The sequence below is a fragment of the Prionailurus bengalensis genome, chromosome D2 (assembly GCF_016509475.1).
Source record: "Prionailurus bengalensis isolate Pbe53 chromosome D2, Fcat_Pben_1.1_paternal_pri, whole genome shotgun sequence".
Lineage (NCBI taxonomy): Eukaryota > Metazoa > Chordata > Mammalia > Carnivora > Felidae > Prionailurus > Prionailurus bengalensis.
Genome location: NC_057351.1, coordinates 8,251,680 through 8,323,004, shown reverse-complemented (window position 1 = coordinate 8,323,004; position 71,325 = coordinate 8,251,680). Strand labels below are relative to the sequence as shown.

At 47.3% G+C, this 71,325-nt stretch overlaps 1 protein-coding gene across 3 annotated transcripts; it reads right to left on the bottom strand.

The window, feature by feature from the left end:
* Positions 1-11,337: 11,337 nt before the first annotated feature.
* FAS (Fas cell surface death receptor) lies at positions 11,338-40,286 on the bottom strand. Of its 3 annotated transcripts, XM_043596154.1 has the most exons (9): positions 40,160-40,286; positions 25,426-25,591; positions 20,656-20,793; positions 19,514-19,622; positions 16,780-16,838; positions 16,557-16,625; positions 15,063-15,124; positions 13,721-13,745; positions 11,338-13,010 (listed from the first exon to the last, which is right to left on the bottom strand). In XM_043596154.1, exons 1-9 carry the CDS (start codon positions 40,187-40,189, stop codon positions 12,724-12,726), a joined length of 945 nt encoding a protein of 314 aa, XP_043452089.1. In that variant the 5' UTR covers positions 40,190-40,286; the 3' UTR covers positions 11,338-12,723. The 3 variants fall into 3 exon arrangements, with proteins under 3 accessions (XP_043452089.1, XP_043452090.1, XP_043452091.1); XM_043596155.1 differs by lacking the exon at positions 16,557-16,625; XM_043596156.1 differs by lacking the exons at positions 11,338-13,010; positions 13,721-13,745 and adding an exon at positions 13,752-14,765 and having other exon boundaries at positions 14,997-15,124.
* Positions 40,287-71,325: the final 31,039 nt, after the last annotated feature.

Sequence of the window (71,325 nt, the reverse complement as noted above, 5' to 3'; positions counted from 1 at the left end):
TCCCTCTGACTATGCAGCGATTAAAATCTATGGCCTCGGGGCACCTGGGTGGCTCACTCTGTTTCGCATCTGACTCTTGATTTCAGCTCAGGTCATGATCTCACGGTGTGTAAGATCAAGCCCTGCCTCGGACTCTGTGCTGACATTGCGAAGGCTGCTTGGAATTCTCTCTCTCTCTCTCTCTCTCTGTCCCTCCCCCACTCATGCCGTCTCTGTCTCTCTCAAAATAAATAAATAAAACTTAACAAATAAGACAATAAAACGTACAGCATCACTTGAATGCTTCTTGTGCTAAGCAGTGCGCTTTCACAAGAGAAGCCAGGCGTATTAGATCATATGAATTATCCGGGCTAGTCAAACCCTCAGAGACAGAAAGCAGAGTGGTGGTCTCCAGAGGCTGGAGGAAGGGGGCAGTGAGCAGCAGGATCCGGGCGGTGCTGGGTGTTCTCGGGCGTGATGAGATGTTTTGGAACTAGAACGAGGTGGTGGTTGCACAACACTGTGAGTACAGTAAATGCCACCGAACTGCACACTTCAACACAGGTCGTCGTATGCGATGTGAATTTCACCTCAATTAAAACCAAAAAGGTGGCGAGGGGGCGGTGGGAGGGAAGGAAGGGACTTTCCAAATTCCAAGCTGTGAAGAAAATCCTCTCTCAGTGAAAAGATGAGTAAGGTGTGATGCATGGGAAACGCTGAGCATCGCAGGAGTGGAGAAAATACCCCAGAGCAGAGGAAAACCTTCACAAGACAGCCTTGGCGGGATGGGTGTGGACCGCGCCCCACTGAGGCCCCTTCCTGCACGGATTCAGGGTTCTGCCGATCCTGCAAACGGTCTCCGCGGGCCCCCCTAAGGGCAATCAAGTCCACGGATTCTTTCTGGAGCATCTCCCTGGGCCAGGCTCTCAGCTCGCCAACGGCAGTCTCAGGGCATCTCATTCACCTTTTAGTGAAAGGACTGGAAACGTGCCTGACTCAAACGTCATAGTCGTTCAGCAGCTATTTGCTGGAAAACCAAATCCTGTAGTTGGGCCGAATGCCGTCTTCTCTCCATCGGTGCGACGTTTGGACACAGTCCAAGTGAAGCAAGGCTCTGTAGCCTGTTCTGAACGCTGTGCTAATAGCCTTGTCTGCTCGTACCTAAGACGATAGGAAAACAGCCACCCCGGGGGCCGTGGTTAGACAATCCGAGCTATTCCTCCCCGGCCACGGCCGAGGGGCCACACTGCATCCCTCTCCACTACGTTCCCACTTTGTTTGTTTTTTAATGATTGTTTATTTTTTGAGAGAGAGAGGGAGAACAAACAGGGAAGGGGCAGAGAGAGAGGAGGGGGGACAGGAGATCCAAAGCAGGCTCTGTCCCGACAGCAGAGAGACCGAAGTGGGGCTCAATCCCCTGAACTGTGAGATTATGACCTGAATCGAAGGCAGATGCTTAACCGACTGAGCCACCCGGGCACCCCTATATTCCCGCTTCGAATCAGACCTTCCCTGCGGGGCAACAGCCCAGGAGGGGTGCACCCTCTGGGGAGGGTGCTGGGTCTTTGCTCAGGAATTGTGAACACCTTGCTGGTACCAGTCAAGGAATCCTGGGGGTCATCCAGAGCCACGGTGACGGACAACTCCCGGGAGTCATTGAATCTCATTGCTAAACTTGGAGCTGTGTCTGCAGGGTGAATGAAGCTATGATTCAGACATTACCAGAAGGCACTGGGTCATTTATCTGGAAGCGGAAATGAGCCTCTGGGGCTCCAAAGGCAAAACTCAAGACAACTCTATTGAGTTTGCCAAGTCCTGTCACCGAAATATACCAATAAATGGAGTAAAACCTCTGGGGATGCTCCACAGGCCGTCCCAGGTCTAGCCACCACCACAGAAATATTTCAACTACTGGCTATGAACTATCAAAGAATGAACAAAATACAGATTCCTGCCCTCGCTAGTTAATCTATGAGCAGTGGAGATTTTGTGGAACTTTTATTTAAAACAGAAAATCACAGGGGCACCTGGTGGCTCAATCGGTTAAGCGTCTGACTCTCGATTTCGGCTCAGGTCATGATCTCACGGTTCATGAGTTCAAGCCCCACATCGGGCTCTGCCCTGACAGCGAGGAGCCTGCTTGGGATTCTCGTTCTCTCTCCCTCTCTCTCTGCTCCTCCCCTGCACTCGCACGCGTGAACACGCACACGCACGTGCTCTCTCTCTCTCAAAATAAATAAATAAACGTGAAAAAATAAAACAATAAATAAAATAGAAAATCACAAATGCTGTTACAAGGGAAGCGAAGAATAACTTCTGTGCCTGAGTCTCTCTCCTGTCACTGGTATGTATTTGCAAAGGGCAGTTCCTTACATTGTGGTCCCCGGGCCTCCCAATGATCAAAGGTGCTTGGTAACATACAGATTCCCACGCATAACACTGGACTTACTGAAACATCTCTAGGAACAGAGCCTGCAAATATGCATGTGAACTTTTTCTCAGGTGATTCTTAAATTTTTTTAAAAAATATATTTATTGATTTTGCTCGGAGGAGCAGAGAGAGGGAGACACAGACTCCAAAGCAGCCTCCAGGCTCTAAGCTGTCCGCATCCAGCCAGACTTGGGGCTCGAACTCATGAACTGTGAGATCATGTTCTGAGCTGAAGTCGGACACTCAACTGACTGAGCCACCCAGGCGCCCCTCCTCAGATGATTCTTATGCACATTAATGGTTGAAATGTATTTTGTTCTTCATAACTAACTATAAGAAGGACAGGTGAGATGTGTCTTCATTTTATAGATAAGGAAACCAACTCAAGAAATATTAAATCCAAGGTGGTAACAGTTTGTGTTAGAAGAATTTGTGGCAGGGCTAAACTATGAACCTGAATTCGCCTGATTTCAGATCTCATCCTTGACTTGACCCATGCTGTGCTACTCCTCTCCTGGATAAAAAGAGAAGAATCAAACGACGATCGATCGGGGTATTATTTCCACAGAGATAACAAAATCTACAGGCGCAGAGGCCAAGTGAGTACAGGGGAAAGAGTGCCATCTTGTGGCCGCCAGGAAGCAAAGTGAACGAGGGAACAGTATTTTTTGTTGTTGAACGAGGGACCCTTTCCTCTCTCCCGGTGTAGCACCTTTCACTGATGCATTTGTGTTCAGCCATCCTCACTCTCCACGGACGCGCCTGGAGGACCAGCTGACTGGTCTCTTGTCCTTTGGCTTTTGGAACTGAGAACTTCTCGTAGCTGAAGTTAATTTATCACCTAGGGCAGATACCGCAACGTCTTTCATGCCCGGTAACAACCAACAGACCCAAGGGACCCTGGTGACAAAGTTTATGGAGCCAACATATCCTAGATCTCTAGAGGCTTAGCCGTTTCACTTTTTAAAATTTTATTGAAAAGATTTTGGAGGCGCCTGGGTGGCAATGACACAGAGCCCAGGGTAGTGAGCGGATCCCATGGCCCCCAATGGTTCTGTGATCTCTGTTCTACAGATGAAGGCCAGTGAACTCATCCAAAGTCACACAGTCAGAGTCAGAACGTCCTCAAGAAATTGCCAGGCTGGTGTCAAGCAAAATTGCCATCTTTCACCATCTGGCTAGGACTGTGAGTGGGTCTGACCTCTCTCCACCTTGAACTTGGGGTTTGGGTAAACAGGGTTTAAGCAGCAACTTTGAGAGAGCTGGCACCCCACCAAGCAACCTCACAAAGTTACGGCTTGGAAGGTATGATCCGAAGGTGGGAAGGATCGGGTTGTGGCAGCAGGATGAGCCCGACTTTACGTCCCGTCTGTCCGTCAGTCGGTCAGTGAACGCTTTCGGTCCGCCTGTCAGCCCATCAGTGAACGCTTCCCGCACTTCTAGTCTGTGCCAGGCACCGTGCGAGGCTGAGGCCTGTGAACGCCGTTCCCTCGAGGAGCCTGCAGTCTAAATGCAAACAGTAATGAGAGAGTGGCACCACCACATGCTCAACCACGACTTTGACACACGCCGTTAGGAAAAAAGGAAGGGGGCCAGCATGGCCCGGTGGGTGAGGTCAGGAAAACGGCCCATGACCTGAAATCCAAAAGTAGGAGGAGGATGTAAAAGGCTCCTGTGGCAGCAGTGAGCAGGAGTGGGGGCAGAAGGAACGAAGAGACTGGTGTGGAGCCCTGGGGGTGGGGGGTGGGGGTGGCGCGAGGGGCCCCTGTGGCCCTACTGTGCGGTCACTTGGAAGTCTGCCATTGGAGGCAGGACTGGCACGTGTGAAGATTCCCAGAACTGAGCCCTGAGCGGCGCTTGAGACTTTGCACGGACGCCTGGGGCGGCTTGAGCAGAGTTTTTGTTATCTTGGGGGCAAATGGTGGCCTGTCTCCTTGGCCAGGTAACACTGCCGTTTGGGGGGTTGTCTGGGTAGCTCCGTGGACGCATCTGGCCGATGGTAGTCCGCCTGGGTGATTTCTACGGGAGTTTGCAGGGATCGCTGTGCTGGAGCTGAAGGGGACAGAGGAGTCCTCATCTCTAAGTATTTTTTTTTTTAATGTTTATTTTTGAGAGAAAGAGGGCAGAGCATCAACCCGAAGAAACTCACGTCCAGGTGGCCACAAGATTGTTTAGTAGGACGCGGACGCATGTAGCTACACGTTTACTGCTAGGAACCAAAGCCTTGTGTGAGGTCTTGAATTTCTGGGGAGGGTGGGAGGGTAGGGAAGGGTGTACCTACCTGTCCTGTCCCTGGTCCCCTGCCCTCATTTCTGAACTGTGGGAGATGAGCCCTTTCAGGCTGTAGTGACTCCCTCTCGGGCCAGTGTTTACTTGTTGGCTGATGTTGCTGTACTGGGTACACGCTGACCCTTTCCCCTCTCTCTTTACCCTGGGAAAATGCAGTGAATACATAACAAAGCATTGGTACTAAAAAAATTAAATTAAAATAAAATAAAATAAAACAAAATAAAATAAAATAAAAGCAGAGCCATTGGAAGGAGTTGCCAGATAAGGTACCTTTAATCCTTCCCATTACCTATGATGTGAGTGATACGTTGTTCCTTGATATCCCCTCACCAGGGTGAGGGAATTCCTTTCTACTTCCAGTTTCGTAGAAATTTCGTCTTCAACAGATGTTCAATTTCGTCACTGCTTTTTACAAATAGGCAGATAGCCTGGCTCCCAGTAAGCACTCGGTAAAACTCATTTCCTTCCTCTATAGCTACGTTTTCTTTATTTTCCTCCTTCTAGTAACTTCCTCGTTGGCTGGTTGGCCAGCATTGAGTGGTACGGAAAGAAACTCCTTCTGCTTGAGGCAGCTCCGGACCCTGCATCTTTGAACTTGGCTGAGGCTTGCACTGAAGGGTTGAGAGTCGGGGAGACCCAGGGCGGACTGAAATGTGCCTCCTCGGAGATGACCGTTTCTAGCACCCAGCTGCTCTCCTTCAGTCTTTGTCCCCCGGGTGTCCTACTCCTCAGCCACCTGGAGGCACTCTGTTCACCTCTGGGCCTGCTGCCTTAGCAGTGCCCAAGTTCTGGGTCACTGTCTCCTTGCGCTTCCCCACCACGTCTTCAGTTCAAGGTTAGGTAAGTGAGACTCAAAGTACTAAATGCCCGTAGTGGCGACATGACTGTGACATTCCTAGGCTTGTATTTTAGCAACATGAATGACAACACTTGGGTTTTAATAAAGCATGCTGTCTCAGGGGTGGAATACCGTGTACCCCAAGCGTATGTTATACTTTTAAAATATATTAAAAAGATTGTTTATATTTATTAATATGGAAAAGCATCCACGGCCTACTGTTGAGAGAAAACCAGCTTAGAAGCATCTACGGTAGGTACATCACTTTTATTTAACTCTGTGTGTGCGTAGATTCATCAGAGTGGTTATCCCTGGTCAGTGAGATTACATTGACGCGCACTTTCTTCCTTCAATTTTCCTGTATTACTTGAACTTCCTAAGTGACTATGTTGACCTCAAAATTAGGGGAAGAAAAACAATGAATGCATTTACTGACATGCACTTCAGAATCGTAATTACAAGAAAAAAAAAACCCACAAGGAGTCATTTGCTCTCCCTTGTTACTTGAGGGATGAATTCGAGGTTGATTGGCTCACTAATTTAGGTGGTGGTTTGAACAACAAACTTTTCGTAGATGCTTGCATGTGGGAGATTAGTCAGACACAAGTCCGCCCTTCCCGCTTTTATGGTGATAAGCTTTGCATTAATTTTGACGAGAGTGATAATTGCTTTTTTAAAGTTTTTTTAAAAAGTTGATTTATTTATTTTGAGAGAGTGAGTGAGAGCAGGGGGCGAGGCAGAGCGAGAAGGAGAGAGAGAATCCCAAGCAGGCTGTGGGTGCAGAGCCCAACTCGGGGCTCAAACTCATGAACCGCAAGGTCATAACCTGAGCCGAAATCAAGAGTCAGATGCTTGGGGCGCCTGGGTGGCTCAGTTGGCTAAGTGCCCAACTTCCACTCAGGTCATGATCTCACGGCTCACGGGTTGGAGTCCTGCGTCGGGCTCTGTGCTGACAGCTCGGAGCCTGGAGCCTGCTTCGGATTCTGTGTCTCCCTCTCTCTTTGCCCCACCCCCGCTCACACTCTGTCTCTCTTCCTCTCAAAAATAAATAATGAACATTAAAAAAATATCGGCTGCTTGACTGAGCCACCCGGGTGCCCCGATGAGAGTGACAATTGTAAAAATGGATTCCGTATTTGAGTGACCCAGATGCTGTTCTAGATCCTTTGCACCATCATCTCTAATCCTCCCTACAAAAGTGAAGGCGGCATATGAGCTCTGATACGCAGATGGGGCCCAAGCCCTGAGAATGTGAGAGTCAGAAAAGCGTCTTCAGCCTGAGACCCCAGGGAGGGCTTCACTGGACACGTGGTCTTCACCAAAGCCTCGAAAGAAGGTGGCATTTGACCTTTCAAGGTGGAAGAGAGACATCCATATCCAATGCGGTCCGAGAGGAGGTACCTAGGAGGGGTAGTCATTGGGTCAGTTGCTGGACCACTGAGTTTGTTAGCTTTGATGCGGAGACTTTCAGATGTCATCAGCTGGGCTGGGAGCAGACGCAGGGGGACCTGGGCGCCAGGTTTTGGGGACAGATCTAAGTCCCTGCCATGCAGGGTGGGTGCCGTGCTCTCAGGGCAGTGGGCAGCAGGCGAAGGAAAAGAAATACTTGGTTGCTTCTCCCGCTGGAGTGCCATTCGCTGGGTGGCTGGGATGGTGGCTGGGAGGCTCTGCTTGTCTGTCACACTTGCGACATCAATCAGCACGGAAAGGAGGTGGGAGGGGTAAAAGTTCCTGCCTGTGACCGCCGCACTTGTCACATGCTTTGCCTGCCTCCTAGTGGCCACTTCAGGGCATTCTCCTGCAGACTCCTGTATTTTCTCTTTCTAAAGCGGTGGCCGCAAGAATCCTGTGGCTGGCAGCCAAGTCCTGGCGGTGTGTGACGGCCGATGCATAGCCCAACGTCCCTAGCTTTTTGTGTGGTCTCCTCAGGCATCCGTTTCAAGGATAATGTGTCAACACTGCACGCGTGCTAGCGTTGGGCTTGGCCTTGGAACACTGGAGGTGACATAATTACAGGAGGGCTGCGTTGACACCATTCCGGGAACTCGGTGGAATATCTCCTCTAACCTCAGAGCAGTGCTGCGTGGCAGGTACTATTCTTCCAGTACCTGGAAGGAAACCAAGGCCTAGAGAGGGTAACTGACGTGTCCAAGGTGGCCGGGTCCCAAGAGAGGAATGACAGAGTCCAAAGCACTGTCTTCAGAGCCAGCCCTCTTAACCCCTTCCTTATGTCTCCTCTCCTGCCCCGATGGACCTTACAGACACATGCATATTCCCAAGTCAAATGATACAGAGCACCTGCTGGGTGGGCAGGGGAGGTCCGGAAGGCGTCACACGATGACTTCAGGAGACTCGAGGCTTCTGGGAGCTGGTGACAGCCCCTTGGGGGAGCTCGTGCCTTCCCTGGACCTTTGAGGAAGGGTGGAACTTGGCGAGATGTGTCTTGGAGGCTGGGGCAGAGGTAGGGTGCAGGCAGTCAAGGGCGGCGTTTTGACTCTGTGCTGCGGTGAGAAGCAAGGCGTGGGGCGCTGAGGAGGCCCGGGGCCGAAGAGGCTGGAACACAGGGAGGGAAGCGTCTCGAAGGGCCTTGGACACAGGTGATGATTTCATAAGATCATTTGTTTAAGACAAAAGGTCAGTCTCCTTGTCGAGCGAGGATCTTCCTCCAGAAAGGTGGTCACAAACCCACGAACCAACACGAATGGCTAGACTCACATGTATTCCTTTGTTAGCTCATTCAGTGAAAAAAAGTCGATCGCGCGGATACCTGCTCTGCGTCAATCCCGATTTCTGCCCTCAGGTGCCTGGTGGTCCAGCGACGGAGAGACAAGCAGCCACCTGAAGGGCATTAGAGGGGCACCTGGGTGGCTCAGTCTGTTAGGCGTCCGACTCTTCATTTTGGACTCTGGTCATGATCTCACGGTCGTGAGTTTGAGCCCCACCTTGGGCTGGGGTTTAGGGATTCTCTCTGCCTCTCTCTCTCTCTCTCTCTCTGCCTCTCCCCTGCTCACACACTCTCTCAGAATAAATAAATAAACTTAAAAAAAATAAAAAATAGGGGCGCTTGGGTAGCTCAGTTGAACATCCGACTCTTATTTCGGCTCAGGTCATGATCTCACCATTCATGAGTTCGAGCCTCACGTTGGGCTGTGCACACATTGGGCATAGCCTGCCTGGGATCCTCTCTCTCTCTCTCTGCCCCTCTCCTGCTCTCTCTGTCTCTGTCTCTCAAAATGAATAAATACACTTTAAAAATTAAAAAAAAGGAGGGAGGCATTGCATGGGAACACCTCACAGCTGCATGGGTTAGAGAGCATCACGGTGGGGTTCCACAGCCGGTGGCACTCAAGCTGTGATCTGAGGGTTAAATTGTATGCAGCTGGACAAAAGGGGGGGGGGGAAGGAGCAAGAAGGCAAAAAACCCGGGGCCAGAGCAGCACAGCAGCTCTGAGGAACAAAAGTGGATTGGCCTGGCCAGGGCTTTACATCGGAGAGGGAAACGGGTCAAGAAAGGGAGCTAGAAAGGTGCACGTGCCCACGACGGGCAGGACCCGTAACCCGAGTGTAGACTGTTCAAGAAGCAACGGGAGCCATGGAGGATTTTCAACAGGGAAGCAGCGGTGTCCGATTTGCCATTGAGGCGGCTGCGGTGGCTGCTGCTTGGACCGTGGGTCCGAGGGCCGAGAGAGAAAGCGAGACCCGTCAGGACGCCGTGGCAGGAATGCAAGAGACAAGGGTGGTCAGGGAGAGGGTGGGGCTCAGATGCTCAGTGCCTGGGCTGGATTCCAGGGCGGGAAGTCCCCCCACCTCCCCAGGACCTGGTGCCACCCGCAGGACCTTGTGCCAGGCGGGCCGTGGGGTGGAGGAAAAGACAAGACCGTTGACGACTGCAAGCGTCTGTCTCTCGAGGGGGCTGACGTTCCCGGCTGGATTTGTCCCTTTTCAATAAAATAAATACGAGTGATCACCGCTCGTCCCCAGAAGTCGATCTCTCCCTTTAAACTTCCCAGGGGAAGGAAGGAAGACAGAGATTGGCCTTAGCTTTACTGATGGGAAACGTCTCCAGCCTGAAGCTGAGCTTGGCGACTAGAAACGAAAGGTAGGACTTTCAAGCTGGCAGCAAAATCTCCAAAGGAGGCGTAACCAAGTGTGGTCACCTGGTTACAGTTTATGAGACCATTTCTTCTACTTAAAAAATGCAAAGTCTTCGGTATCTGAGCAAAGTAACTCCTCCCCCTAAGGGTCATATCGAGTGATGTCTTTGAGCCTCCAGAAACTTAGGCCAATCAGTTTCTGTTCTGCTTCAGCATCTGAGCGGGGGGTTCCTTACTGTCTTTCAAGGTACAGAACCAGACATTGTGGTACACTTCACATACACTTCATTTGATCCTCATAAAACTCAAAACCGTTGGAACATTTTTTCCATTTTATAGATGGCGAAATTAAGGCTCAAAGAGATTAAGTCATTTGTTTCTACCGTTTTGGAGAAACTCACCATTGAATTTAACCCCAGATCTGTATGACTCTAGATTCGTCACTATAATAATCCTCAGGTCTACACAAAACCCCCACAGCCTCTGTTCTACTCTCCTGATTCCTGTCAAAGGGCCCGATGTAACTGAAATCAACTTGACATTCATAACTTAAGAATGTCAAACAGGGGCGCCTGGGTGACTCACACAGCTAGCAAGGAGTAGACCCAGGAGTCAGATCCTGGCAGCCTGGTTCCAGACTCTAGCCTTAAGAAGTACCTTAATATAGGGGCGCTGGGTGGCCTAGTCGGTTGAGCATCTGACTCTTGACTTTGGCTCAGGCCATGATCTCATGGTTCGTGAGTTCAAGCCCCATGTTGGGCTCTGAAAAATAAATAAACATTTAAAAAAAATTATAAACAGGGGCACCTAGGTGGCTCAGTCAGTTAAGCATCCGACTTCAGTTCAGGTCATGATCTCACACTCCGTGAGTTCAAGTCCCGCGTCGGGCTCTGTGCCGACAGCTTGGAGCCTGGAACTCGCTTCGGATTCTGTGTCTCCCTCTCTCCGACCCTCCCCTGTTCATGCTCTGTCTCTTGCTGTCTCAAAAATGAATAAACATTAAAAAAAGAGAGAGAATTATAAAAAAATAATAATAATAAATAAGATACAAACCAGGTTTGGAAGGTTTTAGTATGAAAAATGAATGTGGAATGTAAACTATCTCATCAGAACTTTTTATATAGATTACAGCTTGAAATAAGAATATTTTGGGAAAAATGGGATTAAGTAAGATATATTATCAAAATTAAATTAAAAAAGAGAGATAATCCAGTGGTCACAAAGTAGCCAGAATGGAAAGTATGCAGGGTAGAACATTTTTCTTTTTTTTAATGTTTATTTATTTGGCGGGGGGGGGGGGGGCAGAGAGAGAGAGGGAGACCCAGAACCCGAAGCAGGCTCCAGGCTCTGGGCTGTCAGCGCAGAGCTCGACGTGGGGCTCCAACTCACAAACCGTGAGATCATGACCTGAGCTGAAGTCGGACGCTTAACTGACTGAGCCACCCAGGCATCCCTGAAATATTTACTTTCTTATCCACATTTCAGAGCCTCACATCCAATCCTCTTGTAATAACAATTATGTACTATTTGGGACAGGTCCTCTGGGTGGTTAACTACTAGGAGGACTTTAAAAAAAGGAAGTACTTTCTGAGAGATCCAAGAGAGAATTAGAGATTCATACACAGGCTACCTTTAGCAGTAGTCAGAGCACAGGAAAACCCAAACAGAAAGCAAGCCCTTAACCAAAAGAGAGACAACCAGAACTTCCAAAAACAGGATTTTAATGAAATATTTTATGTTTCCAAACATAAGAAAAAAAGATCTTTTGCCAATGGAAGCTCTTTAGGTGGTTGTAACTATCGGTTTATCACTATCTTCAACTTACATCTACCTACATATAAATAGCGTTTATTAAAATTCATATTTAACACAAACTTTCAGAAGTGTTTACAGGTAAAAGGAAGGAGCAGCGGGGAGGGGGGCTTCTTGTCTCGGAAGCTGCAGGGAGTAACAAGAGCCTTCCTAAAACCTGAGGATGATTTCACCCTTTTGCCGTGTCTGAGCTGCGTCTGTAGGCTTGTCGCCAGAGAGGACACGTGCAGCCTTACTGAGCATTTTTCGAGGAGCAGGACAAGATAGGAATCTACATTATCATCTTCGGTGGTAGACGTGGGTCCTTGAAAGACCACAACGCCACCTTCTGTAACAGCAGTTAGTCTCTCCAGAGCAGGCCAGAAGTTTCTATGGGCAGATAGATCATTAAGCGGCTTTTAGCGGATCATTAAGTGTCTCTTAGGCCGCACTTCTGGGTTGGAGAGCGTGTTGGCCAACAAGACCAATCAGGCAGAGAATGGACAGGCAACAAAGCTCCAGTAGTCCTTCCTTGATGAAAACATTTCGACACCTGAGAAGTGAGTGAGTTATCCCGATCCAGAAAAATGGCGTACGGACGAATAGGAAATATCCAAGCGTTATAATCCAGTCTGCATTTTCTGTGTGAATTCAACATGGAAATACCTCACAAGGAAATGCCAGTAACCTGTACAAAGATATTTGAGATAGAAACATTCAGAGCACATGCAAACTTTCCTCGAATATTCTTCTCGGAGTGGAAAGTTTACAAAAACAATAGGATCTCTAGAGTCAGTACGGAGGAAAAGGTACAGGCGAAGTGGTCTTTTCAGTGATTGTGACATCGCAACAAACTCATAGCTTCTGTTGATTTATGGAGGGGAATCAACCTAGGGATAGACATTTGCATTCACATGCACGGATGCTATTCACACCCACACCCTCTGACTCGAGTTTAGACCCGAGAGTGTGTTCCCAATCTTTTCTCCTCGGCACACACACTTGTACACAAGTCATGCTACTATATTTACTTTGAACCGGCTCTGTCTTCCCAATGTCCTTCACGTCAGAATCATGAGACCCTCCAAACCCGTAAATATATTAGCTCTAGAACCTAACGAATGAAAAAGTAAACACGCCCTGTAAACACGCGAACGGTGTGGATGGTCAACAGCGATTAAGAACTCATTCTGACACTCATTCTGCTCTCTATGGATCAGTAGATACTCAGAACTGAGTTGTTTTTCACATTCAGCCAGGCTTTGTCTTTTATTTTCGTGTTTGCAGTTTCCATTCTCAAGTTAGCTCGCACTGTCCTTCTGGACCATATCTTCAATTTTCTCGGCAAGAGCGCAGAGATTGGCTTTCCTGAGACCTTTCACCAGAGCGTAATATGCGCCCTTCCTCCCGTGGAGCTGGTACCAATTCCGGAGCAGTTGGACTTTCTGTTCAGCTGTGTCTTGGAGGTTGTCGTTCTTGATCTCGTCTATTTTGGCTTCGTTGATACCATTCTTGCGGACAAATTCTCTGACTTGAGTTATTTTCATTTGTTCGGCAATGCTACTGATGTATTTACTCAAGTCGATGTCTGCAAAATAGAGGACAGTCTCTAAACATTGGTTTCTCTAAATGAAATGCTCGTAGAAAACCATGTTTACTTCTCCAATAGTATTAAAGATACTCGTTAAGTCCTAGAGATCGAGAGAGCTGGTCGGAGGAGGTGGGCAGGAAGCAAAACCCAACCCCTCCCGTGACCCCAGTAATGCGCTCGATGACCCGGGCAAGTCACATAACATCTCGGTACATGTTCTTTCCTCAGCTATAAACTAAGAGCGTTGGGAGAGATCACCTCTGACGTTCCCTATGGATTGGATGATCAATGACCCACAAAGTTCAATGGCAGGCAAGACTCTATGATCTTCTCTCTGACTAATAGGCCAAGGAGCAGGACTGAACAGAATCATGAATATTATTACAGAACCAGGAATACACCACTAATAACAGAGTCTGCAATTCAGCTGATTTGGCCACTAGGTCAACTTAAGCAGGCCTTCTATAAAAACCAGTTTATGGAGGAAAATTCTCTTAAGCTTCAGAATATACTGTCTTCTTGCTACCCAATTCAGTTTTCACCATGAGTATTAGTTATACATTCAAACACACTGTTGGATAAACACTTGACGGTGAGCAGGAAGGACTGTGTTTAATGAGGAGTAAGACCTCGTGATATGTCACTGAAATTAGCCGGTAAACGCCTAAGGAAGCCATCTCCCTGAAATGAAAAGACAGAAGCCTTACCTGCGAAATTCATTGGCATACTCTCCTGAGGGGACAAGAAAAAGGGAGGGAAGGAGCAAGATAAATAAAAATATATTTGTATATAATATTCTACATGTAACTGTCTAATTCTTCCTTAATACAAAGGAGGTACAGTCAGTAGCTTGATGTATAAAATTAGCTAGACTACATGATTGAGAAGGGTTCTCCCACCATCCAAAGTTTTATGCTGCCCGAAACTAAGGAATATTAGCTTATATTTTAGGCAGGCAAGGAATCTAAGGATTCATGGAATGTGCTGAGATGATTTTTTCATATAGACTTGTGAGAATAAACATGACAAATATAATTATTCTACAATTTTCTTTACAGTTACTATTCTTCTTTTTGACCTGAGAAAATGGTTTAAGTTGAAACTACTTAATAAACTCCAACTCTCACCGAGCCCTGACCCCAAATGGAAATCATCATTCATCAAGTGAACTGTTTTCTCTCCCCACTGTATCTTTTGCTATCTGAAATGCTTTGATCCATGTTGATAAAAGATATGGTGAGAGAGAAGGTAACAAGTGGCTGGAGCGAGCTGAGTTGTGCCTTTGCGACAGCCTTTCAGAATTTTCTGTGTGCCTGGGGCTCGGATAATGAGTCCCTGCTCTCGTAAAGAACGTCTGTCCGCCGTGAGTCTGCAGGGATAACACCCACGCAGAACACAGAAGCTTGGCCACGTTCTCTCTCCAACTCACGCTGAGCACACCCTCATACTTACGTTATTTGTGTCAAGGCTTCTTATAAACTGGGCACCATATCTTAGTTCAGTTCTTTTTTAAACTTTATTATTTTGAGAGAGAGAGAGAGAGAGAGAGAAAATCCCAAGCAGGCTCCACACTCAGTGCGGCACCTGACGCAGGGCTCGATCTCACCAACCATGAGATCGTGACCCGAGCTGAAATCCAGAGCTGGATGCTCAACCGATTGAGCCACCCAGGTGCCCCTTAGTTCATTTTTGATGCCCCTCTAGCCCACGCACACGCACACACCATAGGTGTTTGTTTAAAAAAAAAGAACAGGGGCGCCTGGGTGGCGCAGTCGGTTAAGCGTCCGACTTCAGCCAGGTCACGATCTCGCGGTCCGTGAGTTCGAGCCCCGCGTCGGGCTCTGGGCTGATGGCTCAGAGCCTGGAGCCTGTTTCCGATTCTGTGTCTCCCTCTCTCTCTGCCCCTCCCCCATTCATGCTCTGTCTCTCTCTGTCCCAAAAATAAATAAACGTTGAAAAAAAAATTAAAAAAAAAAAAGAACAAATAAAAAGCTGAATGACTACTTTCTCTGTTTTCTTAAGGAAGCCGATGCGCGTTTCAACACCTACAGTAATTGAGACTGTAGATTCCCGGCGGCCATTCTTCGTATTCCTGTACTTTTTCAACACACCTGAAAGATAAAGAGATTTCTATCAGACTCGGTTCTCAGGCTTGCAGGAAGCCTGTGCGAACACACTCTCCCACAAAGAGAAGCGTGAGAAGGAGGGAGCAATTCCCTGAAACTTAACGTGACCAATACCCAAGAGGCAGCACTGTCCCGTTTCTGGAAATCCCAGCCCCCTCGGTCGAATGTTCTAGAGGTATGTCACATTTCACGCGAGTCATCCATTCATCACACCCTGGCCTAGCCTGAGGCTGGCTTCTCACTTAGCATGGGGCCCCGCCACCCCCTTTCACCAGCTTGGAGTTGGGTGCGTGTCGATTGCAGAACACAGAAGCCAGAGGACGTGGAAAGTTGGCATCAGCTTGCCACGAGGTGACATTTCATGCCTGGCAGTTCAAGTACATACTCACACAAATAGCTAACTGGACATACTCAGTGTGTGTGTGCCTTCAAGTCAGTAGGAGATGCAAGAAAGGAGTGGGTACATCTCCAAGCACAGTTGGTGTCTATTTGGTCTCCGAAGGCAAAGCACCCTTTTCATCTTCACCTGAACCGGAGACAGTGATTTGTTCCAATGGGGAAGGAAAAACCGGATGCTTTAGAGTTCTCAAAACCTGACACCATTCTGTGCCTTTATGAGCGATTTTCCTGCAGTAATTACGAACATACCCAATTGGGGCTTATGTGTTGACTTTCTCGGTAGCCCTGGCATAAACTACACTGCCAAAGTATTTTAAATTAAGGGGGAGAAATAAAAAATTAAAAGAAAAACCCATGGAGTTTGAAAAAGGAGAGGAGGCACAGAGAGGATGAATTTATTAAGTGTTCCCTGCAGGCTTGCCCAGGAAGAACCTTCTTGTTCTCTTTTTTTTTTTTTTTAATTTTTTCAATGTTTATTATTGAGAGACAGAGAGAGACAGAGTGCGTGCAGGGGAGGGGCAGAGAGAGAGGGAGACACAGAATCCAAAACAGGCTCCAGGCTCTGAGCTGTCAGCACAGAGCCCGACGCGGGGCTTGAACTCACGGACTGCGAGATCGTGACCTGAGCCGAAGTTGGACGTTTAACTGACTGAGCCACCCGGGCGCCCCACTTCTTGTTCTCTTAATGCATGGGACCATCTCAGTGAGCAGTAAAGGACGACTTCTCGTCCTTGGCCAACTCAGCTGGGGCCTGGATGAAAACATCCTTGTTCACAGGGAGGATGGGAATATCCATTCGGGACTCCAGAATAATTGTTTAAAAACAGTAGCTGAGGGATGGCCGTACCCCTCATTCTTATCAGGTCTCAGGGGGGTGCATCTAGTGGCAGGAATTTAACAACACAACAAGGCTGCCTACCTGGCAGTTTTCTTATGGGTAGGAGACAGATGGGAATTCTTGTGAATTACTACCTCCCAAGTTATTTCATCCTGCAGTTTGAACACAGTAAGAACTTACAGCAACATACTAGTGCGAACGGAAGAATCAGGAGCAGGGCACAAAGCCACAGAAGTTTGGAGCTGGATCCTGTAGGGAGAAACATGGAGCACTGCACGTGAAACCAAGTCATCTGTGAGATTAAACAGAGTACTCCCAAAGAATCAGAAGGGATTGGCTTTTCGTCAGATTCTCCAGGGGGGACGAGAGAAAGGAGAATACAGTCATAAAAAGAAATAGTCACCTTGTTTACATTTGGTGTTGCTGGTTGGTGTGCAATTCTCAAGGATTCCATGTTCACACCTAAAAAGCAAAGAATACAGAGGAAATTCAAAATGCCTGGTGAACTGGCTCCTTGATCGTCTGCAACAACACACTATGCACGCAGGGCCATTTTATTTATCTTGGCATCTCTGACAAACATATTCCCTCAAATGTTGCTAGATTAGCATCTGACGCTGGCACAAATTCATAACATGATTTGTATGTTTGGGTGAGAAATATCCTACAGAGTGACGATGTTTTAAAAGACAAAGAGTTGAGAGGCACCTGGGTGGCTCAGTCGGTTAAACAACCGACTTCGACTCAGGTCATGATCTCACAGTTCGTAAGCCCTTGATCTCGGGGTCGCAGGTTTGAGCCCCACAGTGAGCGAAGGGATTACTTAAAAAAAAATCTTTACGCTGCCAAGACTTACAGAAAGGTAATAAAACATTGACAATTAGGAAAAAGGATGAAATGGACAAAGATCTTAAAACTGGTAGGAAACAACTTGAAATCATAAACTGCCAAAAAACTATTTCAAAACAGTCCCACTGAATTATAAAAAGACCCGAGGACAAGCACTACCCAGGATACTGCTTAGAAATCCCACCCAGCTGGCCAGTAGAGATGTCAGGGCATCCAGTGGTGATGAGGACACTCAAGAGGAAAATCCTTGGGGTTTTCTTCAGACAGCCGAACCCTGACAGTCAGATTGTCAGATTGCCTGAATGAGATCGGTTCAGCCGATTCCCTAAGTAAGCGAGCTAGGATAAGTTGCTTATCCACCATGAGCCTGTTTCTCCATCAATAACAAAGAGATAACATCTGCATCCAACAGTTACGGTGAGAAGAAAATGGAATGGAGATTATGAGGTATTTAGAACTATTATTACAGCTGACCCTCGAGGATATGGGGCTAGGAGCACTGACCGCCAGCCCCCCAATGCACAGCTGAAAATCCGCATACAGCTTGTGACTCCCCTAAAACTTAACTACTAAACAGCCTACTGTTAACCAACAGCCTTACTGATAACATAAACAGTGGATTAACATATTTTGTATACTGGGGCCCCCGGGTGGCTCAGTGCGTTAAGCACCCGACTCTTGGTTTCTGCTCAGGTCATGATCTCATAGTTGTGAGATAGAGCCCCACATGGGGCTCTGTCATAACAGTGCAGAGCCTGCTTGGGATTCTCTCTCCCTCTCTCTCTCTGCCTTCTCACACTCTTATCTCTTTCTCTCAAATAAACTTAAAAATACATATTTTGTATACTGTATGCATTCTATACTGTATTTTTTCTGAGAGAGAGAGAGAGAGAGAGAGAGTGCAAATGAGCGAGGGGCAGAGAGAGACAATCCCAGGAGGGGCAGAGAGACAAAGAGAGAGAGGGAGAGAGAGAGAGAGAAGCGGGGCTCACCCAAAGAGGGGCTGGAGCTTACCTGATGTGGGACTCAAACTCACGAACCGTGAGATCATAACCTGAGTCGAAGTCAGATACTTAATGACTGAGCCACCCAGGCAACCCCTATACTGAATTCTTACAATAAAGTGAGCTAGAGAAAAGAAAATGACATTTAAAAATCATAAGGAAGAGAATGTACATTTACAATGCTGCACTAGGCTTCTTGAAAGAAACTCACACATAAGTGAACCCACACTATTATTCTTATTTTCTTACATTAGTCCCTACCTATCCTGTCGCCATGAGGCACTCTCAGACATGTGGGACTAGAAGTAAGGGCTAGGTTGACTGCCCATAATTTAGAATTTTCTAGTAAGTAAGAGACATAAGGCATCATGTCCCTACTTGTCAAGCCAACGTTCCCAAGGTGAAGTACAAGTTTAAGGCCAGGCACATGAACATAATGCTAAACGTTTCTATTTGCACAAAACAATAACTTACAAAGCAAAAGCTAATATACAACACATATTACCCACCCTGACGTCACAGCAGTGAGGCTGACAGGAGAAGTGAGTATTATCTGCGTCCTCTGAGTGAGGGAACTGGGGGTCAGGGAGGCTAGCTGACTCTGCTCAAAATCCCCCAATTAATCAGAAGAAAAGTGAGATGCACCATCAGGTTTTCTACCGTTGGGTCAAAACTAAGATCTGTAGCATGAAAGACAACACCTTTTGTCATCTGGCCCTGGCTCCTTTTCACCACACCCCGGCCAGCTACTCTGCTCTCTGGAGTGTCCACCTGTCTCTCGGCAGATGTTGTTCCTTGCTCGAGATGTCCTATCCATCTGTGTACTCCTGGGAATGTTCTCTTTCCTCTTTCAAGACTCTGGCCACGTGTCATATCTTCACACACCCCCCCCCCCCCACCTCCCCAGGCCGAGGGGAAAGGTTCTCCTGTAGAACTCATATAACACCCTGGGCGCAAGCCTCTTCTGCTGTTCGACACACGGTGTTGGCCCCATAACCATTGTTTTTCTTGACTCTCTCTGCCTCTGCCTCTCTCCTGAGACGTTTGATGCCAGGAACATGGCTTGCTCAGAACATTTGTTAGCTTATGCAGCTCGCGTACTATCCAGCACATAGGAGATGTTCAATCAACGTTCGGAGACTGGATGTTTGAATGAACGAAGAGGCGAAGCAAGACTAGAACCCAAATTCTTGACTCCCAGCCAGTGTTGTTTCCCCCCCTAGGAATACATGGTCTATCAAGGTAGATCTCTAGCATTTTGATCAAAGAAAGATGAAAACTTACATCATGCACGGGTTACAGTGGTCACACAGAGAGACGTTACAAAAAAAGTTTGATTTACATCTGCACTTGGTATTCTGGGTCCGGGTACAGGTTTTTTCCACTTCTAAGCCTAGAAAGCCAATTTTCAGACTATTAATTAGAGCAGCTGGTTATAAGTGGACCCTGCAAATGGTGAGCAGGGGCCACAAGAAGTTTTGAGATCTACCGCTTAAATCGGCACATCTTCCGTAACACAGAGAGTATTTACATGGCAAACAGGTAACCCCAGGTGGAAATAGTCGAAATAATTTTAGCAGAGTTTTAAGTGGGCAGACAATCCAGCAACTAATGCCACCTCACTTCTGCTTAAATAGTCCCCCTGTTCTTCTGGAGCCTGGCTGCTCAGGGCCTGGGTTGTAGACCAGCAGCAATCAGTATCACTTGGAAGCCTGTGAGAAATGCAGAATATCAGGCCCTGCTCCAGACCCAGTCAGTCAGACCAAGGCCAAAGCCCTCACTCAGAGATCCTTATTTAATTGCTCCGAGGTGGGACCTAACAGTTGACATTTTTCATAGCTCCCTGGGTGACCCTAATGTACAGCCACAGTTGAGAAACATTGCTTTAGTGCCTGCGTGGGGCCAAGGAAAGCTTTATGTCCAGAGATTTCTTGATATCGAATGAAACTGGGAGTATTTGTTACATTTGAATCTAGGTTCTCACAATAGATTGGGACAGTCGTAAAAATTCAGGTCCCCCGTTGGAATTATCAGGACAAAATCGATCCTCAAAGAAGGGGGAGCATCCCGCGCACCTCTGGATTCCTCTGTCCTTGTATCAGAAGGCTTCTGAGCTCTTGAGGGCCACGACAAGAGCATAAATCAAGGTGGCGAAAAAATGTATGCAATTTTGATCGGGGCTGATGAACCCTGTTCACCAGGTTCGTATTTAGTTATTCTGGGAGAATTGCCTGGATTTGACCCGCAAATGTGTAGACAGGTGATTAGCCTGGTACCTGGTCCCGCGTCACCCCGACCAGCTCCATGCTGCCCTTTTCTGTGTGTGCACATAGTACGAGAGTAGGCCCCAATTTCAAATTGGATTATGCATGGTTCTACGTGGAGCCCCATGATTGGTCTTTTTGATTGCTTTTAAAGACGCCTACCATGCTCTCCATCACAAATTCTACATCTTCTGCATCTGGGAGAAAAATGGCTCCTGTCTGTGTAGTCCTTCCCTTCTTCACAGGGTACACAGGACGGTCTACCCCCATCTTCTTCACAGTCGGCAGCTTTTCGTGTGCCTGCCCAAGAGAGAGATGGAGCGAGTGTTTGAACACAAGGTGGTCACGCAACAGCATGGGAGACATGCAGGTATGACAACAAAATGGGGGTCAGGGTTGTTAGGCTAACAAAGTACAAATACAACGGGGGAGAAGGTTATTGTGAAAATCACGTCAACAGACAGGACGGCTCCCAAGACTAAACCTAAAAGAGCGACTGAAGGAATATGCCTACAGACCTAGGATGATTAACAATAGGATTATATATTTTAATTTTTTTATTGTTTATTTATTTTTGAGAGAGAGAGAGACAGAGTACGAGCTGCGGAGGGGCAGAGAGAGAGAGGGAGACACAGAATCCGAAGCAGGCTCCAGGCTCCGAGCTGTCAGCACAGAGCCTGACACGGGGCTCGAACTCACGAACCATGAGTCAGACGCTCAACCGACTGAGCCTCCCAGGCACCCCAGGAGTATATATTTTTTAAAAGTTTAAGATGACCAAATGCACTTGAAGAAATGCCTCTAGCAACCTTTTTTGCAAGGAGGTCAGAGGTTGGTATTCATTCAATTTCTTTCTGTTCCTTTGCCATTAAGGGATAGAGTACGTTTGGATGGGAAGGCATGAACGTATTTATAACATTTATCATCAGTTTTTTTTTTTATCTCAGTACACACAATCATGAATAATATTCACATTTCCTTTACAAATAAAGTGAGTCACTGTATCGGTGTTAGTAAGCTTTATACAACCATGCTTTCTCCTGAAAATTCATTTATTTAACAAGTGTTTATTCGATGCCTATTGTGTGCCAGGCACGTTCTAGGAGCCAGAGATGCTGCAGGACACAAGACAAAGCCTAGATCTTCAGGGGCTCCGTGTTTCCAGGGAAGACGCAGAAAATGCACAAGTATATGATGTCAGGTGGTGGTAAGCATTCTGGGGATAACACGGGGATAAGTGCTGTGTTGGGCAAGAGCTAGAGAAGGAAAATCTAAGAGGAAGCAGGACTCGTGACCCCAATTATTCATGGTATTAAAAGAATTTAAAAAATTAAAAAAATTAAAAGAATAAACAGAGTCTGTCTGCCACACACATGTGCACAGCAACAATAATTTAAGCTATTTTTCCTGGATACGTAACTTTCTTAGTAACACGATAGCATTCTTTCTGATAAAACAAAATACTACATACGCAAATTATGCAATTTAAACATGGATGATATTATCATAAACTAAGACAATAGTGTGCCGATAGAAAAAAATAAACCAATTGTGAAAACCCAGAACCAACTTCAAATTCAAATACAGTGCTGTATAACATCACAGGGATGCTTACGAAAACTGAGCCAAAGTTCAATTTTCCTCGCTTGCCAGTGGTAGTGTTATACTGGTTTCTAAACGAATCGGCCTCCCTAGCGGATTACCTTGCACAACATGCCCAGCCCAAGGTCTAGGGCATGACAGGCATACAAGAAACCCAGAGTTTTCTCTCCTCCGATGTATACAACCTAAATTTATCAAAGTATCAAAAGTGAGTGGTTGTTTTCTTGCAAATCAGATTTTAAAATACATGCGTTTCTGAAAGTGATAGTACACCTGCTCACCGTAGAGACTTTGGAAAAGTTAGGGAAGTCTAAAAAGCACCTATGTGTCAACCACTCTGAGAGATTCACTGTCATTTTGGTGTGTTCTTAACGCATATGCACGCACACGTACATGCGAGTCTATGTGCATGCGGTGTGTGTGTGTGTGTGTGTGTGTGTGTGATGTATTCAGTGTACCACAGAATCCTTCTTTTTTATTTATTTTATTTATTTTTATATATATATATTTTTTAAATTTTTTTATAACGTTTTTATTTATTTTTGGGACAGAGAGAGACAGAGCATGAACGGGGGAGGGGCAGAGAGAGAGGGAGACACAGAATTGGAAACAGGCTCCAGGCTCCAAGCCATCAGCCCAGAGCCTGATGCGGGGATCGAACTCACGGACCGTGAGATCGTGACCTGGCTGAAGTCGGACGCTTAACCGACTACGCCACCCAGGCGCCCCCACAGAATCCTTCTTATCGGATATGGTGAAGGGATGGCTTTTTGATCAATCAAAAGTCAGTTCACGTAGAGAATCATTGAAAAAAATACTGTAAATATTTCAAATTATGAAACATAACTATATAATGACTTCCCAGTCTGATGGCACAGAAAAAGTTGTTATAATTCCAGATTCTTCCTCATGTAAGTGACATCCATAATGCCTCCTTTCTTGTTTTTCTTCCCTTTCCTCCCTCCCTCCCTTTTTTCTTTTCTTCCTCTTTTTGATGGAAATAAAACCTTCAAGATACCGGTAATTTGTACGAAAAGCTTTCAAGGATTTGTGATTTTTCCATTGACTTTGATCTCATCTCGTTCATCAACAATTCTTTCAGCGACTCGCCTTTACTGAAATCCTGCAAACATGGAAATGGGTTTTCATAGGAATAAAATCTGCCTTTTCTCCATATTCATATAGCATGGGTTTATATAATAGTTGGTCAAATTACACATGAATATCACAGCACCCATGAGCATAAAAAGAGTTGGAAGCGATAAGCCTACAATTCAACAGGAGGGAGAAGGAAGGGCAGCGGATCACTGTGCATTCGTCACCGCCCAGGATTCTTAGGGATGCAGCAGAGACAGTCGGGGAATCCAACCGACAGATCAGTGAGAAATCCCCTCAGGGAATTTACACCTTGAGGCTCATGCCAGAAATATATGAGAAAACATGATATATTTGCTTGAGACATTCTAACTTTTGAATACTCCCAGATTTACTTCACTGATCCCACATCACAGGGTACCACAATGAAATGCCATGCATACAATATTTTCCTTTACATTTGACTACTTTTTAATTTTTTTTGATGTTTATTTATTTTTGAGAGAGAAAGAGAGAGAGAGAGAGAGAGAGAGAGAGCACAAGCAGGGGAGGGGCAGAGAGAGAGACACGCGCACAGAATCTGAAGCAGGCTCCAGGCTCTGAGCTGTCAACACAGAGCCTGACGCGGGGCTTGAACTCACCAACTGCGGGATCATGACCTGAGCTGAAGTCGACGCTCAACTGACTGAGCCACCCAGGCGCCCCTATGTCTGATGATTTTTAAAGACCTTTTCCCCATAAATTTATTACTGTAACAGTAGGCATGAACGTTTTCAAGTTTTTGTTCCGTGTGTCCAAATTTCTTTCTTAAAAAGTTAGTAATAATTTACATTCCAGTCGTGGTTTCTGAGAGTTCTTATCTCACAAGCAAGCTCAGCGGGGCTGAAAGCACTTCTTCAGAGAAAATAAAACAAAGCAAATCAAACAAAAAAAGCAAACACAAAAATTCTTGACAGTCTGATACGCAGAGCCTCTTATCCACGTTTGAATTTGCAACTTACGCTTTAAAGACATAAGGATCTCAACCCAGAGGCCCCATGGGTGATGTTTAACAAGGTATAAAAAAGCTAGGAAGCCGTTCTTTATTCCCACTTGGAGAAGACGAAGTAAATGTAAAGAGGATTAAGTCTAAGTGGGTGGGATTCTAAGGGAGATTTTCCATGAGGGTTATTAAAACCTGGACAGGAGCCCAAGGGAGGCTGGTAGCATCTTTAGGCACAGGACCTAAGCCTGTTCAGCTGCTGGAGTTCTGGAAGCCTGCAGACCCACTACGAAACCTACCACGCTCGGTCCTTATTGGCTGTGCTAATCTACGGCAGCCCAGGTGCTCTTCCCTCCACCCTCCTGCCTCCCTTCACCGTGCAGCTGAGAGGGGTTCATGCCGGCAGGAACTAGCCCTCAACTCTACTCCATGTTGAAAACCAGGCTTGCCCCACAAGTGCGTTTTTGCTAAGCTTCGAATTCGCTCGTGTGCGAAGGATTTCCGATCTGAAATTGGTTTGCGTTTCAAAACCCTGGTGTTCTAAAATTGTTGGCCTTTGTCCACCGCTTTTCTCGCTCACCGAGTCGCAGCTGCAAAAACGCAAATGTATTTTGCAGGCTCCAGAGACCTTCCAACCGAAGGGAATTGCTAGACACATCTCTGAAGGGTGGAGGGTCCCTTGCTTTCGGAGCCCCACAATTACTATGATAGACTGTGATATATTTTAGTCGGGCCCATTGGGATGAGTTTTTTTTAAGTGTGTTTTTACTTATTTTGAGAGAGAGAGAGAGAGAGCAAGCAGGGGAGGGGCAGAGAGGGAGAGGGAGAGAGAGAATCCCAAGCAGGCTTCACGCCGTCAGCACAGAGGGCAGATGCGGGGCTCGAACTCACAAACTATGAGATCATGACCTGAGCCGAAGCCAAACCGACTGAGCCACCCAGGCGCCCCTGTGATAACCTTTAACATCCACACATGAGTCTTCTTTTGCTCCTGAAAAACAGAGCTGAAGAAATGCTCTCCCTCCAGTGGCACCTGCCATTTATAAATCGTATTTATTTGTACCCGCACCCAACAAGCAGGATACAGTTGAACTACATTAGCGTCCGGAAGGTAATTTCCCAGTTGTTTCTCTTTCCAGCAATGCTCTGATAGAGGAGAACCAAGCACCGCAAACATTTTTTCTCCATTATTACTCCGCGCTACGCCTCACCCTGACTTTCCAGCTAACGGCTGGATGTTTCGGGTCACATACCAGGAGGGCATGGCAGACAGCAGAACTTGCTCCCACGATGCAGACCTTCCCTGCATCCAGGCTCCCCTTCGGTAGCGTTCTTACTCAATTTCAACACCTTGGAGTTGACATCGGTGACCTGAGCACTGTCGCCTCTGAACAGCGATCCGGCAACAGAGGTAAGTATCTGAAAAAGGAAAGCATGAGCAAACACTGACTTGTCAACCAGGCAACGTGGTAAACAGGGGTGACCTGCCCCAAATGGTTACATTTGCTGTCGCACAGGCAAAATCCATGTGGGGCTGCCTCCTTCTGCTGGCTCGCCTCCAGAAAAGGAGCACGCTGGTTGTGTGACAATCCAAACTACTCTATTAATGGCATCGGGGATGATAGGAGCCAGGATTCTGGGCTCAAGTGAACCCTGGCCCCCCCAGTTACCGGCCCCATCACTGTGGGTAAAGTCCCTCAAATGCTCCCAGTCTCCATTGTGTTATCTATAGAGTGGAAATGATGTCCTTTTCATGAGTCCGTTGTGATAATTAAACGGAATACGCCCTTAAAACTCTTCACGCGATTTCTGGCACATAAGAAATAGGTGCCCAGTAAATTGTATTACTACTGTTTTCTTTTTTTAATTTTTTTTTTCAACGTTTATTTATTTTTGGGACAGAGAGAGACAGAGCATGAACGGGGGAGGGGCAGAGAGAGAGGGAGACACAGAATCAGAAACAGGCTCCAGGCTCTGAGCCATCAGCCCAGAGCCTGACGCGGGGCTCGAACCCACGGACCACGAGATCGTGACCTGGCTGAAGTCGGACGCTTAACCGACTGAGCCACCCAGGCGCCCCAATTACTACTGTTTTCTTAATTACCATTATGGTTATTGTCACACAGCTCTAGTGAGGGACAACGTCGTGACGTACGAAAACCAGTAAATTTCAAAATGACTGATTGCGGTGTGAATCCCGGCTTTTCTACCAACAGTGTGGCTTCAGGCAATTTATAAAACCACCCTGACCCTCAATTTCCTGACTCATAGGTGATGACAGCACTTTGTGTCTTGGAGAGTTATTAGGAGGATAAGAAGTGATAGCTTCTCCCAAACCTGGCATTTAGTTTATAACAAGTTCTATTTCTTCGCTTTTTATACCTAACCACAGAACAAACAGTTTTGATGAAGTCTTGTCTGGTTGTCCAACCATACAATGAATCCGATGGGATTTTCTTCACCTTTGTTCAGAAAAAAAAAATGAACTTCTTTTAGTGGAGAACCAGTCTTTAATCTATTTTCAGTTCCCTTCTTCTGGAGATAAAAGTCCGTCGGTTTAAGTGATATCGGTGTCAAATTTATCTTAGTCAGTTACACACCAGAATTCCTTGGAAAAACGAGCCCCCCAAAATGTACGGAAGCATTTGGACATAATCTCTGGTTGGTTCCTTTCTCTGACTGCCTAAGTATTTTTGGTGTCTCTAACCATATATATAATTTGGTGTCTCTAACCAATATAAATAATTCCTTCTTTTAGGTGGAATATGTGAATTCTATTGCTAAGCATCCAAAACATTTAAACTCTTAATTCCGAAGACTTTTTTTAAGGTCATTTTTCACCGTTTTCATGGCACATATTATTTTTTCTACTTTATGGCATAGTAATAATACCGGCATCTTCTGAGTCAACAGAACTAAGTGTTCTTCACGTATAAGCCCCTGCACACAAGTTCCTACGTCTTCCCTTCTAGCCCCTCCCCCCATGTCACCAAAGCCTGTGTCCCCTTCAGGTCACAGGATACCACGGGACCTTACAGGAGATGAGGTGGCCCTCTTTTCCTCCTGGGACGGTTGTGCTTAAAAATGCATTTCTAAAATTCGGTCTTCTTCCAAGAGGGCGAATGACACCAAAATATCAAGAAAATATCTCACTTGACCGGGGTCTCTCGCCAGCAAAAGGTAGGACTTGTCTGAGTCTCCAAATGCCTTTCACGGTGGCGTTCTTTCTCTGCACCCAAGAGACAGGGGCACTTACTACAGGCTATAGCCCATACATATGCTTTCTATGTGAACACATCTGCGTAAAGAACTGGTATCCAGATTGGAGGAATAATGCCTAAATACGCTGGCTTCACTGCCTCTTCAATCCCACAGACGTTCCTTGAGCACCTATTGTACGCCAGGTTACAAGAATACAAAGTAACATTGATTGTAATAGACAATGAGTATTAAGTGTCCAAAAACAGATTTGCAGGCAGGTTGTTTGTGGTGCATTAATAATTTGGGGATGTTTTACACTTTATATTGGCATGCCTCTTACTTTTTAATTTTTTTTAAGTTTATTTATTCTGTGAGAGACAGAGAGTGAGCAGGGGAGGGCAAAGAGAGAGGGAGAGAGAATCACAAGCAGTCTCCACACTGTCAGCGCTGAGCCTGACGCAGGGCTTGAACTCAACGAACTCTGAGATTGTGACCTGAGCCGAAATCAAGAGTTGACGCTTAACCGACTGAGCCACCCAGGCGCCCCGGGATGCCTCTTGGTTTTTTAAAAGACTTCTTTTTTTTTTTTTTTTAATTTTTTTTTCAACGTTTATTTATTTTTGGGACAGAGAGAGACAGAGCATGAACAGGGGAGGGGCAGAGAGAGAGGGAGACACAGAATCGGAAACAGGCTCCAGGCTCTGAGCCATCCGCCCAGAGCCCGACGCGGGGCTCGAACTCCTGGACCACGAGATCATGACCTGAGCTGAAGTCGGACGCTTAACCGACTGTGCCACCCAGGCGCCCCAAAAGACTCCTGAATCTATGAGCTTTTTCTAAGCCAAAATGTGCAACTTTGAACAAAAGATCTTTATTAGCATCCAACTCTCTTTTCCGGGTGACTGTTCCCCACTTCTTACTTTATCTGTGGGTTCTCCTGTCATCCGGTTAATATCCGTCCCTCTTCTAGATCAAAGAATCAAAAGCTAATGCATAGTAACTGAATTGGGCGTCCTGGGAAAAATAACGTGACGGTAAGCATAGCAAAGTGTTGACTGCTGAGATGGGAAGGGCTTTCCAATGAAAATTTTCCAAATTTTTAGGATCCTTATTCCAAGACCGTCTGGCTGTTCTATATGACGGTCAGGGATTAAACATAGTAGCCATCTAACATTCCAGGCGTCGCCAGCACGTACAAAGTCTCGAGCCAGTGTAAAAATCTCCCCACTGCCGGAAGTTACCAGGGAGTGCTGTTTGCAACCGACAACGCAAGACTGGATGTAAGCACCCCAAATTCTTTCCCATCGTCAGGCACCTCCACGGCTGTGAAGACGGAGGTCACAGTGAGTAACACTCCCTCTCCTCTTTCAACTCAGGTTTCCCACCAGAAACTGAAGAAAATGGTACATATTTAAACTCAGAAGAGACTGACGGGGACCGAGCCAGCCCAAACTGACAAGTGAAAAGTGCTGAGAGCTGATACCCGATCCTGTGTGCGTGGGGGTCTCCCAGGCCCAGGAGGCCCCATCCTCCTTGGTATTCTGATTCCATCCAGTATTGCTGAGACAGTGTTACGAGTGGGTCCACGAGTCATTCTTGGTTTAGGCGGTAAGTGCTCACATCTTACACTCACGGGTTGTGATACGGGTGCGATTTCTGGAGAACCGTGCGTCTTGTCGGCTTTCTAGAGCTGTCTAAAACCAATGTACTTTCTTTTTTTTTCAACGTTTATTTATTTTTGGGACAGAGAGAGACAGAGCATGAGCGGGGGAGGGGCAGAGAGAGAGGGAGACACAGAATCGGAAACAGGCTCCAGGCTCCGAGCCATCCGCCCAGAGCCCGCCGCGGGGCTCGAACTCACGGACCGCGAGATCGTGACCTGGCTGAAGCCGGACGCTTAACCGACTGCGCCCCCCAGGCGCCCCCCAATGTACTTTCTAACTCACGTTGTTTTTGTTTCACGGTTTTTTTTTCTTTTTTAAGTTTATCTATTTTGAGAGAAAGAGACAGCGCACGAGCAGCGGAGGGGCAGAGAGAGACAGAGAGAGGGAGAGAGAGAATCCCAAGCAGGCTCCGTGCTGCCAGCACAGAGCCCAACGTGGGGCTCGAACTCATGAAACTGTGAGATCATGACCTGGGCCCAAACCAAGAGTCAGACGCTCAACCGACTGAGCCGCCCAGACGCCCCAGTTTTGAAATTTTTCATTGGAAATCAAAATCCACTGTCCCCAATCCATCGAGACATTGAGACATGTAAAAGCCGGGGTAGAGCACGGAAAGACACGACTATCACTGGCCACGAGCACAGACATCAGGCCCAACTCATTTCGTGTCTGATCGCATCTGCTTCACAGAGTTGAGCTCAAGTGAGCCTCAGAGACTCACGTTAAACAAGAAAAAGAAAGCTGATCCCAAGGGCAGGCAGTGACTGGTACAAAATGTGATGTAGGCAGTGCCCCGTGCTCCATGCAGCTTGTATTTCCTTTTTGATGGTTGCATTAACTCAAGTTTGCAGTATGCAAAGATCTAACCCAAACTGTCTGGGCAGGAACTGAGGCATCTGTACTGTGACAAGGCAGGAAACCCACAAAGAACTAAATGATCTGAATGCTCCAAAAAAAAAAAAAAAAAAAAGTTTGCAGAAAAGCTGAAAAGGCCCAAAAATGGGTTAAATTAAAGGTCTGAAATGTGAAGAAACTAAGTCAGATGATAACCAAATGGGAAACAATGAAAAAGAAAAATAGTTTTATGTCTCCATCATCCTAAAGATGAGAAAGTCAGAGAACCTCAGTTCTGCTGGGAATATTCTCTAATCCATTAATCCATTAATTAACTGAGCCAATACTTTGTTGGGTACCTGCTGGGAATTCTGCTGGGAATATTCTCTAATCCATTAATCCATTAATTAACTGAGCAAATACTTTGTTGGGTACCTACTATGTGCCAGACAGGTGCCTGGAACAGAGCAGTGAACACATAAAGACTCTATTCTCATACAGATTATATGTAAGTGAGCTGTGTTAGTCAGGGTTCTCCAGAGAAATAGGACTCAAAGAGAGAGAGAGGGTGTGTGTGTGTTTGTGTGTGGGAGAGAGAGAGAGAGAGAGAGAGAGAGAGAGAGAGAGAGGCTTGGCAAGTCCAAAATCTGATGGGAAGTCAGGAAGAGCTGACTCCAGTTCAAGTCTGGAGGCAGAATTTCTTCTTCCTCAAGGTCTGCAGTCTCTGTGCTGTTAAGGCCTTCAACTGATTGGATGAGGCCCACCCACATGGGGGAGGAAAATCTCCTTTACTCAAAGTTTACCACTTTGTTTTTTTTTTTTTTTAATTCTGTTAATGTTCATTTATTTTGAGAGAGAGAGAAAGAGAGACACAGCATGAGCCGGGGGGGGGGGGGGGAGAGGGGGGAGCAGAGAGAGAGGGAGACACAGAATCCGAAGCAGGCTCCAGGCTCTGAGCTGTCAGCACAGGCCCAACACAGGGCTCAAGCTCACAGACCATGAGATCATGACCTCATGACCTGAGCTGAGTCAGATGCTTAACTGAGTGAGCCACCCGGGCACCCCAAAGTCTACCACTTTAAATGCTAATCTTGTTAAAAAGTGGCAACAACAAAAAACAAACACAACACCAAAAATACACTGTCATCAAAACACCCAGAATAACATCTGAGCAGATATCTGAGCTCTGTGGTCCAGTCACGTTGACACATACAATTCAGCATCCCATGCAAGGATATGATGTGAATACACACAGAGAAATACACACTATGCCAGGGAGGGGTAGGTGCTATGTAAAGCAATAAAGAAAGCTTAGGGGGTGTGGAGACTTTGAGGGGCGGGGCGGTGCTGTTTGAGAAAGCGTGGTCTGGGAAGGCCACCAAATAAGATGTTTGCGCAGTGAGTGGATGGAAATGTGGGGAAGAGCCAACGGGTGGCTTTCTGGGCAGGTGGCACTCAGACCTGCCAAAGTAGGGAAGAGCCTGAGGTCCTCAGCGAAATCATCACTAGCAACTAGCTGTTAAAATAAGTAAAGATCACGTCTCCCGAGCCACACAAGCCATTAGCACTTTGACTAGCAAGCCACAGCGGGATTCTATGGCCACCATAACTGTAGACACAGCAACCTCATGGACCCCTGGAATGTCAGAGCAGAGAGGGGCCACAAACACCTGTTCAGCTGCAAGACAGACTTTAAAAAGTGGATCTCCGGGAGTCGTTCCTTATCTATGGGATTTTAACATTAAACAAAAATTTTTTAATGTTTATTTATGTGTGTGTGTGTGTGTGTGTGTGTGAGAGAGAGAGAGAGAGAGAGACAGTGTGTGAGTCGGGAAGGGGCAGACAGAGAGGAGGACACAGAATCCAAAGCAGGCTCCAGGACCTGAGCCTAATGTGGGCCTTGAACCCACCAACTCGAGATCGTGACCTGAGCTGAAGTTGGACATTTAACCGACTGAGCCACCCGGGCGCCCTTGGATTTTAGTATTTTCTGCAAATCAGAATATTTGTTTCTCTCTCTCCTGAATTATCCATGAAAATGTGAAGTGGGAGCTCCGGTCCCTCAGAAGGCCATTTTCCCCGCTCCGGCGTGACATTTGCCCGGCCCAGTACAAAGTTCAACAATATGTATCTCCTCGTGGTAGTTACAACAAACCTTTGCATGAGGAATTCTCACTGTCTTTTATTTTATTTTATTTTATTTTATTTTATTTTATTTTATTTTATTTTACTTTATTTTATTTTACTTCACTTTATTTTATTTTACTTTATTTTATTTTACTTTACTATTTTATTTTATTTTACTTTATTTTATTTTATTTTATTTTACTTTACTTTATTTTATTTTATTTTATTTTATTTTATTTTAATGTTTATTTATTGAGAGAGGGGGTCAGGGGAGGGCAGAGAGAAAGGAAGAGAGAATCCCAAGCAGGCTCCATGCTGTCAGCGTGGAGACCGACGTGGGGCTCGATGCTACAAACTGTGAAATCATGACCTGAGTGGAAACGAAGAGTTGGACGCTTAACTGACTGAGCCCCCAGGCGCCCCCTGCTGTCGTATTTTATAATGCCCAGAACACATGAAATGACTTGTCCAATAATCTACGATTGGGAAGGGCCAAGGGAAAACCCAGCACTCCTGACCTAAACCTGGGCTCTGTTTTAGGTTTGTAAAATGGTTTCCTAACTACTTCTACTCCACTTAGGCACACAGACAACTCAGTGTTTTCAGACGCTTGTTGACAAGAAACAAAGAATCTGCAAAGGAAATGCATATTGAGGGTGGAAAGAGGGGGTCTGGCAGGAACTCCCTGAGAACCAGAGTCAGTCCCAAGTCTGAGAAAACTGAGGCAGGAAGTTTTCTTCCTGGCTGGGGTTCTGGCTGGCGCAAGAGGCGAAACTCCACATCCTGGTCTGCAACTTGGGAAGAAGTGGGGTTTACGTCTCCTTTCCTCCGATGTGGGTGCTGAGTTTCTGAGCACTGGCACGATGCTCACTGGGTCTGTGGTCTCTTGCAGGGGTGGGGGTCTGCAATGCACAAATAGGAACCCCAAGTCTCCCCCCCTCCACTAGAATCTTTGCACTGGCTCCTTTTGAGACTCAGAAACAGGGCTGCATGAGAGTCTATTCCTTGTAGCAAGTGACGAGACGCTGAGAGAGTAACTGGACATTCATTAGTACCCAGCATCAGTGATGGATCACCCTTCACAGCCCACCAGGTCCCTCAATACAAGAACTGAGGTGGGGACGGCCAGACCCGGAAATTGATCAGGGCTCCGCACCACGCACCACACCGCAGTGTGCCAAGCTGTCCACAGGCTCCCCGGACTTGCAAACACTCAAGGTCTAACATGGTAGTTTCAGAGAGAGTGACGTCTCAGTGACTGAATTAAGCAAGCTGCTGGAAGACACTGGGACTACCCTTTGGATTACTCCAGAGAAATCAATTGCCCTTGAGAGAGGAAATAGGATTTGAAATGGAAGTGGAAAAAAAAAAACAAAAACAAAACAAAACACTCACAACTTTTTTTTTTCTATTCTTAGTGAAATTGAAAGCAAATGGGAAAATAATGTTTGTGAGGTGGTGAAAAATGGCTGCCCTTCGAATGGCAAGAATGAGTAACAGGTGCATCGAAACAGTGTGAACTTTTCCAGGACTTCGCCCTGTCCCCTGCTGCTGAGGACATAAATGGAGCAAGAAATGATTGTTTCCTTGCTTGCTTTTTTTGATGTTTAGTTACTTAAAACAAAGCAGGAGAAAGACATCTTCGGCCATGGCCAGTCCACCATGGCCAGTCCACCATTTCCAATGATGAGAGGCATTTCTAATGTATTTGGGTAAAAAAAACAAAAATCAGGCAACAGTAACGTCCTTTTGTAATAGGTACGTTACTGAAACATGGAGAGGCAGAGAAATAAAATAAATTTTTCTGCATGAAAGAGATAAGTGAAGATTCCACTCCTTCTTACTCTTTCAAAAGGTGTAATCTCTTTTCTTTCTCAAGGCCAGCTTCTGAAAAGACCAAGAGAGAGAGAAAGAGTTGAGGCAGTTGGGGGGCGGGGGGGGGGGCGGTAAGGGACTGGCAAGATCTCTGAGTGATCAAGCAATGAACAAAATACAGTGAGGGAATCTAGAAAATTCTACCTGGGATTAGATTTTGACTAGAGTTAGAAAACCAGTTTTCAAAACTGTGATGGAGATCAGAATCATGCAGTGATGCATTAAAAAAATAATAATAATAACGTGCGGGTCCCGCCGCGGACCTAAAGAATCAGAGTCTCTGAGGACGAGGCCCTCCCTATGGCCACCTTCAGCAAGTTCTCAGTCCCGTGGATGTTCACCACGGCTGTCCTCCTAGAGGAAGATCTGAGGGGAGCCAGCCATGACATTTACAAGTGACAAGTTGAGAGCTTTACAGACCAACAGCCTGTGTTCTGCCTTGCAGACCAGAAGTTGACTTCTCCCAGAGAAACAATCACCCTTCCAAAAATAGGCCCGAAGGAAGGGAACTCACCTTTGGTGGAGGAAACACCTAATGGGAGGGCTACAACATTCTGAACAAGAGCCTGGAGTCCTTAAACGCCCAGGGGCCACAGAGGGAGCACAAGAGTACGTAACAGGCAATGTGGAGGGGAGTAGGGCATGTGGGCCTAGGTCTCCCACTTTTCAAGAGAAACCCAAATCCTCCACCATTTAGGTAGCAACTAATATTTAAAAATACGTTCCTACAGGGACGCCTGGGTGGCTCAATCAGTTAAGCCTCCCACTCTTGATTTCGGCTCAGGTTATGATCCCAGCGTCGTGGGATCGAACCCTGAAACAGGCTCCATGCTGAGTGTGGAGCCTTCTTAAGATTCTGTCTTCCTCTCTCTCTCTCTCTGCCCCTCCCATGCACCGTCTCTCTGTGTCAAAAAAAAAAAAAAACAAAACCATACTAACATACATATATACTGTGTATGTCAATCCCATGTGGACAAAAAAAAAGAAAAACAACAAAAACCAGTCTGGGACAGTGGCCTAAATCTACTAAGACATCCATATGAAAAAACAGTCTACTTTGATCACGGATTCCTTGTGAGGATGGCAGAAAACCAAAGCTCAATCATCAGCACGGGGCAAGAGCATAATCCACACGCTCTGAGTACATATTCTCTCTCTCTGTCTGTCTGTCTCTGTCTCTCTCTTCCAAGATCTCTGCCCTCAGAAATCAAAAGCATCCATGTTTCCCACACCTTGTATTTTTACAGCCTCCCAGAGCACAGAGGTGAATATATCTGGAATCTTGCACGACCTGACCAGGGGACAGCCTGTCATTAATGACTCCATGGCCAAGTTTATTCCAATGTTGCAAGTTTATCCCAGCTCACAGTTTGACAAAACCCACAGGAGGTGCGCTTGCCTTGCTGGGCTCAGCGTGTCTGCCCATTGACCTGTAGTCGGATTTGCTCATTTATAAGGCTGGTCTTGCTCCAAATGCCCAAGTCCATGCTCAATTCCCTATCATCCTCACACCTGGTGGAACTCGGGCCAGTTGTCCAACATAGACGGCTGTTTCTAAACGCCCACAGACGGCTGCGGTGGGTGCAAAGATCGTAGTTTGCACAGTTCATTCCAGAACAAGAAGGGAACAGATCAAAGGCAAGAAGGAGCTCATTCCTTCGGGGGAAGGTGGGGTTACCGATGCTACCACGATCAGTGTCTTCCTAATTAGAGCTTTACGGTTTCCACCTCACTTCAAAGGAAAGAAAAGGGCACAAGTGCATTGAGTTCTGTTCTTGTTCAGGACTGAGCTGAAGACACTTAGCTGGTGTTAGGAAGCTAAAGGCACTTTGTTTTTCTTTTTCAAAGCAAAGGCCTTCCGGAAATGAAAAGGACTTTTGAGGTAGTTAAATGCCATTTCCCCACATTTGGGAAAAGATACACACAGACAGCAGAAGGAATATAGTACTATATACACTAAGGTCCTGACAGTGATTTGCAAATAATTTTTTTGGTGATAAGACATATAGAGATCGATCCCAGTACAATTAGAAATGTTTTCTTTATAATAAGAGATTATTACAAGGTAATAAATAAAATAGTAAGTGATGAGCATTATAGAAATCCAAGTGCACTGAATAAATGCCCTCTCTGTAAACACATCCAATACAAAGTAAAAGATAAAAACTGTGTACCCAAGAAGGGACAGAAAGACTATAAACACCACTGAGGAAACCTGTAATTATGTGCAAGTGTAGATGAAACCAAGAGGCCATAAATAAAATAAAAACTGCTTGTATTTGGTGGTGAAAAAATGGGGCACCTGGGTGGCTCGGTCGGTTAAGCGGCCGACTCCGGCTCAGGTCATGATCTCGCGGTCCGTGAGTTCGAGCCCCGCGTCGGGCTCTGGGCTGACAGCTCGGAGCTTGGAGCCTGTTTCAGATTCTGTATCTCCCTCTCTCTCTGCCCCTCCCCTGTTCATGCTCTGTCTCTCTCTGTCCCAAAAATAAATAAACGTTAAAAAAAAATTTAAAAAAAATGTGGCTTTATTTTCTCAAGAATTACTTTTTGTTTCACATCATATAGTCAATTTCTCTCTACTGACTTAAAAGGAAAAAAGAGATCACTGTCCTAAATTTGGTTTCGCCTTGCTTTTCATCTTATGGGTCCACTTTTTAAATATGCCCTTTCATGATTTTTCATCCTAAGCCAACGGTCTCTAGTACCTATTACAAAACATGTGCTCACGAGGGACTTTTGGGACCAAGATGATTTGCCAAAAGGTACTTCATTCACTAGGGGTTTTCAACTGGGGGATTTCCTTATTCAGGTTTTTAGACATCCCTTCAGTGTTGTTTATTTTCTCTAACTGCTAGTTGTAATAACTGGAGTCATCTGGCTTCGCTAGCCTTCTGAGAGATTTTTTTCAAAATCCTGACAGTTCTATTCTAAGAGGTATTTAGAAATAAATTACTTGTCTAGTGTCCCAAAGAGACTTACATCCAAATCCTGGGTCCTCTTTGCTTCTCACTCTTTTTACCTTTCCCCCTCTAAACTTAGGGCAAGAACTAAAATTTCGTTTTCTCAAGTTTTAAACTCCGATTTGCCACTAGGGGTGGTAACTGTGTGTCAGAGAGGGAGGAGGGGACACTTGTTGATCTAACTGGAGCTAAGACTGGGGCCCTGATGGGCTCCGGGTAGCAATTTCATTTCTGCCTCCCAATCTTGCCATCGTTTAGAAGTCTGTGTTTTTACATCCCGGTGGTTATTGCTTTAAATTACATTTCGTAATTTCGTTTCATTCTAAATATGTTTGAGTCCATTGTGAGAGAAGTAAAACCCATTAAAAAACACATTGTGTCAAAAAATAACATAGGGATGCCTGGGCGGTTCAGTGCATTAAGCGTCTGACTCTTGATTTTGGCTCAGGTCATGATCTCACAGTTGGTGAGATCAAGCCCTGCAGTGGGCTCTACGCTGGCAGTGGGGAGCCCGCTTGGGATTTCTCGCTCTCTACCCCTCCCCTGGTCATGCTCTTTCCCTCTCTCTCTCAAAGTAAATAAACATTAAAAAGTTAAAAATAATAAAATAATGAACTAAACTAAATTACATTAAAAATACCAAAAGGGGGCGCCTAGGTGGCTCAGCAGGTTGAGCAGCTGACTCTTAATTTTGGCGGAGGTCATGATCCTAGGGTTGTGGGATGGAGTCCCTCCTGGGGCTCTGTGCTGACAGTGTGGAGACTGCTTGGGATTCCCTCTCTCTCTCTCTCTCTCTCTCTCTGCCTCTCCCTTTACTCCTCTCCCCTGCTCACATACTCTCTCTCTCTAAAATAAAAAAACATAATAAAATTTAAAAATTAAAAAAAAAAACACACACACTACAACTCATTTCATGTTTCTTAGGTTGGTTTAAAGGAAAATGACTAAATTATAAATTAAGCAATCGTTCTTAATTCTTCCACCAAAAATCTTCCATATGATCGCTTATAAATACACTGGTTTCTTTTCAAATGCCCTCTCCTTTCTCTCGGCCATAATTTTAAGACAACTGCTCTAAGAAATGTAGAAAAAACTGTGTACCTAGTACTTGCCTGACCACAGACCTCAACAGTACAAGATAAAACCTGCCAGAGGCACGTGCTAAAAAAAAAGAAAAAAGAAAAAGGAAAAAAAAGAACAGAATAGAAAAGAAAAGAAGAAAGGAAGGGAACAAGCAAGACGTCCCCACAGCTCTTTCTCAGACACATTTCTACATGAGGTCTGACTCTTTTTCTGTCTCCTTTAGACACTCGTGAATTGTCTGGGGATTTCAAACTTATTTCTTGTAGGTGCCACACAAGCAACAGCCAGAAGCTGGAGGAGAGAGGGCTCCAAGAAGGGAGAGAGAGACGTGCGGAGGTAAGAGGTGGGCGCATCCCTGGACCACCGGCAGCAACAGAGACTAGAAGACTGGAAAAAACCGAGGGGAAGAATACATGAGGCAAGCCCATTGCCAAGGTTCAACATCTGCTCCTGGGTTCCACTCCTCCCGCCATTTTCTCATTCTTGTTACTAGTAAGTCAGCACTGCTACCTGCAAAGGCACAAAAGCCAGCATTTGCTGGAAACACACGAGGTGACACGACGGACAGCGTGGAAACGTCTTGAAGAATACAGGTGTGCTCTTGGGCGAGCAGTGGGCACGAGGCGGGATTCTGTGTAATTAAATTTACGAGCCACGTTGGAGGGGCGAAACGGGACGCACACCACAAAATAGAGGCGGCGATTGCCTACGTGATGGGGTTGTGCCAGATATTTTTCTTTATTGGTCTGCACTTACAAATTTTATTGAATAAACCTGAAACTTCTTAATCTGCTAGGCCATATATTAGATGTAACTATAATAAACAAATATGTACCATTACAGATATCATCATAATAGGTATACACACACATTATTTGTGTGTGCATTCTTTCAGAAAAGCAAAAACCTCTGGAAAAGATGCAATAGTATACAAGTTAAAAAACGAAGCCCTTCTGGGTTTGGATAACTTTGCTACACTCACTAGTGCTGCTGTCCCAAGAACTGGGAGAGATTTTGCAAAAGCAACCGGCCCTGCGATAAAGCAGTGGTTAAGGATAGGAAGAAGAGAGTGTAGTCTGATTTGTACAAATCAATTTTGAATCTTACATCTTCTCTAAGAGAGCTTCCTAAAGGAAGCCAAATATTGCGCGTTACTTCCGAAAGGCCCAGTGAGTTGTTGTTGTTGGTTTCTTCCCCCCCCCCCCCCCCCCCCCCCCCCCCCCCCCCCCCCCCCCCCCCCGCCCCATATCATAAGATGGTTCCAGACATCCCTGCCCCTTCCCTTTCAACTTTTGGTGTGGTCTGGAAACCAGGTCTCAGCAACAAGTTACCTGGACTTTGGACCTAGGTCTAAATCAAGGCCCAGCTCTGCCCCTTACAGGCGCTGTGCGATCTCGGGTGCATTTAAGTGAGCTTTCTGGCCTCCATGTCGCCATCTGTGAAATGGAGCTGAAGGCATCTTCCGCGGCCCGCACCCGCGGTGAGCTTGGACTGGGGTGGCATTTATAAGCGGTCCCATCACGGCGCTGGGAGCTTGGGTGGGTCCCGATAGGACGAGAATCCGTGGACTCCCACGGAGCTCAAATGATCCAAGTCCCTTCGACGGGCCACCAGGCTGGCACTTCTGAGCTTGGGGACTCTCCCTGCTGCCCGGGATTCGAGGCCAAGGTCGGGCGCCCGGGTGCCGGCGCGCTGGGATCAGGTCCCACCTCCCGCCCCGGGGGAGGGGAGAGACAGAAGCGGCAGGGGCGCCAGCGCAGCCAGGTTTCGAGAAGAAAAGGAAGGACAAAAAGAAACGAGACGAAAGAGAACACAAACCTGAGACGGTGACTTACAGTCTTAAGGAGAGGGATTCCCGGAAGGGAAATAAAACCAGTTTCTTTTTCTGTCCCCTGATAAGAAAGTCACAAGCCTCCAGAGGCGCATTCAGCCCCAAAATCACTTTCCCGAGCCAGAAACGGCTCGGGAAACCCCAGCCCGAGGTCCCCCACCGCCCGGAGGCCGCTTTCTGCCCCAAATCCCGGAGCGGCCGCGGAGCGCGCGGGGTCGGTCCCCGGGCCCGGGGCGCACAGCCCCCCGCCCCGGAGCCGGACGCGCAGCACCGATCCCGAACACCCCCCACCCCCCGCCCCACCATGTCCCCCATCCCCGGGGAGGGGGCGGCTCTCAGATCCCGGAGAGTCCCCCACCCCCCACCCCGCAAGGCGCCGCCCCCGCCGTGCGCCCCAGGGCCGCGGACTCACCAGCCAACGGACGGCCCAGGGCCCCTTCATGGCTGCGGAGCGCCCCGCCGGCCCGCCAGAGCCTCCTCGAGCGCCAGCGCCGCCGCCCCGGGGCCCGGGAGGAGTGACCGCCGCCTGGCCCCTCCCCGGGCCCCGCCAGCCCGCGAAGGAGCTCCCCGCCCGGCCCGCCCCGACCGCGCTCCCTGCGCCCCGGAAGTCTCCCAGCACCTGCGCGCGCCCCGCCGCGGCTCCCCGAGACCGTCCCGGGGCCGGGGCGCAGGGGGAAGCCCGGCCGGGGAGCGCCCGGGGCAGGGGGGGACGGGGGGAGGCGCCGCGCGGGGCGCAGGGAGCGGTCAGGCTCGGGTGCACAGACGGGCATTCCCCGCGCGGAGGCGTTTCCGCGAGCGGCCGGCGGGCGGGGTTTCAGGTGAGGACCCCGGGGGCCGGCTGGCCGTCCTGCTGCGACCCGGAGCCTCGGCCGATGGCTGGGAACGTCCGACGAAGACCCGGCCTCCCTCCGCTCGCGGGCGGTGGCTGCGATCGAGGCTCCCGAGAGCCCCTGACTGCGGTACCCGGTGACAGCTGTCCCGCAAAGGGTTCAGATGTTGTGCCCTGGGGATTCGCCTTTATCGCTCAAGGAGAGGACAAAGCTAACGGGTTAGGACACATCACGCAGCTCCAGCAGCATTTCGTGTTCACGAGGACTTCCCCTCCTTGTTACTCATCATTTCCTGGCCAATTCTCTCTCTCTCTCTCTCTCTCTCTCTCTCTCTCTCTCTCTTTAAAATTGCAGTTCTTTAGTGATGGCGTTAACACAGTTCAAAGTCTTTACTGTTTTGGAGAAATTGATCTGTCTGGTCAGAGAGTATTTTGCAAGAATTTTACAGAAGGGAAGTTTGTATGACGTCGTTGGGAGTGTGAATCTGAAAGCGGTTCCCAGGCGGGGCTCGAGTGAAGTACTCAGCATTTCTTCCCACCCTTCATGGAGTTCTGAGCCTCAGTCTCCCCCGCCCCCGCCCCCGCCCCCCTTTCTGCTTCCTTCCCGTTGGCCGGCTTCGTCTTTGTAGACATTTTCTTCTGGAAGACTATTCGGGCCCCCAAAGCCTGGGGCAGGTGGCCCTCCTGGATGCCTTCGCTCACTTTGTGGTTCAGCCTGCACTTAAGGCCCTGACTTGTAGGTGTTGGTTTGATTCTGCCTCACCTTCCAGAAGGTTGTCAGCGAGCCCTGTGAAGACTGGCTGGTCAGCCCCCTTCAAGTGCCACTGTTCCCCCACAGAACAGACACAAAAGAAGTAAATGGGCGTGGGGGGTATCACACGGGGACTGTGCGTATTATCTTTGCAACTTTTCTATACATCTAAAACCATTCTTTAAAAAAAAGTTCATTGAAATAAAAAACAAAACCATAAGAAGAAGGAAGGAATGAGGCAAGAGGAAGGAGAGAGGGAGAGGCCATGACAACATCAACATCTCCTGAGTGTGACTGATGAGCCAGCAACTTTCACAAATGGTTCCTACTGACGTGGTACTTACTATTTTAGCCCAGCAAGGTGGGTGATTATTAAGCTGACTTGACACATAAAGAACTGTAGCCAAAAACGGTTAAGCAACATTGGCAAAGTTGGTTAATCAATAGCAGAGCCAAGAATTAGTTTAGATATTTTTGCTCCTGGGCCCTGCTCCTCCTGTCCCCCACTCCCCCAATTACCCTCAGGTGCTGTGAGATGGTAATAGGTGTTTTGTGGGGAGATGGGTGTTTCGTGAGGGGCCAAACGATTTTAGAATGTTCTAGATTTAAACAATGCAAACAGGTCTTTTAATCCGAGACTTCTCGGAGCCTTTCATCATAGGCTAATATGCATTGTGACTGTCTACAAGGGGGTATGATATACACTGTGGCCCGCCCTTGTGTGTCTGCTCTATGGGGTCCTTTCAAGACCACGTATCGAGTGAACACCTCATGAATACGTTGGCGTCCTAGGGAAAACAGTTTGGACATTTCTACAAGTTATTCTTATTTTTAACAACACGTTCCTAAGGGCCTCCAAGCCTTCAAGGGAAAATAACAGTCTCAATAATAGAAATTCAGGCATATACCAGATAAACCTTGTGTCGGAGGTCATAAACCTTGTGACCTTTGCTGGAAACAGTGGGACACACTTTCTCTTTTCCACTGGATTTGAAGTGGGAAGACGTGAAATGCAGAACAGATGTGGCTGTTAAGAGAGCTTGTGGACCCGCCAGGGCTGAAGGAACAGTCAGCTCCTGCTGAGCAGAAACCACGCTGAGAGGCAGAGACTGGTAGTGTCGCTGAATCCTGGATTGATTCGGTCCCGATCCGGAACCTTGCACCACCCAGTTACCTAACTCGGTACATCCTCGGTGTTTGCTTAAGCCAGATTCTTGCAACTAAAAGAATCCGGAATGATATCTCGTCAGAGCTTCTCATCAGCCTCAGAAGTCCTCTGGTACCAAAATTAGTTGTTACAAATTAACTGTTACATTTTCAGCTTCACGTAGGGGATGTTTGCCTGAGCAAGCCTGTCGAGATGGCTCAAGACGGGGAGACATTACGTAGCGTAATGTCGGAAGCGTTTCCTACCACTAGAGGGCGCCAAATACCACACCAGTCAAGTGATGAACTTGGCTGTTGTTTCTATCAATTAATGGAAACATATTTCGGTTCTTGGGAGAGGGAAGAGGGAGGAGAGAGAGCTTCGGTTTAGATAGGCAGTCTGCGAGCCTCATCACCTAGATATTTTCATCTCCCTGACAACGTATTAGGTCTTACAGGGTTAAAGATAAGACAATCGCCGAGCACCAGGCGCATTCCAAGAATACCAGTGAATGCTTTCTCACTGCTCCATTGCTCTTCGTGAATGTGGGGCCTTCCGGAGGCGGGTTGCTGATTTGGGGTCAAAGTTCAGATGGGAAGCCAGACAAGTTACAGGGCTCGAAGCTCCTTTCCTACACCACTTCCTGTATGAACAAGTTCACGTGCCTGAAGGTGCTGCCCAGGGAAAGGCGCTAGGAGCCCGGCGGCCACGGAGATGTGGAGCTCGTTATTCAAGCTCCCAGGTTCCCCCAGTGTGAAAAGTGCTTTACTAGCCTACTTCCTGGGCGAGAACCTGAAGACAGTGGATTAAGGAACATTAAGAGTGTGCTGGCCAGATTGCAGGGAACACGTGGGCAACCAGTGATGGGAGAAACAGGTCCTCCATACGCCTGGGATCATGATGCCATTGAGTGGCCCTTCCCTGCTGCGTCCGGCCGCCTGTGGTGCGCCCTCCAAGCACGCATGAGAAGTGTGATCACCTCCTGCTGTCCAAAACTGGCCCATGGGAAAACAGGGGCTGCTTCCCAAGAGGTGTCCATTGGGGGTGGGGGCGGGGGCGGGGGTGGGGGGATGGGGGGTGGGGAGGTGGGGGTGGGGGGAGGAGATCTAAGGTTTAGATTAAGACAACGGCTCCTCAAGCCTCAGCCCCCCTTTTGCCATTTGTGTGGCTCACTTGTACTTTTATTTAACTTTATATATTTTTAAATCAAGTTACTTGCTTCCTAAGATGACTTTATTTTTAAAACAGAAAATTATATTGTCATATAGCCATAAATGGAAAATCAACATTCCTTACCAAACACAGAGGGCATCCATAAAAATAAATATACAACTATTGAAACAAAATATTCGCCTGCATACCACTACGAATTGTTCCCCAGCCCGCGGGTGGAAAGGCCAACAGGCTTCTGGAGAAGCTGACTTATTGTGCAGAGGTGACTTCTGTCCAATTTGGCCTTCCTGCCAGCCCTCAGGTGACTGCCGGAGAAAGACCAGTCTTTCTGGTCTGACGCCCAGACCCTCCCCAGGAGACTGGAAGGGGTGCTGTCTTTACACTGGCCGGGGGGGGGGGGGGACCCTCTGCCAGGCACCTGCCTTTCCCTGTTAGAACAGGCTGAGTCAGGGGCACCTGGGTGGCTCCGTGGGTTAAGCGTCCGACTTCGGCTCAGGTCGTGATCTCACAGTTGGTGAGTTCGAGCCCCACGTCTGGCTCTGTGCTGACGGCTCCGAGTCTGGAGCCTCCTTGGGATTCTGTCTCCGTCTGTCTCTGCCCCTCCCCCTGTCTCTCTCTGTCCGTCTGTCTCTCTCAAATACAAAGAAACATTAAAAAATTAAAAAAAAAATAATGATAAAAAGAACAGGCTGAGTCAGCTTAAGGGAGAAAATGGTTGGGGGAGGAGGAAAGTGAGTCCCACAGAGCCAGAGTGGTGGGGGGGGGCGGGGGGGGTTGGAGGCGGGTCCAGAGCACAGGTCTCTTCCACAGAAGGGGTAAGTGGAAGGTTTTCCGCAGAAGGCAGCCCTAGTTCACTAATAGACTCGTGACAAGGTTGGGCCCGTGGATTTAAATCCCCATTACCTCGCTAGCTACGAGAAGCTTTGCATAACATTTAACCCCTCTCTCCGTCTCACTTTAAACATAAGCCCTTTGAATCGTTGATGATTTGCCTGGGAGTTGGTCTCGCATTGTATAATTTAATTTAATTTAATTTTTGCGATTTGCAAATGGTCCACTTCAGACCCTACAGGGTCACCGACGTGTTTTATAGGTGACAACACATGGGGTCCCCGCCCACGGTGCCCAGCACCGGTGCCTTTCATTTCCTGAATTGCCTGCCTTCTCACGAGGTGAGAGAACACAGCAGCGCCCGCAGCCTGTCAGCTCAGCCTCTCCACAGGGAAAATAGCTCGGTTGCATTTTTCTGGAAAAGAACTAAGATGGAATCACGGGATCAGACTCTTAGTTCCCATGACCGTCCGTCGTTGTCTCTGGTCAGGTGTGGCCTGAAGGAGAGGAGGTGCCCATCTCTCTCTGCCTCTCTTCATACAAATGTGATCGTTCAGACACGCCCAGGGTTTTCTCCAGAAGCTCACTGCAAGCCACATGCCCCCAGTCTGTGCTCTCTGGGTCATTTACTGGCTCACGTCCACCAGATAGGTATTGGTGAAGAAAAGAACGAATATCTTTGTGACGTGCCTAGATGATCATCATAAAATAGTTCAAAATGGTAAAGGAGAAACACCCCCAAAAGGGGGTGAGGCATGGCTATATGATTTAAAATAGTTTTAAATTTCTCAGCATCTCCTTCCCCCCTATACACAGCGCCCTCTAGGAAGGATGGTTCTCTGGGAGACTTGGGACTTTGTGTGAGTCTGCTGGTTTGGGGGGCGCTGGTCTTGCACAAGAAAGGGGTGGGAGATTGCCAGGGAAGGTGAGGATCTTTGGGGGAAGTAGAGGTGGGTCAAGGCAGCAGTCAGGGAGGTAATGTCAACACGGGATCAGGAGGACTGACTTGGGGAAAGACCCGTCTGGTGAGGTTTCTTTTTTCCCCCCAAAAATGTTCTGTGTTGGGCCCTGTTTGACGGGTCCTCTCTTTGTGGACCATCACAATATATTTGGTTGGATTAGATTTCTTATTAAAGGCTGTAGGGGCCAAGCAGAAGTGCGGATCGAGGGGACAATGGGCCCCAGAGACTTAATGTCCACTTAGGAAAAAAACCTATCGGGGCGCCTGGGTGGCTCAGCTGGTTAGGCGTCTGACTTCAGCTTGGGTCTCGATCTCACAGTCTGTGAGTTCAAGCCCTGCATCGGGCTCTGTGCTGACAGCCCCGAGCCTGGAGCCTGCTTTGGATTCTGTGCTCTGTCTCTTTCTCTCAAAAAATAAACATTAAAAAAAATTAAAAAAAAAAAAAAGGGGGGGGAACAACACCTGTCAGAGTCCAGGAGAGGTCCAGCTCATAGAAGTTGGGCCACATTTGCACTTTCTTTGGAAGTTCTCCTGGTGCATTCAAGCCGGGAGAAAATCCGCACAAATATCAACGTGGGTTGGCAAAAACCGTGCAGTCTTTTAAGCGCTTCCATTCAGCAGACTGATACTTTTAACACTTAAAACTGCAGTGTAGAGTCTCATGTGGGGCTGATGTCAAGAATCTAAACTTGAGGCCCTCGGCGGGGCATTCCTGACAGCTTCTGATCTGCGGTCACAGAGTCTCAAAGTGGGAGAGACCTTTGGGACCCCAGCTTGGCCCTTCCCGCTTGAATCCCACGAGGACAGCCTGGGGAGTGAAACCCCGGCCTGGGCTGCAGTCCTTCCTGTGCTGCCTCTCACTGCCTCCCGAGGTGGCTCATTCCATTTCAGAACTTTCCAGCGGTCAGAAACGCTCCCTGATGCTCCATGAAACACGGGCGATAGTAACCGTCCTTGAACTCGAGGTTAGGAGAGGTGTTTTTACCACCCAAACCCTCCTCACCAGCCCTTCACAGACCCACGCCTTGAGACGCTTCTTTCCAGATGCTTCCAGCCAGGCAGCCCGACTCCCTGATCGCAGCACATGGAGCGAGACGGATTCTTCTAGCGTCCACGCTGAGGAAGGATATGAAACAGATATTCCCCACCGCGCTGGCTTTGAAATCCCCGTGGAGTCTCCAGTTCGTTCCAGGAGGTTACCAAAATTCTTTACGATCTTTCTTCAAAGCTATTTTTACTTAAGCCAGGAAAATGTAAGGGGAGGAATTATGTAAGGAGCTAGGAATTGTGCAATCAAACAAAAATAAGGAATCGCGAGTAGCAGCATCTAATACTTATATAGTGCTAGGGACCTGGGCGTGTTTCTTGCGTACCTGTTCACTCATCCAAACCTCCCAGCTGCCGCCACGAACAGGGTCCTGTTACCATCCCATTTCAGGTGAGCAACTTGTAGCAACTTGCCCAGACTCGCGTGGCTCCACGTGGCAGAGAACTAACTTCTGAAGTCCCCGCTGAATCTACTTCCTTTTCAAAACAGATACATCAATGGCCTTATGACTGAGACATAAACTCCCTAAGGAAGTATGAAACCTGATCGTGTTGCTGTTCTGTCGAACGCGTGGTTTCCTGTTGATACAATTCTATCCAGCAAGACGGTTTGCTGGGCTTGTATCCGTTTTCCCTTCTAAAAATTATAGCTCTTGGCTTCTGCAGATCGGGTTGAAATAAAGGACAGCACGACTAAGCCTGTGTGGACGTAACTCCACGCTCTAACTCGGAGCCTTTCCAAACGTGAGTATGGATGTGACTCACCTGCTGATGGGATTAAATTTGGACTCTGATTCAGTAGGGCTGAAGAGGCGTGTGAAATTCTGTATTTCTCCCGAGCTCCCGTGTGAGGTCAACGGCACCATTCGGAAGGGGCGAAGGACCAGCCAGCTCAGAGACACCATCCATCACATCAGTCCAGGGGTTTGATCTCATACGGATAAAAACTAGCTGAGTCTACCATTTTGGGCAGTTGCATTATTATTCAGGTGACTCTTTTGCGGAATTAGGCGGGGAATCTAGGAAGATCAACGAACTAACTCATGTCATAAAAAATTAATACATGCATTTCTACCCAGTTTCCATTTACCTTAATGTTATATACAGCTGAGGCCAAATTTTTACTTAGCAGAGACAAGTCTGCCTTGACTATGTAAATAAGCTCTTCCTATCAAGAAAAAGAACAAACAAACTTAGTTCGTTTTCAAACAGGCTGAGCTTTTATTTCCGTGAACAGTAAAAACCCTGGCCAGAAGCCTGCTGATTCTCTCAGCCAATCAGAATAATGTGACCATAAATGTCCATAAATTCCCCCCTCAGTGAATCTCTGCCTTCCTTATTTCTGTCGTGGGGACATGTGTCTTACAGCTCTGTGCCACATAGCCTGCCTTTTATGTCTTTCCTCTCCTGTCCTAAAAAAAGAAAGAAAGAGAGAAAGAAAGGAAGAAAGGAAGAAAGAAAGAAAGAAAGACCCCAAACAAAAAACTAAGCTCTGTAGAATCTCTCATCTAAAAGCCCATTGTCTTTTATGTTAAAAGGTATTAATACACACACAGCTCTTGATTACTTTTAACAAAATCTGACACATTTAGGGCACTTAAAAAGTGCTATTCTAAGGGCTTTATAAACATGTTTTCGCTTAATGCTCGTCCAAAGGCCGAGGCAAGTCTTCTTACACCTGTTACAGAAGGGTAGTGAGTGAGGCCTTGAGCAGCTAAGGATCTGGTCGCACAGCAAGTAAGTTGCAGAGCTGGGGTTCGACCCAGGACAAGCAACCGTTTCTTGCCCTTACCGATGGGCCCCCTTGTTCCTGAGGCAGCACGTGCCAACTAATTGAGCATTCACTGTGTCCCAAACCCTTTTCCGTGTATGACCTCACTGAGCCCTCAGATCCACACCTATGAGAGAAGGATCACTGTATCTTATTCACGTGGACAGGTACCTGGGTCAAGTTCCCGGGGCAAGTGGGGACTCAGGTCCGTCTGTCTCTGACCCTGTGTTCTTTGCACAATGTTTTGGTGTCTTCCACCTTCTTAGTGATTGAGAGAGTTGGCCTCGTGCTTTTGTTTTTTTAATTTATTAAAAACTTTTTTTTTTTAATGTTTACTTAATTTTGAAAGAGAGAGACAGAGCGCGAGCGGGGGAGGCACAGAGAGAGAGAGAGAGAGAGAGAGAGGGAGACGCAGAATCCGAAGCAGGCTCCAGGCTCCGAGCTGTCAGCACAGAGCCTGATGTGGGGCTCGAACCCACGAACCGCGGGATCGTGACCTGGGCCGAAGTCGGACGCCCAACCGACTGAGCCACCCAGGTGCCCCCACCCTTTTTTTTTTTAATAGAGGGCCAATCTGAAACCTTTGCATACACCAAAGCACAACCTAGAATATTGCATATCCTATTGTCACTGGGACACTCTCTGGAAGCATCTAAAATGCCTTGCCTAACCGATTCTCCACTCTTTTCCCCAGCTTGCTTCCCTCGCCTGCCCCCAGTTCCCTCTTCCTATGACATCATGTCTCCCACCTGGGCCCATCTACCTCTTTGTGGTGCTATTTACAAAGCAGACATTGAATCAAATTGGAAAATGTCCCTCTCTTGCCTTCCCTTGGTGCTGTATCACGCCCTAGGATCTCATCCCTTGATTTTGCCTTTTCCCCCGCTCAGATCCCAGTCTAGACCTCACCTCAGAATAGAATGTACTATCTTCTTTTCCTGTTGTGAATAGAGCATAGGCTCATAAGACGCGATGATGAAGGATAAAGCATTGGCCAATTCCTTAAAAAAAAAAAAAAAGCCATTCGTCTTGCAACCCAATGATGAACCCATTGCTACCCTTTGCCAGGGGGTCACTTGCACTAGAAAATGCTTCATGCACATGCCATCTTATTGGAGCCTCACATTATCTTAATATTCAGTGTTATCCTCACTTTACAGATTAAGGATCTTGAGTAACTTGCCTGAGACTATGTGCCAGGACATGGTAGAGCTGGGCTTGGAACGCAGGTCTCCCGGCTCCTAATGTGCCCCTCTGTCAACAGAGTCCCCTTCCTCTTTGATGGTGTCTAGTCTTACCCTTTGCTTCAGCTGACTTCCTTATATTCTACCTCCCCGCACCCTGTTCCCGTGCTGTCATCCAAACTGCCCCTCTGGAAGGACCTGCTTCCTCCACTTTGACCATCCAACCCCCGCTTTTCATATGAAGCAGAATGAAACACTTGGAGCCTTCCCTGACTTGCTATCCCTCCCCCCCCCCCCCCCGCCATTGCAACCCTTCCAAACTTAGAACTTTCTCTGCACTTTTGAGGAGTGAGGAGACCAATTTTCATATTTTGAGTCTCCGAAAAGTATCTCTCTTTTTAAAAACGGACACTTCAGATAAATCCATATGGGCTTGGAAATGAACTACCCCGGTCTGACCGAGGTAGTTCACTGCTCCACAACTGTACGTGACTTTAGATGGCGCGAGACACATTACTGATCAGGAAGCAGGTTGCTTGAAAAGAAGGCATTATTTTCCACAGTCTTTGAATGGAGGCTTTGAGCTTAAGTCTGGATCTCAACAGTTTTCCCGAGTTAAGTAAAACATTATGAGTCCCTACTTCACGGCACAGACTGAGCCAGGCTCTAGGAACAGTAGTGAGCAAGACGAGGATGGCCCCTGCCTTACAGACCAGGGCAGACAACCCAGCAGAGGGTTAACAGTAGTCAGCCCTGGCCTCTCCCCACCTTGAGGAATGTTTCTCTTCTTTGGTTCCCCGGACACTAGCTTTCGAGTTCTCTCCTCCCCTGCGCCTTCCCTCCGGTTATGCCTGAGGCGTGACCTGCCTGCTTAGCGCTGTCCTCAGTGCCCTCTGCCCTCAGTTCTTCAGAGATGCCCTGAGGCTTCGACCATCACCTCTTCCCAGGTGACATTCAGATCTCTACCTCGCGCTCTGACTTAGGTCGACACTGTCCCTGCACGATTTTTCATTTTTGCCTATTTTCCACTTACCACCTCGAACTCTTGATGGGGCTAAAACTGAGCTCTTCAATTTCCAACCTGACCAGAAGGGAGAGGAGATTGGAAGCAGCGAACAAAAGAAAAGATAAAATAAGAATCCAAGTGGAAAGAAGTCTCGAGAGTCTTTGGGTTCCGTCTGGCCATTCTCTGAAGCAACCGCGCTGTGCTCCTTCGGTGTCTGTCAATCTTCATTAGGCGGGAAGCTCCTTCAATGTAGGGAGTGTATCTTCCATCATCCCATGCTTGTGGGTCTACTCCAAAGTCTTACAGGGGCTTTGTACACCCGTGAGGACACAGGGGGTACACACAGGACACAGAGGGGGACAGGGACGCAGATGCTGGAAATGGCCTTTGCTGTTGTTTCCGGATGGACTCGCCTGACATTGGATTGTGCAGTCGGGACTCGACGGCTGGCAAATTATAAGGTCAAACACGCTTAGCTCTTCCTGAGTGAATGAGGTTGGAGTTTTGTCCTGATTTTTGATAGAAAGATCAAAACAGTGCCATCCATCCAGGCCGTCCTTCCCCACCTCTCAGGGATTGTAGACGTGTTCAGAAAAGCGATGGTGTCATCGTCAATAATAGAAAGGCAGAGAGAGAGGGAGAGAGAGACGCAGAGACACAGAGACGGGGAGAGATTAGCCTCAGCTTGAGACCTCGTATTCTCTTTCTCATGTTTTTATTAGGGTTATTGCCACCTACACTAACCAGAGTTTAGTATCATCCTAACACGAGTAGCCTACGTTGTAAGGGTTCTTGACAATTATTTAGCTAGCCTGTCAACCTTTCAGAGCGCTGGAATGTTGTAGTGAATTTCTGTCTTTGAAGTCTGCAGGCATCTGGTCCGCGATGCATCACAAGGCCTGGCTTTCTTAGGAGATGGGGCTGCCAGAGTCCTCTGTGCTGTGGAGCCTGGAAACTCGCTGACCCCATTTTTCCTCCCCTTCGTCACAGCTCCTGCCTCCCTCCCTCCCTCCTCCACACCGGCGTAGCTCAGTAGAAGCGACTTAGTAGCAGCTAAAGATGCTAGAGTTTGGCCGGTGCTTGGCTTTTCAGTGTTTTGGACAGTGGACCACGTTCCTAAGCATAGAACGACATGGTGTTGATGCTTCTCACCAATGCCCATGTTTTGACACCCATCAGTTCTGAACTTGTTCTTTCTCTCTGCCTCTCGTCACCCTACTTATTCCTTCAGTAAACAGAGGTCGCAGGGGATAGTGTACTTAGTGTGGGCCTAGATCAGGACAGGGAAGCACAGTGTGCTCACGTCTGCTCGCGGAGATCGTCAGCTGCCAGATCCTCACGGGACTGGACCTTCTGTCTGTGGGAGCCACGCTTCCCCCCACCGACCTCTTTCAAGGGTCCCTTCTGTTAAAGTCTCTGTCCACTGTTACCTTAGGATTCTGGGTGTAGACAGTGGGCTGGCCAGGTGAACGCTCAGTTGGCTTATTAAACTGGGTAAAGGAGAAGGGTTTTCCAGGTCACCCTGAAAATCAACCACAGTTGGATTCTCACTTGGTTTATAACTCTGAAGGTGTATGGGATATGGAGACAACTTTTTCCATTTTAATTCTGTCCCCAAGTAGTTCACCCTGCCACGTTCATATTCCTCAGTGAGGGAGCCAGGATAAGCCAGTCTGTCCCGGTCCAGACCTGGTCCAACCTGAAGACCGATTCACTTCTGCACTTTCATTCCAACAAGATTTATTGATTTTTTGAAAAAATTGTTAATTTATTTTTGAGAGAGAGATTGTGGGGGAAGGGGCAGAGAAAGAGGGAGGCACAGAATCCGAAGCTGGCTCCAGGCTCCGAGCCATCAGCACAGAGCCCGACGCGGGGCTGGAACTCATGGCCTGCAAGATGGTGACCTGAGCCAGAAGTCAGATGCTTAACCGGCTGAGCCACCCAGGCGCCCCACTGTATTTACTGACTTTTGGACAAGGCACTATCTCTGCAGTGGCAGGAGAGAAGAAAGATTTAGGCCACAGAGATGAAAGGGATATGAGTCTCGTCGCCTAGAAGAGTGCAGGCAGGCCAGTAGGAGCTAGAGGACTCTGGAATCAACTTCTGGCCCCACACGCGTTAGGTGAGCACGGGGCCGTTATTTAGTTTTTCTGAGCTTTGGCTTTCTGTCTGGAAAAAGGTGGTAACAACAGGATGTACTTTATATTCTTGTGTGAGTGGACAGGTAATTCACGAAGAAGATGTCCCGTAGTGTCAGACGCATGGTTCCTACTCTGAGGGGCAGTATTGCTAAGAGGGCCAACAGCGTGACGATGGCTCCTGGTGTCTGTTTTTATGGAGACGCTGTCTCTCGGGGTAGAACACGTTAGCCTCTGCCAGCGGGAGAGAAGACTCACTTTGACACCCTGGCCCTCACAGGGTGCTCCCCGGCCTCCCTGGGCGTCCCAAGCTCCCCGGCAGCAGGGCGACCCGGTGGTCTATGCAGCACAACGGAGTGTGCGTGACCGATGACCGCGCGTCATTTCTTCTTTCCTTGGTGGTTGGGTCCCCACCGAACGGGACCTTTTCTGTCTCTTACTGCTTACAGAGGGCTGACAGGTCCCAGAAGACGTGACAGAAGCTCTCCCAGTGTCCACAGGGAAACAGGATCGTGCAGATTCGTAGAGTTCCGACAAACGTATTGCCATTACGTTTTCTCAGCTTCGTCTATTTATGTGACAGGAAGAGTAGGGGCTTCTAGCTTTTCAATAACTCAGCCCGCAAAAGTACTCATTCATTAGGTGCCGAAGATGCAGGGAATACATTTTCTGCTTTGGGATGCGTGCGGGTACATTTTGTGATTTATCCAAAAGGATCTGGGGGACACAGGCAAAGTGTCCTCAACCAGAGGTAAGCATCCCAAACGATGTAAACATCTCCCACAAACGTTGCTATTGGCTTAAGCCTCTAAGAGGTTCTAACAATGTTTAATAAAAGAAATAATTATTTAACATTTAAACCCCAACTCTACCCTAGTACCTGGACGGTTGCATCTTGCCATATTTCATGAAACATTTTCGGGGATTCAAATTTTCTTTCCATCATAGCTTCTTAATTATGAACACATATTTTGAAACGGCAATAGAATATAATTCCATTAATTTCAAATTAAAAAAATTTTAACGTTTATTCATTTTAGAGACAGAGAGAGACAGAGCATGAATGGGGGAAGGTCAGAGAGAGAGGAAGACACAGAATCTGAAACAGGCTCCAGGCTCTGAGCTGTCAGCACAGAGCCCGACACGGGGCTTGAACTCACGGACCATGAGATCATGACCTGAGCTGAAGTCGGTCGTCCAACCGACTGAGCCACCCAGGCGCCCCTCCATTAATTTAAAATTACAGTCTCAGAGTGCCCGGGTGGCTCAGTCAGTTGAGCGTCGGACTCTTGATTTCAGTTCAAGTCATCATCCCAGAGTTCTGGGATCGAGCCCTCTGTCAGGCTCTGCACTGAGTGTGCTTGGGCTCTCTCTCCCTCTGTCCCTCTACCCCACTCACGCTCTCTCTCTCTCAAATTAAAAAAAAGGTAAAAACAAAATAAAATTATAGTCTCAGTCCTTAGAGATATTTTTAAATATTTTAAATACAATATCACCCAATTGCTATTTAAGATTTTTACAGACATGTTAGTCGTTTCCAAGTCATTGAAGAAGTGAATTTTAGCTATAGAATTACAGAATTTGAGAGCCAAAAAGCTTGAATTAAAGCCAGTACAATGGAACAGATATTTAAATGTGAATAATATACTATGTTTCTCCATTTTGCGTGACTCTCAAAATGAACCAATACGTTGACCTCAACCCCATCAACCCCTTTAAGACTCAATATTGCCTTCCTGTCTTTACTCTAGCATACTAATAATATCACGAATTAATATATTAATTATCTATTATCTATAATAAGTATATGATTAGCATCGCTAATGTATAATAATACCTAATAATAATCCGTGATAGAGTGTTAATGTAGAAAGGACGTAAGATTCTGTGGCTGGGCCATTTGGCCTTGGCCTCAAGCTTGAGACAGATCTCAGATCTCAGCCACAGTTAATTGGAGAAGCTAATGAACAGGAGCCAGATGAATCTTCTGTCATCAATACCGATTCCGAATTAAAGTCACTGAATTATGCTTGTTTCTCCTGTGGAGTAGTACCCCAGTATTGGTATTCTCGTGTTAGTACTGTGTGTTAATACCACAATAAACACTCCCCAAATCAAAGGGGAGAAGACACATCCAAGGACAGTGATGTGCTTCAACAGCTGTCGGTTGCCAAACTTACCGAGGCTCCGACTACCTTAACATTTTAGTACCTCTTAGTGTGTGGCCTTGCTTTTATTCTAGAATATTTACTGAGAGCCCACCAGGTGCCAGGCACTGTTTTAGGTCCTGGAGTGATGAAGAAAATTGGGGGGGGGGGGGGAGGAAAGGCCTACTCTCACGCAGTTTACAATCCAAGGGACAAGCAGACCCGGCCCCCGGTTCGCGGAGCCTGGAACCCCCAGGTTGGGTCCCCGAAGGCTGCCTTCACTCTCTCCATGTCCTTTCACAGTCTCCTCCCTCTTTATGAACTTTAGCGATCTTCTTCACCGACCTTCCATACCCCGTGTTCGAAGATTTAGGAAATGTCGAGGCATGGTTTTTCGCTCTTGCTTGATAGCTGTTTCTTTTTTTAAAGTGATGACTCAAAACATGGTTTTACTTTCACTTCAGTTGGTAATTTAATGTGATACTAACGCAATACGTAATAATAGTTAAATGCACTGAATACTAATTGCATGCTGCACATTGCAAATTCGCATTATCTCATTTAATTGCAAAATAACCTTATTTTCCCCATTTTAAAGATGCAATTTTGAGAGGTGAATTGCCCGGGTTAACAAAGCCAGCAGATAACCGATCTAATTTTTTTTAAATTTAATTTCTTTAATGTTTTATTTATTTTTGAAAGAGAGAGAGAGTGCGAGCAGGGGAGAAGCAGAGACAAGGAGATACAGAGTCCGAAGCAGGCTCCAGGCTCTGAGCTGTCAGCACAGAGCCCGACGCGGGCTTGAACCTGTGAAGTGAGCCAAAGTCAGATGCTTAACTGACTGAGCCACCCAGGCGTTCCGCCGATCTGGGGTTTGAAATGAGCTCAGCTAACTCCAGACACTGAGCCCTAGACAACTCTAACCCTTTGCTGTCTGTCCCAGAAAGTTACCCTGTTCATGACACTGACTGAGAACATTATTTCAAAGGGGAGCAACATTCCTCATATTTTTTGACCCTACAACATTAGAGCATTGGTCAGCTTCCCCCAAATGCTTCCTAATTAGAAGGAGAGAGATTCGTTTTACCAAACAGAGTCTTAAGTGAGCTGTGAATGCCAAGGTCAATGGTCAGGTGGAATTCACAAAAACATTTTTATTACTTAATTACCTTTAGCTGATGTATCTGGCTACTAGAGGAATTCATTTTGAAAACAGACCACCAACATCTAATAAGTTGCATGCTATGTATTGGTTGGATAGGGGGTTAGTTTTCAGTTCACTTTTAACACATAAAGCATAAAGCAAGCGTCAAGTTCAAAGGGCAAATTCTTGGGGCTTCTATTTTGGGGGAAATGCCAGGAACATCTTTCTATTTGCAGAGGGTTTCCTAAATAGGGTCTTGAGAATCTATTTCTTCAGCAAAGATTCAAGTCAAATGAAATATCACTTTAGTCAGGCTGTATTTCCAGTTCATCTTGAGGCCTGGTTTAGTCCCCCTTGTAAAGTTTAACGAAAATCTGTAGCTCAGAAGGTCCCAGTTTATGGTAATATGCAAAACATACCGGTGATTACGCATGCACGTGCAAATGTAATTGCTTATGTGCAGCCTGACAAAATCTAAGCTGTCGGATGACTTTGGTTCAGTTGCAAAAATGAATACAGGTTTTATTGAGATGTCTGCAAATCAATAGGGGCCATTTGAGATTCTTTCAGGTGAAGCACTTTGTACCTGGAGAGAGACTAGCCCCTGTCAGGGAGGCTTTTGGGGGGCAGAGGGAGTGGGAGGTTAAGCCCAGCAAGGTGCCCAGATCCAGCTTACAGAGCACACTGCCTGAGATCCGTGAGTACTTGGTAATTTGATGAGCCAGGATGAAACCATCGATTTTTCTCTAATTTTTTTTATTTTTATTTATTAAAAATTTTTAAAACATTTATTTATTTTTTGAGAGACAGAGCATGAGTAGGGGAGGGGCAGAGAGAGGGAGACACAGAATCCAAAGCAGGCTCCAAGCTCCGAGATGTCAGCACAGAGCCCAATGTGGGGCTTGAACCCATGAACTGTGGGATCGTGACCTGAGCTGAAGTCGGACGCTTAACTGACTGAGCTACCCAGGGGCCCCCATCGATTTTTCTTTAGAAAGCGGGAGGAAGACACAATTTCTAATAAGAAAGTGTTCTTTTTGTTGTGAACTCTGAAAGGATTTCACAATTCCCCCCTCCTCTCCCCCCTTCTCTGGGGCTGCCTTGTCTCTCCCCGTTAAGACATTTCACTTCCTGTTTCCCTTGAACCTGCTCAGAGGGTGACCGCCTGGAGGTTCCCCGGGAGTGAGAATCTGGTAGATCCAGGCGGGAATCTCAAGGGTCACTCTTCATGGACTCTGTCTCCAAAGCAGTGCCAGGAATTATCCAGATAAGGAAATTCTGACTCAGTGGGTCATGGGGAGCAAAGGGGGTGGGGGTGCGGAGAATGGAGGGGAAGGTCCCAGCAAGATGCAAGTGGAAAAAAGAAACTTAGAAGTTAAAATTGATTTTTGGAAAAACTAAGGACTTACAAATTTAGCTATTAGAATAAAGCAAACAGAAGGGGCACCTGGGTCGTTAGTCGGTTAAGTGCCCAGCTCTTGGTTTCCACTCAGGTCATGATGTCAGGGTCATGGAATGGAGCCCCACATCCCATCGGAATCTGCGCTGACAGAGCAAAGCCTGCTTGGGATTCTCTCTCTTTGCCCTGCCCCTGCTCATGCTCTCTGTCTCTCTCAAAAGAAATAAATGTTAAAAAATAAAATAAAGTAAACAACCACAAAGTCCGTACGGGTTCGATCTGCTTTAGTATTCTGCAGTGGCACTTTTTAATAGCTCAGTCCTCACACACACGCACCAAAACACTTGTACACACATGCACATACACACGCACACCACAAACACACTCACACACATACGTACACACACATACGTACCACAAACACATACGCACTCACACACACACACACAATCTATGTACCTGCCACCTGCAATACCTAGAATGCTACAAAATTGCCTCTGAGGCTCTCGGTTAAAATGGATTTGGGGCGGATAGATCAGAAATAGATCAAAAAAAAAAAAAGAAATAGATCGAAAGATACATAGGATGTTCACTTTGACAGCACGTATGCTAACATAGAAATAATGCAGAGACTATTAAAGCAGAAATTATATCCCTGTGTGCATCGTATGTGCATTGTAACAGGCTGCGGAGGTAAATGTGCTTAGACACTTGTAAGGTTTCAACATTTCCCATGAAGTGGGACAAGATTAACTCTAAGTGGCTTGTGAGTGTTTAGGGATGTACATTGTAAACCCTGAAGCAACTGCTTCAACGTAATTGCAAAAAGATATAGTTCAAGCAAAATAGATAAATTAAACTGACATTTAGGAAAAAAAATCAAATGATACGAAAGAAGGCAGGAGAGAAGAAATAGAATGACAACAACAACAACAAAAAAAAAAAACAGAGGAAAGAAACAGAAAGAAGTCATAAAATAGTAGATCGAAACCCACCCATGTCAAATATGGCATTAAATGTTAATGGCCTAAGGACCCTGGGTGGCTCAGTCGGTTGGGCGTCCGACTTTGGCTCAGGTCATGATCTCACGGTTCATGAGTTCAAGCGCTGCGTCGGGCTCTGGGCTGATGGTTCAGACCCTGGAAGCCCGCTTCGGATTCTGGGTCTCCCTCTCTCTCTGCCCCTCCCCCGCTCACACTCTATCTCTCTCTGTCTCAAAAATAAATAAACATTAAACAAAATGTTAATGACCTAAAAGAATAAATAGGGATTGATTGTTTTCCTAAGTGTTCTGTTCCTCAAACTCCTTTTGTGACATCAGTCACCGTTAAAAATAATAGTAGTCAATCTCCTGTTTTCCTGCTGCCTGAAAACCGGCTGAATTTAAAGTCTTGCCCACTTAGTTATTAGCAATTGATGACTGTGTTTCATTTCATTAGAAATGGATAATTATCAGGTGGTTCCACTGGGCACCAGACACTTCAGTTTTCCAGAAACTATAAATCTGGCTGAAATACGCTATTGGAAAAGCTCCAGATCTCTATGTCAGCTCCACATCAGGGAGCCCCCGTCCCCCCCCCCCCCGCCGAACACCCATTCTTGGCTGTTTTCAATTAAAAAACTTTTTTTAACGTTTACTTTTGAGAGAAAGAAAGACAGAGCACGAGTGGCGAGCTCCATGCCCTGAGCTGTCAGCACAGAGCCCGACGTGGGGCTCGAACCCACGAACCGCGACATCATGACCTGAGCCTAAGCCGGACGCTTCACTGACTGAGCCACCCAGGGGCCCCACTGGCCGTTTTCTAAGGTAAAATGCAGCAAGAACAAGAAGAAAGATACTTCACAAATGGCCAAAGCCGGGACATGCTGTGGCTCCCGTTTGCAGTATGGTCCTAATTTTACAAACGTCAAAAACCAAATCAAAAAGAACCACAAACAACTCTTCAAGCGGTTAGCATTGCTGCTTCCTTCTGCATCTGGCAAACCCATCAGGAAAAAAAAAAAAAAATCAAATCCAAATGGTCTAGAGAGGAAGGAGTTAGTCAGATAATGAGATTTGGAACTAAAACCTTTAGCAGATGGAACATAAGGAAATGCGTCTCCCACTCGTTCTGCGTTTATTCTGTTTACCCAAACACTCGGATCCTAACTTACATTTTAATGCGCTGCCTTGACAAAATTGAAACAAAATCGTATGGTGCCGTCCCACCGACGCCCTCTACAAAACACTCCACGTAAAGTTTGCTCATTTTGTGTTTGTATTTTTGTCCTTAGCTGGACTTGTTTCCTCCGGTGAGCAACATGAAAAACAAATACACCGTCCATTATTCCGCACACTTGGAGGGACACGCACCCATTCAGACAGCTGACATTTTAAACTGTAGGACAAGTAAGGGTAGGAAAAATGTCTGCCCTCTCCAGCTACATAAGAGTGAAGAGTTTTCTGGGGCGCCTGGGTGGCGCAGTCGGTTAAGCGTCCGACTTCAGCCAGGTCACCATCTCGCGGTCCGTGAGTTCGAGCCCCGCGTCGGGCTCTGGGCTGATGGCTCGGAGCCTGGAGCCTGTTTCCGATTCTGTGTCTCCCTCTGTCTCTGCCCCTCCCCCGTTCATGCTCTGTCTCTCTCTGTCCCCAAAATAAATAAATGTTGAAAAAAAAATTTATAAAGAGTGAAGAGTTTTCTTAAACATCCTAGCTGACGTCTGAACACTGAACTTGAGGGATTTGTGGATTGCCTGAATATTAGCAACAATGATCTGTCTCTGAAAACTCACCCACGTTACCGTTCTTTCCAGTTGTCAGCTCAGTGGCAGCTCCGGTCTGTCATCAGCTTATTTTTCAAAATATGTGCATTTTCTGAAGGATCGGAAGCATTCGCTCATCGTAAAAGCCCAGGTGGAGTTTATAATTTACCAACACCCACACGAGAAGCGTTTACTGAGCACCTGCTTGAGCCCAGGCATGGTAATCGATGCTGGAGACATGATGGTGAACAGTCACAGTCCCTGCCCTGGCCCCGGGAGAAAGGTGGATAGGAATGAAACAATCGTACACAATCGTCACTGCTATAACCACCGAGAAGTACTACCAGGGGAAGGTCGGGTGCCATTACAGTATCCAACAAGATCTAGTTAGGAGGGTGTGAGGTGTTCAGGGAAGGCTTCCTGGAGAAATCCATCATCCCCGAGACCTGAAAAATCTGAGTAGGAGTAACCCCTCCCCCGACAGATGATCTTTGACAGACGAAGCCCAAACCTCTGAAAGTCTCTGTTGCACAAGAGGCGATGTGCCATCCTGGGTATGTTTTCTTCCTTCCAAAAGCACGCTGGGGCAGAGCGACTCCTTAGTTTACAACATAGGTTTAGGCCCCGCCGATGCCCCAAACATACTAGAATGTAGAAATATTCATTTCTTCCACAGTGGAGTGTGTGTGTGTGTGTGTGTGTGTGCGTGTGCGTGTTTGAGATGGAGTATTAACACTTCAGTCAGTGAAGTTTTGTGGGAGATGAGAGAAAAGGCCAACAGAGCATCAAAAAAAATCTATTTTAATCTTACGGAAACAACACTGTATTCTGACTTTGCCCACTCCTACCGCTTAGGATTATACTTTTTGATTCGACAATCAAAATCCTACTTATCGCGTTGCCTTGAGTACTCTTCGGTGTGGGGGAACAAAAACCTAACGAAATAAATAAAGTCCTACTGCAATACAGAGAATAGCTTCCCAAACCCTTAATGCTTTCTTCTACTGGGCTGTTTGTTTCTCCTCATCCAGAAGTATCCTTTACCCAGACACATTTTCCATCTGTGTGTCGTCTGGGAAAAAATAAAATACTGCAATGCTTTGCCCCACATGCCACACCCATACAGAGTTCTGACGGACGGAAAGATTTCCTTCTCAAAGTCTGAGAAGTCTCCCTTCCATATGCCCCTCTCCCAGAAGAAGGCTTTCAAAGGCATGAGAAGGTATAGGGACCTGCAGAACTTTGTACCATGTACACATTCTGTTACTAGAAAAGAGGACAGAAATTCCCAAGTCAACAGTTGCCCGAAACATTTTTAGCAGAGCCTCATTCCGGGCCAGCCCGTGAGAAGGAAGCAGGAAGAGACTTTCTGTGACTCAGAAGCTGCCTTCCCTTATAAAGTCAAGGTTTTCTGGAGTGGTATTTTGACTACTTTGGGAGGAGGAGTTCTCCAAAGAAGCCAGAGGTTTCTGTCCCTCTCTACCAAAAAAGCACTCCATCGACAAATATGCATGTGAAACGCCTACAATTCCTTCAGGTCAGTGGAGTGCCCGTGTTACTAATATCCACGGCGGGTTTTTGGATAAAGTTCTCATCATGGATTCAGGAAGACAAACATGGTTTCAATTGTTCTATTGGCAATTTTAAAACTAAGGTGAGCAATTTTAAAACTAAGGTAACACGGTGCATACAGATTTGGCGGGTTCCTTCCCCGAAAGACGTCACCTAAATCATATATTTTTGCTGTGAAATAAGAAAATCCAGTAAGTGCACGCATCCGACCACACCAATATATAATTAGATATAAAATGATATTCTGCATAAATGGGAGTCGCCAAATCTAATGGATGCGAATTAACCATATTCAAAGACTTAAAATACAAGGTTTGCATACAATATGCAAGTTAAATACAAATAATTATATCTTCAAAACTATTGAAGTGGACATTTGACTTTGGAGACGCTGTCGGACCGTGCTATGCCTTAAGGTCACAAGCGGAAAATCCCACTTATTATTATATACACAGCAAAAAAGCAGATGTTATCTGACATTATGGTTGTGTGAATTCTGGGAAAAATGTAAGCTTGCAGCGGGGAGAGGCGCCTGGGTGGCTCCGTCGGTTAAGCGGCTGACTCTTGATTTCGGCTCAGGTCATGATCTCACAGTTCGTGGGTTCGAGCCCCACATCGGGCTCTTTGCTGACAGAGCGGAGCCTGCTTGGGATTCTCTCTCCCTCTCTCTCCGCCCCTCCCCTGCCCACACACTCTCTTTCTGAAAATAAACAAACTTAAAAAATAAAAAAAACAAACCCAAACTCCAATTTGTGTATATTCCAAGTAGTGTCCCAAAGCCTGCTTTTGCTTGTGTTCGACACTGCCAGGAAGTGCCACGTTTAGGCAGCGTGGGCTGCGGGAAGAGGCGGGGGGGGGGGGGGGGACAGAGCGGGCCGAGGGCCAGAAGACCGAAAGTGGCCAGCGTCTGCCGTTCCTCACGACAACCCCGATGGAGTGATGGCACATCGTCCCTGTTTTTCAGATGAGGAAACTGAGGAGCTGGGCTGCTGGGTGGTTTGCCCAAAGACTTGAGATGAGTTACACAGCTGGTCTTTGAAGCCAACCGCGTTTCAAAGCCCGGGGGCTGGCCCCTATTTCATGATGCTTTCATCATAGAGAACAAGAGTCCCGGCCTGTTCTGACAATCTCAAATTCCAGCCAGCCTTTAAAGAAGAAGTGGGAGCTCGACGGCATGAGATTACCCTATAGGGTCTCAATTTTGTTAGAAGAGGAAGTGGATGCCTCGAATTCCAAGTGGCAACTCTTGGAATTCTTGAAGCGTCCAAAGATATCTCACAGGGTCCTTCCGGTTGGCTTTCTTTTCTAGGAGCTAAAGTATGTCTGATGCTAAAAAACGGTGTTGGGTACGCTCCGGGGCCACCTTGGCACAGAGCCTGCCCTCCCTGAGCACCACCACTTTCCTCCTTCTAGGTCTTCTCACATCAAGCCTCAGGATCTTCTAGTGGACCCCTGAGTTCCCAGTGCTCAATGGACAGTGACCCTCCGAGCACTTCTAGTCGCCTGATACTCACCTGAATCAATCCTAATTTAGATGACAGCGGACGCTGTGCCCCTTGATTGCTACTTTATAGTTTTCGAAATACCCGAGGAGCGTATTTCTTTCTAGAAGAGCTCTCAGCTCAGGAGCCCCATGAGATGGCTGAGCCGGAGTCACTGTCATTTTGCAAACGAGGAAACAGAGGTACGAGTCACGTGGACCGCCCACTGATGATAAGCCTCTGGCTCCTGGGGCAGAATTTCACCCGCCGTACCTGAGTCACATTGTCCTTTTGCGAAAACGGTCGACCTCTCTGGCTTATTGCCCCATGGGTGCCCTCAGGAGAGTTTATATTTCTGTTTTAAAATTAAAGAAGTCATGCTAGTTGAGGTAGAAACGGTCGTTAAAATATATAGGTCCACATCCTTATGGTTATGGGGGGACGAAGCCAAGGCTAGAAGCCACACGGACAATCAGTGGCAGCACCTAAAATAGAACACAGGTCTCCAGTCTTGCCCAGAGCTTACCTTCTCCAGTCTGTGCGCCTACTGTCCACGCTGCTGTCTGAGGACGTATGTCTGGGACCTGTAATCCAATGACAGGTGATAGCGATGGTGATGACAAACGGATCTTCATTATTTTCCTGCACTTTTGAGAGTTCAGTTCCAATTATCTCCTCCCACCCCTTCCCCGCCTCCCCCCCAGCCTCTGTTCCAGGGCTTCTGGGTGGCTCTCGACTCAATGCACATTTCAGGCCCCACACCAGGAAATCTGAGTCGGGGGAGCCCCGGGAGTGTACATTCTGACAAATTGCCCAAGTGGTTCTGATGATAGTGGCTCTAGAAGATCAGGCCATGCTTTAAGAAAGTCTGTTCCGGGGGAATCTGGGTGGCTCAGTCAGTTGAGCATCTGACTTTGGCTCGGGTCTCATGGTCTCATGGTTCGTTGGTTTGAGCCCCGAGTCGGGCTCACTGCTCTCAGCACAGAGCCTACTTTGGATCCTCTGTCTCCCTCTCTCTCTGCCCCTCCTCTGCTCATGCTCACTCACTTTCTCTCTCTGTCTCTCTCTCTCTAACTTCCCGGGGCGGGAAAATGACTGGTCAGCCACGCTGAAGGAACAATGTACTTTTTGTAGGGCTCACTCAGAGACCAACCACAATGGTGATGGATAACTCGTTAGCTGCAAATCAGCCAAACCAGTGGTGTATCATAAAACAGAGACTCATTCGAGGAGTCTGCTGCTCCTTTCCTAAGGCGTTCCTCCACCCAGCTGTCCCCAGGAAACACTGCCCTCTGTGCAAACACAAAGAGAAGCCGGACGGCTTCTTGCCTGTTTGACTAATGACCTGAGCTCCCAAACTGGTCCAGTTTGCTTGGCCAAGGGCTCTGTTCTGTGCCTTGTTAGGCAGTTGATGTACATGGATTTGCCCAATGTGTTTGTTCTCCTAAGGTCGGGATCCTAGGCAGCCACCCTCTGTTTAAGGAAAAGAAGGCAAAGCTGTCATATTGCAATGACCCTGAAATGTGCTAATGAAAACCTGGGGCCAGAGAACTGCCCTATCTGATGCGTCTTATCGCTTCTTTTCTTAAACTAAATTAGGAAAACTTTCTGAAAATAACAATGTCTGAGATGATCGTTGTGACTCTTGTAAGGTTTGGAGGAAACAGGCTGTTGCTTAACCGCATTCCTGAGATCCCACTCCGTGGGAAGGGCAGAGTGCCCTAAGGGAGTAACAGTAAGGGAGGCGGGCTACCCCCAAACTCTAGCAGCCCAATGGTGAGGGCGCCCGTGAGAAAACAAGAGCCGACAACAAGGAAGTACAATGGCGGGATCCCTGGAACGACAGAGCGTCCTCCACGTGGAAACATTAATCTAAGAAAGCTTTTGAAAAAAGGCAGGAACATGACTTAGCAGGATAAGAAGTGAGAAGGTATCTCAGGCTCTGGAAATGGAAGGCCATGAAGGCTCCGAGGCTGGACTCTGAATCTGGGTGCTGTGGGGAAAGGGGGCAGTCAGGACATTCAGAATGGCTTCCACTGGTGACAGATGAGTTTCTGAAGTAGGTCTAACACCACAAACTCAGCAGTTCGTGTGCCCACACTCTGGCTGATGGTTTCCGCCTTGGGCCTGCCTCTCCTATATTGTGTCTTGAAGTCAGTGACGCGAATAAGGGGACTTCCGCCTTCTTGAGTGGGAATGTGGCTGCTTCCCTCCTTCCTTAACCTCCTCCGCAAACCTTTGGGAATGTCCTGTGGCTCTAAGAATGCAAAGTCCTTCGCTTCCACAGACCCGAGTTTGAATCCTAAACCCATCGCTCAGTAAAGGTTACCCGAGTGAGCTTGGGTAAGTTACTGAAACTCAACTCCAGTGTCTTAAAGAATGGATAGGCTGTTAGCACAATCGATGCCTAGAACGTACTAATGGCTGTAGGCATCTTTGTTATTGTTGTTCCTCACGCTACAGTAGCTCTGAAGTGCTTGAGATCACTCGTGTGCCACGGGACCCTCTTCCCACAGCCTCCTATATCCCAGGATCCTTTGCTCCTCCACAGCACCGATTGCCCAGTTGATTCTGATACTTTTTCTTTAGCTCTGCAATGTGTTTGACTCCGGCCCCAAGCGCTGTATGTATATCCTCCCCGGTATGGCTTTCTTTCTCCTCCCAACATGCTGGGTTCCAATTCCAAAACACTCCGTGGTGGTAATATCAACAATTCTATATTTATTCACTGTTTTGTGTCTAGAGGATCTGCGACTTGGTTTCTAGACTAAATAAGTGACTGTCAGTTAGTCTCCCCTGGAGTCCAGCAAATCCACCCATTTGCATGCCATCCACGCTCAGAGAATCCAAGAGTTACCAAGTTGGACGGAACCCCAGGACATCATATGATTCTGCCCCTTTGACCCAGTGATTCCCAATCACTGGATTGGAATGAGAATCACTGAGAATCACTAAGAATCACTCACATGGATCCTCATCCATCACTATGGATGAGAATCACTGAGATCCCTATCAAAAATACATTCCATCCTGGAAGATTCATGTAGATCCTTAGCTCTCAAGGAGGTGGAGTGTGGGTCCCCCATTAAGTGTGGGCTGTGCTTAACGACTTCCTTCCAGAAGGTGTAGCATGGGAGGGGTTGGGAGGAGAGTGACTTGACAGCAGAGAAACCTGACAAACTCAGCCCTGTGATTATGACCAACAGCAGGGGGACCCGGGTGGTCCAGTCAGTGAAGCGTCGGACTCTTGATTTCGGCTCAGGTCACGATCTCATGGTTTGTGAGTTTGAGCCCCACGTTGGGCTCTGTGCTGACAGTATGGAGGCTGCTTGGGAATCTCTCTCTCCACCTCTCTCTCTACCCCTTCCCCCGACCCCCCCCCCCCACCCTGCAAATAAATAAACTTTTTTTAAAAAAGTAAGGGAAATCTAAGAAACAGCCAAGTGGTCTCCTGGCGTGGAAAGAGGGCATTAGATGAAAACTAAGGAAATCTGAATAAAGCATTGACTTTAGTTAATAACAAGGGGTCCCTAATGGTTCATTAACTGTGACAAATGTTCCATACTCCTGTAAGACGTGAATAATAGGGGAAACTGGCTGTGGGCTATATGGGAACTCTCTGTATTACCCTCACAACTTTTCTGTAAACCTAAATGTACTCTAATGTGGAAAGCTTTTTTTTTTTTTTTTTTTAAGTTTTATTCTGGGATCTTCCCTAGGGATTTTGACTTAGAAGATGTGTGTGAGCAGGAAGGGTGTCAGGTGTCTGTATTATTAACACACTGCCTGGACGATTTGCATGCAAGCAAATCATCCATCATTTGGATGCTTTGAGAACCCTGGGCTCTTCTGAAGGTTCTCATGTTGGTGGCACCCTGGATGCCGGTGTCCCTTCCCAGATGCTCTGATTTCATCGATCTGGGGTGTGGCCTGGGCGTTTGAGATTTTTGAAAGCCCCTTAGGTGACTTTAGTTAAAAGTCAAGTTTAAAAATCACCTCTAGGAGACACCTGGGTGGCTTGGTTCGTTCAGCATCTGACTCTTGATTTCGGGTCAGGTCATGATCCTAGGGTCACGGGATGGAGCCCCTCGTGGGGCCCTGTCCTGAGCATAGAGGCTGTTTGGGAATCTGTCTCTCTCCTTCTCTAAATAAATAAATAAATAAGTAAAGATTTACTATCCGTGTGCTGTCTAATATGGTAACCACGTGTGGTTATTTAAATTTAATTAAAATTTTTTTACACTAATTTATTTTTGAGAAACAGAGTGAGACGAAGCGCGAGCGGGGGAGGGGCAGAGAGAAGGAGACGCAGAATCCAAAGCAGGGTCCAGGCTCTGAGCAAGAGGTCAGCACGGAGCCCGAGGCGGGGCTCGAACCCACGAACTGCGAGGTCACGACCTGAGCCGAAGTCGGACGCTCAACCGACTGAGCCACCCGGGTGCCCCTAATTTAATGAAAAGAAAAGAAAAGAAGTTGAGATCTTCTCCAAGAGCCTCTGAGAAGAGGAAAGAGTCCCTCAAGACTTCCTGAGTCATACATGGGAAAGGCCACACTTATCGTTAGTGAGGATCAGAATACCCGAGCTGTCCCGCTTCGCTCAGGACTTTCACAAGCACTGATAAAGTCCCACGTCCGTGGCAAACCACGACAGTCACCTTAGCGATCCAAGCCTTCTGTCAAGGAAAGCTTCAGCCGGGAGGACTCTGGGGAGTTCGAGCCTGGTGAGAACAGGAGGCACGAGCTGGTGTCGAGACATTGTCTCTCGAGCCAGCTGGTCCCCGCTTTGTCCCCCGTGCGCCCGGGGTTTCGCGTGGCAGGGATGGTGACTGGTGCAGTCGCCTGGTCGCCCGCCTTCACATGATAATTCCACCTCTCGGTCCCCGCCGCCGTGCTAGACTCTGACCCCAGGCCACCACCCACACCTCTGTGTATGCGCTTGAACTCCAGCTCTGGTCAGACTCAGGTGTGTCCCTGGTCCAGCACTCGCTAGCGATGAAGGCTTTTGCAAGACATTTAGCTTCCCTGAGCCTCTGTGTCCCACCTACAAAGGGGGACGATGGCATCCCTATGGCTGCTATGTGCTTAGATGAACTCCGGTATGTAGAGAAAATAGCTCTTAGTGCTATCTGATAACAGCGCCATTCACCCTCTCAGAATACTCTTGACGCTTATTGTTTGAAAGTCAGTCGTTAAGCATTTTCTGTGCCTGATTCAGTTCATGCCAGAAACACTGAGTGTTTCAGGCTCTAGGAATGCAAAGACGAAATCGGTTTAGCCTTTGCCCTCAGACACGTTACATCCAGCCCGGAAATGAAGTGTGTTATTATAGAACAGTGTGATGAGTCCGGCAAGGGAGGTGAGCAGAGTGTGGGATAGGCAGCCAGAGGAGGGACCCCTACCCCAAATGGGGGGGTGGAGGTGGCCAGGGGAGGCCTACAGGGCCGGGACACCTACCTGAGCTGGGGAGGGTGCGTAGAACAGCAGAAGAAGAGCCGGAGTTGGAGGCAGAGGTAGAGAGGCGAACGGGTAAAGGTTGCTGCAGGCAGAGAGCAGCATGTGCAAAGGTCCTGAGCTGTGAGCTGGCCTGCTTTCTTACTGGAAAAGTCTTCTGTTCAGCATTACTGGGGCAATGTTGGAGCGCACTACTTCTAAAGGGATAGATAAGGTGGAAGAAGCAGGAAAAATGTAAGGGCAGCTGACAAAGAAACAATGGAGAGTGTCTTTCTCCGCCAGGGATTTAACTCAGCTTCCAATGCTCTCTGTTCTTCACGGTGAAGCCTCATCTCCCAAGCCATCTTTTGGTGACAACGGGAACGCTAAAGTTGTTCTGTGTCCAAAATCCAACAGGGTGCCATTCTACAACCCAACTTGCATTTTGTTCTTTAACAAATGCGATGCCGTGAAATGAAATAAAATAAAATAAAGCGCTTGAGGGTGGTCTCTCAATCTTGAAACACATCCCATATTCTTTTTTTTTTTTGTTTAATTTTTTTTTCAACGTTTATTTATTTTTGGGACAGAGAGAGACAGAGCATGAACGGGGGAGGGGCAGAGAGAGAGGGAGACACAGAATCCGAAACAGGCTCCAGGCTCCGAGCCATCAGCCCAGAGCCCGACGCGGGGCTTGAACTCCCGGACCGCGAGATCGTGACCTGGCTGAAGTCGGACGCTTAACCGACTGCGCCACCCAGGCGCCCCAACACATCCCATATTCTAGACACTCTGAAAAGCTCATGGGCGTATACAGGCTTCCTCTGCTTTCGTTGTTGGCCTTTATGGGATCATGGAGACACAGCTTTACACTGTTCCGGTCCTCTCCTCAGGCAGGACTTGTGCACCGTCTCTTAAGTGTCTATTAAGTGTTCGTAAGTGTATTTAACGTCAACACCGTTGGTAGAAATCTCCTCTTTTAAACTGAGAAACTGTTCCAAATGCCTTGACATGCGACAGGAAATATGTCGTGTGTGTGTGTGTGTGTGTGTGATGGGATGGGCCCCGCCCTACGTGTTCCCATCCGGATCCCCAAAGCCTACGGACATGTTACCTGAGATGGACAAAAAAAAGTGAATGATCTTAAAATGGGGAGACGATCCTGTGCCATCCAGCAGGGCCGAAGGTGATCGTAGGAGTTCTTCGAGAAAGGAGGCAGGTGGTTAGAGTTAGAAAAGGAAATCTGAAGATGCTTTATTGCCAGCTTTGAAGACGGAGGGGCCACGGGCCGAAGAATGCAGGCTGCCTCTAGAAACTAGGAAAGGCAAGGAAACAGATTCTGCCCCAGAGCTTCCAGAAGATGCACAGCCACCCTGATGTTAGCCCGCCGAAACCTCGTTCGCACTTCTGACCTCACGAACCGTAAGGTAATAAATTCTGTTGTTGGAAGTCAGTTTGTTGTAGGTCCTTAAGCAGCAACAGGAAACAAACACAGGGCGTCACGTTCTTCCGATTAGGTTTTCCTCTCTGCCTTCGTTGTCTGGGAAAGTGCCTTTCACACCTCTACATCCAAGTTCCTCTTTTTTTTTCTTTAATTTTTATTTTTTTATTTTTTTATTTTATTTTATTTTATTTTTAAAACATTTATTTATTTTTGGGACAGAGAGAGACAGAGCATGAATGGGGGAGGGGCAGAGAGAGAGGGAGACAGAATCGGAAACAGGCTCCAGGCTCCGAGCCATCAGCCCAGAGCCTGACGCGGGGCTCGAACTCACGGACCGCGAGATCGTGACCTGGCTGAAGTCGGACGCTTAACCGACTGCGCCACCCAGGCGCCCCTAATTTTTATTTTTTAATGTTTATTTATTTTTGAGACAGAGAGAGACAGAGCAAGAGCAGGGGAAGAGCAGAGAGAGAGGGACACGGAATCCGAAGCAGGCTCCAGGCTCTGAGCTGTCAGCACAGAGCCCACCAGGGGGCTCGAACCCATGAACCGTGAGATCATGACCGGAGCTGAAGCTGGACACTCAACCGACTGAGCCACCCCGACGCCCCCCAAGTTCCTCTTACAGAGCGTCCAAGGGTGAGGCGGTGTCCCAGGATCTGCTTTTTATTAACTCTTCACATCTCATTACCACCTTGTAATAATGTATTATTCACCAGATTTTTCATATAAGAAAGCTAAGGCAGGGGCGCCTGGGTGGCTCAGTCAGTTAAGTGTCTGACTCTTGGTTTCAGCTCAGGTCATGTCTCACGGATCATGGGTTTGAGGCCCGCGTGGGGCTCTGTGCTGATAGCCTGGAGCCTGCTTGAGGTTCTCTGTCTAACCTCTCTCCCTCTGCCCCTCTCCCACTCACTCTCTGCCTCTCTCAAAAAAAGAAATAAACTTAAAAAAAAAAACCCAGGGGCGCCTGGGCGGCTCAGTCGGTTGAACGTCCGACTTCGTCTCAGGTCATGATCTCACGGTTTGTGGGTTCCAACCCCGCGTCAGGCTCTGTGCTGACAGCTTGGAGCCTGGAGCCTGCTTCCGATTCTGTGTCTCCCTCTCTCTCTGCCCCTCCCCTGCTTGTGCTCTGTCTCTCAAAAAACAAACTAAAAACATTAAACAAACAGACAAAACAAAACCAAAGCTAACTAAGGCAGAGCGAGGACACAGGACTGCTAGGCAGTAGGTCCAGAACTCAAACCCTGAGCCAAAATCCCTAGTGCTCCAAAAATGTTTGCCTTTGCACAAAGACAAGGTCACTGAATTCCTTCCTGATGTTGCATGTTATTTCTCTCACGTGCTAAGCGTCTTCTCTCACGGGAGAGTCATTGGGTTTCTC

Excerpts from the sequence above, each read along its gene's own strand:
- FAS (XM_043596154.1), bottom strand. The coding sequence starts at position 40,189 with ATGAAGGGGCCCTGGGCCGTCCGTTGGCTG. Across the intron at positions 25,592-40,159 it reads CCTGGGCCGTCCGTTGGCTG|ATACTTACCTCTGTTGCCGG; the intron begins GTGAGTCCGCGG and ends TTCCTTTTTCAG. Across the intron at positions 20,794-25,425 it reads CTGTCTGCCATGCCCTCCTG|GCACACGAAAAGCTGCCGAC; the intron begins GTATGTGACCCG and ends TCTCTTGGGCAG.